Here is a 72,089-nt window from a genome sequence, read left to right on the forward strand (position 1 = left end):
GGGATGCACATCTCTTCTTGTTGCACATAGAAGAGAATTATATCTGCCAATCCATTCCGCATTAAATGAATGGCAACTCTCTATCAACTTCTACCACTCTCAACTTCTATCCAACCTCTCACTCTCAGCACTTGTTCAGATTTCAGGAATTAGAATCATCTACAAGCAGAAAAACCAAAATATGGAATAATTATTTGATATCATTAGGCCGTATTAGCAAGTAAATCCAGGTAACAGATAGCATATATTTTTATATGAAAATAATTAGTTACTAGAAAAAAGGACAGTCAATTTAACAGAGACAAAGGGAACATTTAGTAAATCCAGTGGCATGAAGAAAAGAAATCCAAAACTATTGCAAAAAGATGAAAATTTTAAATAACTAAAGTAGGTATTGATAATGAGAATAAAACATCGAGAATTTATTGTCTGTCTTAAAATGATATGTGGTTTGCATTGGGATGATAATACTTGTTGTATCTGATCAAATGAAAATTAAATTGACAGAAAATACTTTACCCTTACATGGCCAGAAAGGTTATGGTTGTGTTACTGCTTACCAAATATGTCTCAGGTGACTGAACAGTAGAGAAGGAATTGATGATAGATAAATGAACAAATAGAAAGGATTTTAAGACATTTTACATGGTATCATTTTGGTCTTTGGAAAGTATTCATTTGTTAGAATTTTCTTATTAAATTAGAACAACAAAAATATTGTTCCCTGAATAAAATAATATTAAACAATTTAATTGTATTAAGAGTTGTTTTTTTAATCTCCAGGTAAAATTCTGTCTCTGAGCACTAACAGATGTTTCAGTGCACTTACATAATAAAGGTTACTTTAAGAAAAACATAATTGCAGCATAAATACATTTTACATATCCCGATCTCAAATATTTAATATGCATCTTGCAAACAGTAGAGGAGCCAGGGATGCTTGGTCGTAAGTGCTTAGACTCATTAATGCACCTCTTAGTAACAGGACTTGCACACACACGCAACTTCTGAAACAAGGTATTTCAAGGAGGATCAAGGAAGACTCTGGGGATTGATTTATGGGGAGAAACTAAGCCATTTAGATTTCATCTAAGTCATCAGTCACTGACATCTTTAACAATTTGTGCAGAGAAGTTAAATAAATTATTCTTTCAAATGGTAGTATTATTATAAATCAGAAATGGTTGCATCCCAAGATGGGAACGCTGGGCCACTGCTCCCTTTATCTCTAATGGATTATTGCAGCCGTAATTAGCAATGTAAGTGACAAGATGAGCATTGTGGAAAAGGTCTACACCATTCTGTTCTTTTTTTTTTTTTTTTTTTGGTTCTTTTTTTTCCGGAGCTGGGGACCGAACCCAGGGCCTTGCGCTTCCTAGGCAAGCGCTCTGCCACTGAGCCAAATCCCCAACCCCTACACCATTCTGTTCTAATTCTACACTGAACCCTTCTTCTATTTTTAAGACTTATTTCCCATTTAAAAATTTTTGCTTGTTTTTAATTTTTATATCCTCTTAAGGTTGAAAGGGACTTTGCTCCAGCAACATAGATCCACTTTTAAGGATGTGTGGGCTTGGGGCTGGGGATTTAGCTCAGTGGTAGAGCGCTTACCTAGGAAGCGCAAGGCCCTGGGTTTGGTCCCCAGCTCCAAAAAAAAAAAAAGAACCAAAAAAAAGGATGTGTGGGCTTCATGCCTAGTTCTGGTAAAATTCCTGAGCCTTAATACAAAGAGAGAAGGTACTCAGCGTGGTATGTAGAAAAATGCAAAAATGCAAAGTATCTAATCTACAAATGAGATCCCTTGGAGAGTCATTAAAGTCCCAAATGAAAAAAAAAATAAAACTTTTCTCTTGAAATTGATCCAAATTATAGGTATTTTAGTTTTCTAATTATGTAATTCCCTCATTTTATATGTGATATACCATTTGATGTAAAACTGGCCGGCATCCAGCGAACTATTAACCAGCTTAAGACAGCAATAGAGAAACTGAAGAGGCTACTGTAAGAAAAACGAATGAAGGCATCCGGAGATCCAAGTGATCAGCAGCAAATCAAAAGCAGAAGTGCTTCTGAGTGAGGAGAACAATGTCTCACAGTGATGCTGTGGTCTCTGTCGGACAATCATTCATGGGTAAGCCTGTCCATGTGGAATAGAGCTCGCTCAAACAAACTATGTTTATTAATATTTAGGGAGATTGAACAAAAACTGCCACAGAGTAAGAGGAATTGATATAATTATTCCGTTTCAAAGAACATCGAAAATCAATGGAAGTAAACCGTACCTAACATTTAGTATCTGTAAAATCACTCTCTGTATTTAATTTTGATGTTTCTGATACATGTGTTCACTTTGTAACCAAAGGATTATGAAGCAGATGATTATCATGAAGAAATAAAAACCTAGGTAAAGTAATGGAGATCATTTTTAATAATTACACCAATGATTGCTTAATATCAGAAAATATTCGGAGTGGTTTTCCTGTAATTTCCTCTCAGTATTGTATTTCCTTATTTACTGATCAGTCATTTTTAAATACTATGCACACTGTCTATAATAATAAATGTCATCAGTGAACATAAATTAATATAACCACTTAAAAAGTAATCAAAAGTTTAAATTGTTTTTAACAAGATCAAAATAACTGTGGTAAGTCATATCAACCCACTGTGTGTATGATGGGCTTGCCATGTTAAGACTAAATACTCTCCCTTAAAGGATAAAAAGTAGAGTTGCTAGAAGGAAAGGTTTAATGGTAACTTCAGAAAATATTTGAGTGACCTAAAAATGGAAACAATCGGTAGATAAATTCTGGAATTTCTCTAAGGATTTACTGCAAACCTTTTCTACTATTTAGAATGCACAGCCAATGATCTTCAAGAACATTTGTAATCTTTGAATTGTTAATAGCTATGTGCAGTCACGTGTACACAGGCGTACTCCTGTGCAGGCGTCCCTCAGAGACCAGAGGATTCAGATTCCCTGGCGCTTGAAGTATGTCCTGCTAAAAATGGATCACGGGAATCAAACATGGATGCTTCGGAAGAACATACATGGTTCTTATCAACTGAGCCATTTCCCTAGTCCCCTCAGAAAATTAGTGTTCGTTGTAGCTGCAGTATTTGTAGTATAAGAAACTGATTTGGAATACAGTATGGTTTCATTTCTCACTTTTTCCCTAGGGGTGTCCAAGTGCTGCCACACACCAGGTAGGGAAGGATGGAAGAGAGTTCTGCATAATTTCCCCCCTTGGGTGGCTGATGCCCCGGTTGTGAGGTGAAGGGTGGAGGTGAAGTTGGAGGTTTGGTGTGGGGTTGGAATTGGGGGGTGGGGAGGGTGTCTCCTCTGAAGATTTCAGGATCACAGCTGCTTAGAAAACAGCTCTCTCAAAATGATAGTCTACAAAGCAGCTTGAGTTCTTTATTCAGGGTGAATAAGGACTATATAAACCTCAGAAAATAGGAAGGTTAAAATTACTTTTATTTTTTACAGTCCAGTCATTGCCCCGCTCCAGTCTGCCCTCCCACATTTTGTCATCCCATTCTTCCTCTCCAGTGTTTTCAAAAGAATGCCACCACCTGCCTGGCCTCCCCACACCCTCCAAGGGGTTCAAGTCTCCCTAGGATTAGGTGAGTCTTCTCCCATTGAGGCCAGACCAGGCAGTCCTCTGCTGTATAAGTGTCAGGGTTCTCAGAATAGCTAGTGTATGTTTCCTGGTTGGTGGCTCCGGGCTCAGTGTCTGAGAGACCTCAGAGGTCTGGATAGGTTGAGACTGCAGGTCTTTCTATGAGGTCGCCCTCTTCATCAAGAAGATTTTCTTAGGGTGAGGGTTAAAGTTCGTATGCATGGAGAGACATCCCAGAAAGCTGAACTTCTAATTTCACCAAGTATTCTTTGACATTCTTCAGATAGAGTTTCGGGGTCCGGGGTCCCCAGATAAGATAGAGAAGAGGAAGCCCAGCTGGGAAGAGGAGGCCTGCGTTTTACACAAAGGGACACGGTAGACCACGACCTTTAAATAGCAGGATCTTCCGTCAGGGAATAGTAAAGAACTGATGTGGTCTAGCAAAGTAGAAACAGCGGACAACTTTCAAATCCTCTGGGCATATACCAAAGAGAGGGATAGCTGGTCATGCTGTCATTTGATTTTAGTTTTTAATGGATTCTGTATATTTTTTCTAGAGTGGTTTCATCAATTTGTTTTCCCATCGACAGAAAATGGGAGTTTCTTCTCCATGACCAAACCAGTATCTTTGTCAATTTTGTTCATCTTATCCGTTCTGATCAGGGTCAGACTCAACCTCCAAATTGTTTTTATTTGCATTTCCCTAATTGCTAAGGATGGGTGAAAATGTTTTTGATGAGTACTTTTATTTCTTCTGTTGAGAACTCTCTGTTTAGATCCTTAGCCCATTAAGTGGGTTACTATTTTCTTGCCTTTCAGTTTTGAGTTCTTTGTATATTCTAGGTATTAGTCCTTCGTAAGATAAAGAGGCAGCCAATTCTCCTTCATTCCAGGTGTTTCCTCTTTACTCAATTCTAAAAGGAGACTATAAGTATGTTAAGACTCGTTTTGTAAATATTTCCTTACTCTTCCATCAATGTATTATTTCCTTCTACTGTGATGTTCTTGTTCCCATGTACATAAGTACTGTCATTTATCTGATTTTCATGTTAATAGCTCCAACCTTCTTTATATCTCTTTTAAACCCAAAGGATCTATTAGAGATTAATAGCTTCAATTTCAGTGGAGCGACCAGAGTAACTTCCCTGTCTTTTGTCTTATGGGATACTCTCTTTTTCTTCATGGTTGTCTTTATATTATAGTTCTATTTTATTCATTTTCTACTTTGTTTCTTATGTTTGTGTTTTCCTCTGTGTGTGTGTGTGTGTGTATGTGTGTGCGTGTGTGTGTTTTACTTATAGATTTATAAAACATTTATTTTTGTTTTATGTGTGTGAAGGTTAGCCTGTATGTGCATTTGTGCATATGTTTTAAAGATTTATTGTTTTTTGTCAGAAAGAGGTGCACATAAGCTCAATTATTAATCAGGGAATACAGGTTATATTCCATAAGATTTTTGGATATTTACCAGTTCTTTATATAGCTTAGTAATTTTATTCTACTATCTATAAATACCTAATCCATAATGTTCTCTGCATTTGACATGAGACATTACTTGTTCCTCATTAATTACAGAGTTAGGTAAGGAATTTGACATTTTGATGGCATGAGAGCAATGTCTCACTTTGAAAATTATACTTTTCTGTGATATTACAAAATTACCTGGTGCCCTTTTATAAGTGCTTAGAAGAAAACAGGCGTTAAAACGTTTATTTGCATTTTCTGACGTGATAATCCGTTTTCATCCTCTGTAAATTGAATTCCCGTGTTCCATTATCCTCATTGCTTCATCTTCTCTGAAATCCAAAAACAGATACTTAGTATCTTGTCTTTGAACATATGCAAATTACTAACACATTTATCCTCCTTTTCTAAATACTTTCTTCCCTTCTATCTTTTGACCCATTGTTTACTCTGCCTCCTGGTCTTTCCTTTTTTTCCTCCTCCTCCTCCTCCTTTTCTATCTTCATTTCCTTCTTCCTTTCTCCTATTCTCTCATCTTCTCTTTTATTTCAAATTTTATATAAGAGAATATTATGTTTATGTATGTATGTATGCATAAATACATATATCTTTCATTGCAGGACATCAAACTGTGGGTTTTCCTCATGAAAAGCAAGTGAACTGTTATAAACCCTAACCCAGTCCCAATTTGTATCATTTTTTCATTATGATATTTCTTCTCTCCTACATCTTACTTTATGATTTACATAAATCCAATTTCAAATGGATAAAAAATATATGGGCACAAAGTTATGTCTATTAAATGTGTTCACAATACTCTATTTAAGAATGACTCCAGATTCAACTCCAAAAACCAGTTCTGCTAAGTATGTGTTTTAAAATAAAAAGATCAGCTGAGAAATTTATATACTTTGAGTGATCTGTGCAGTCCTTGACTTCCTCAACTTTCTTATTATCACTGTGATCCTTACTTCTTGCTCAATCTGCCATCTAAACCTTCATATGTATAAATGCCTCTAACATGTCATCTCTGTACAAGATACATATGTTTTAAGGAAAAGCACATACATACACTCAGATTAATTTACTTGTGCCCTTAACTTCATAATTCTAATAGCATAGCCATGGAAGAAGTCCATGACCACAACAACCTAACATAATGTTTGACTTATTGAGTCGTACACTTCATGGATATGGAACATAGCAAAGAATACATGAGAAATAAAAATGGCCCTTTCTAATCCCCTCAATGAAAAGAGCTATACACTTGAAACAATCTTCAAATGTACCCTGATAAAAGTTAATCAAGCACAAGTACTATTATTACCCAAACTTTTAATAACCCAAACTATAGTTTGGTAGAAAATAATAACTATCGTTTAATGTATGTTGTTTTGGTGTACTAAAAATCACATGTGTTATAAGATGCTATCAAGTAAACTAACAAAATAAAGAAATATTATCAATTTATTATGCATTGACTAGCCTCTACTAGAAGAGTGATACATTGCATCAAATAAACCTACCAAAAATCTCCTCTGGCTATGCATAACAATATAATTTAACATTGTTTCTTCTTTTATCTTGTATTCTCTTTTATCTTTCTTGTTTTCTGCTTTTTGCTTAGTGTACAAAAATTGATTTTTCTCTGAAGAATTATGAATAGCCATCAATCATCATACCTCAAGACTAAACTCTCCTTAACATTATTATATTTATTTTAATGTAAGATTACACATATAAAAATATCAAGCCCCTATAATGTTATATTAAATATATCGCTATATAAGATGTATTTGAACAGATTCATTATTGCATATTTATTTGGGTTTTTGTCATGGAAATATGTTAGATCTATGAACCCTGTACAATGAGTAAAAATGAAACACATTTTACTGTCAGTTACAACTCTGTACCACTTAAAACGTTTACTGAAAATCAGGTATGAAGTCAGTGTTCCTCCAGCTCATATGTAGAGTAGAATATCTGTGGGGCTTCTTCATCATCTGATGTTTAGACCATAACCTAATCTAATTAAATTAAATTCTCATGTCTTTTTAAAAGCACTTAGGTGATTTAATTATTCAGTTAATATCAAGTATTATTTGCAATAAATTTGCTTTTATATTTTATATCGGCAGTGAATCCCATGCATATGGTCTCACTGGTTAGTTCTTCTTCTTTTGGCTCATTAGCAGCTTTAGGAACTCCCCAACAACATACTTTATTCATGCAGTAATAGCCAAGAGAGGTATTGAAATAGGGCACTGAATATTTAACAGTTGCTGCATATGTAAGAGAAGAAAGAAAGTATTTTGGACCATTTCACCTGACTCTTAATGATTCCCTCCTTCATTAGAGAGTATCTCCTTCTCCCATGAAATCAGCATGGCTTGGGTCCATATGTTAACATTAAACTGTCCTTTAGAGAAAGGAAGGGATAATAGATAAACTACAAATGCACATTTTAAAAGATTCTGAAAGCAGAAAAAGAAGGTTTGAAACGATTTAATGTATTTTTACTTTTTTATGTTATGGAGAATAAACGCTGGACATTTTTCTTGATCATATATATCACCATTGAGCTTTTGCAGGTTGGTTCTCAAAGCTTTTAGCCACCCTGATAATAACAAATGTAAGTTAAGAACTGAATGTAGAGCCTAGGGGATGGCTGAGTTAGTGAGAACCTGGACCATATCATATAAAGAGAAAACAGACACAAATCCTGCAAACTGTCCTCTGACCAACACCCAGAGCACCATAGATGTATGTACCTCAACAGGTAGATACACATACACATGCACATGTGTACACACACACACACACACACACACACACACACACACACACATGAGAGAGAGAGAGAGAGACAGAGACCGAGACAGAGACAGAGAGAGAGATGAATAAGTAAATGAGTGAAATCTAAAAGAATTCAACTAGGTTAATTCATTGGCTTTCTAGTTCAGTTGTTTTCTTTTAATAAAACAATTTACTGTGTTTTAAAATCTCTTCCTTCATGTAATAGTCAATTGAAATTGTGTGACTACTTAATTGAAAGGTGTTCCTTTAGCTTAGAAATAATGGTCTAGAATGGAAAGATGGATGGGTAATTAATAATATTTATAATCATAAATTTAAAATAATAAAAATATTTAGCCACAAACTTATTAGAAATTAAGTAGCTATCATGGAAAAACATTCATATGAGAAAAGATGATACTCTTTAAATAACTACAATGAATGCATGCAGGCTCGCTTTGTTTTAGTTCGTGAAGTCTCAGCATACTTCTCACTGTATATCCATGATTAGTATACTACAAATGAGAGGCTGTCAGAGTAGAGTCTTATCCAAATAGCTAAAACATCATCAACTGTGATATAATTACAAAGACAAAGATGAATGGAACAGTCATCTGGGATAAGACATTCTGGGTATAGAAGGGACCCTCTGGATCCCCAGTTAGGCACACACTACACAGAATCACCAATTTTGAAGCACAAATCCAATGCAAAGAGACCCATTCTTAAGCAAGGCAAAAGACAGGGTGGCTGAATCTGAATCAGGCAGAGACAGTAGCAGATGGCTTTGCAGAGTGAATTTTATGACGGAAAAATGGAGGTCTGTGTTAGAATGAGCTAGGACATGTTGGTAAGTTCTGTTTGGGTGTTTTAATTAGGTTAATCAAATAATGAACTTTGATTACTAATTAGGTTAATTAAATAATGAATTTTGATTTCTGTACCGTAGTGGTCAGCCTCAAGAATGACTCTGTTGCCTAATTAAGGAATAGACCTTGGTGGCTGGCTTTGGAAGGTAATCTAGCGGTTTATCAAGCAGGAGGGTAAGAGGCAAAACCTGTTGGTACCACGCCTGCTTTGTTCAGGCTTGTGTTTGCCATCCTCGGGCTTGCTAGACCTGTTCCGGTATGAACTCTGAGGTTTTGAACATACCTTGAAAAGGTATTGCTGTCCTCTGAGAGACTCCACTAAGTAGCTCTTTCAGGTGGATGCAGAGACCCACAGCTAAACAGTGCTTGGAACTTGGGGACTCTAATGGGAGATCTGGGGAAAGGATTGAAGGCCCCGCAAGGGCTAGGCACTCGACAGAATGAATAACAGACTCAACTAACCTGGACCTTTGAGATTATCAGAGAGTGAAGCAACTACCAAAGAGCACACATGGACTGGAAATAACCCCTCCCCCACCATCCCCACCCCTGCACTTTATGTAGCAGACATGAAACTCGACCTTTAAATGAGCCCAGAACAACTCGAGCTGGGTCTATCCAAAAGCTGTTGTTTATCTGTGGAATATGTTCTTCTACTCGGCCTGCCTTTTCTGGCTTCAATGAGAGAGAATGCGCCTAGCCCCACAGACACTTGATGTGTCAGGATGGGAGGCAGAATGCTTGCCCCATCCCGCAGAGAAAGGGAAGGAGCAGAGGGTGCAGGATTGTAGGAGGAGTCACCAGGAGGGCAGCAAGCAGGATGTAAAGTGTATATAAATGAATAAACAAACAAGTAAGTAAATAAATAAATAAATAAATACATACATACATACATACAATTTAAATGGCACAACGAAAGTGTTTGGTTTCAACGCATATGTGTTCTGTCCTACATCTGGCTTGGAGCAGAGCTGCTAAAATGTAGGCACGTGAACACGTGCACGTTTCTATAAGATGCTTCTTTGTGGAACAATTGAATCTCGATAATTTTAATTGCTGATTAGAATTTTAATTTCAAAAAGGAAGTCCTATGAATTTTTTCTAATTTTAATTATATTATATAGTATATTATATAAATCATAATATATTACTTAAGCTTAAAATCAAATAGTGTAGTCTTCTCATTTTTATATAGATTTGAAAAGTATCTTTTTAAAGATGATCTATAGCAAAAAGGATTTAGAATCCATAATTATTGGATGCTAAATATAATCTTAATTTAAAATCAACAAAATACAAATCAATAGCATTTATTTAATGTCATAGGCAATATATTATGTGTGATGCCACTTTTATTTGCCCTATGATATAGGATTAGAAAACAATTATTTTGATTTTCCTCAATTACATTGAATAATTTTGTTTTAATAGTATATTATAAAGCAATAGGCTTATTATAGAATAGACAACCATATAGGATACTGATGACAGACAGTTGATAGTTAGATAGATCTTCCTTGTCCTTTCATTATTCTAAATATCTGACACATAAAATAGAGTCAATTTGGTTATAACTGTAAAGTTTAACTCTTAGTAGAAATAATATTCTCTCAGGATGCATTTAGTCCTTTTCCAAATGATATGAAAATCCAATAAATATTATGAATTTATGATGAAAATATTTAAATTGTACTTGCATTGGTAGGGATTCATAAAAATATTATTTCAGAGACATTATCATTGAGCTGTAACTCAGTTTTTTTATATAAAAATGGATATTAGGATTAGAGATTTGGTGGTTTGATGTTCTTGTGCTTTTCTCCATTCTTGTTTCAGTGAATACACTTACGGATCAATCTGGTGAGTAACTAATTAAAGACATTTGTGTGGTCAGCCAAGTGCTAGTAACCTAGTTAGACACACTATGGCAGAAACATAGGACTTTCACTCACTGTACAGAGACCAGCACGACCCTCAAATTGCCTCCGTTCTTTATTTCTCTTTATCTTTTTTCTTTGTATTTTTTGTTTCATTTTTATCCATTTCTCCTTTCATTGCTTTTGTAGTGTTTGGATCAAACACAGGATCTGTCCATGAGAGGCAAGCAATCAGCCAATCACTGAAGCACATCTGTAACTCTTTCACCTCTTTTTTTTCCTAAAGTCTCCCACATGTACTAGGTGTGTTCAAAACAACAACAACAACAACAACAACAAAAACAACAACAAAAACTAACAAACAAACAGGCATCCAAAGGCTTCATAACAGCGTTTAAGCAGATATGACATTTGTCTGAGTTGGCAGCATTTACTGCATTTATTCTTGAAATGCAAGAATGTTGTTTACACTTTTATTGCTAAAAACCATCTTTGGGAATATAAACATCACATTTAAAGGTACCCATATATAAGTCTAGCGTTCAGCTGTCATCAAGGACACTTCTCTTTGCAACTGGTGGAGACCACTCTACAGTTCACAGTTGTAGAGCTCCATTCCAGTGGATACATCTATAAAACACTCCCTGCAGCTAAAGTTCAGGAAACATCTCGAAAGAATGGAAAGACTGTTCGAGCCAGAAGACCAGAGAGTTTGCTGTGAGATTTTACTTTCTAATGTCAGAAACTACATTAAGAATGTCTCACAAACCCTACCACCAAAAGGGAAGGGAGAGTAGAAAGAGAGACATATTAGAATTATATTGCAATCTCCAAAAACAATACAAGTTATCTCTTAGAACCCTATTCTTTTCTAATGAGAGATAGAAAGGGAGTAGATATGGATGGGTAGGGAGGAACTGGAAGGAGTAGAGGATGTAAACTGTGAGCAAAGAATATATTTTCAATAAAAGGGGGGACATTTAGGAAAAAATATGAATTCAAAATAAATTAAGACTGTCAGAGGGCCAAGGCAGTGCTCTACTCTATGCACTTCCTCTACTTGGTCCCAAGGGCCTGACTAGAAATAATTGTTCTATGATGAAGCATTATGGAAAGCCTTATAAATGTGAAGATTTATTCTCATATAGATTCTGTGGAAGGGCTGTATGTAACAGAGTACTCCGGGTTGGATATTTGGAATGAAGTAGAAGTCAAACTCAGCGAATAAGAAGCTATTTGACAGGTAGAAGGAGTTTGTCTTCAAAATGGCATGGCTTGCCTTAGAAGCCAGCACCATAGCTTGAACTAACTTAACATTTGGTGGAGAGAAAACTTTTGGGATATTTTTTTGGGAATTTCCCCAGCTTCTTTCAAATGTTGCATTGCAAGTATTTTACAAAGCGAAACACCATCTGCAGATGTGCGCTCTCCAAAATTTCATCCTTGATTAATAACAATTTCAGTGTGGGGACATAATGGAACAGGGAATCACAATGGCCATCTTGTCAAAGCAATCTATGGATTCAATGCAATCCCCATAAACATTCCCACTCAATCTTCATAGAGTTAGAAAGAGCAATATGTAAATTCATTTAGAATAACCAAAACAAACAAACAAAAAAAACCAGGATAGAGAAAACAATTCTCAACAATAAAAAACTTTTGGGGATATCACCATCTTTCTTAGTCAGAGTTTCTATTCCTGCACAAACAATCATGACCAAGAATCAAATTGGGGAAGAAAGGGTTTATTCAGCTTACACATCCACATTGCTGTTTATCACCAAAGAAGTCAGGAGTAGAACTCAAGTAGGTCGAAAAGCAGGAGCTGATACAGAGGACATGGAAGGATATTACTTACTGACTTGCTTCCCCTGGCTTGCTCAGCCTGCTCTCTTATAGAATTCAAGACTACCAGCCCCGGGATGGTACCACCCACAATGGGCTGGGTCCTCCCCACTTGATCACTAATTGAGAAAATGCCTTACAGCTGGGTCTCATGAAAGCATCTCCTCAGCTGAGGCTCCCTTCTCTGTGATAACTTCAGCTGTGTCAAATTGACACACAAAACCAGCCAGTACACCATCCCTGACCTCAAGCTGTATTACAGAGCAGTAGTGATAAAACTGCATGGTATTGGTTCAGTAACAGGCAGACCACTGGAATAGAAATGAAGACCCAGAAATTAACCCACACACCTATGGCCACTTGATCTTTGACAAAAGAGCTAAAACCATCCAGTGGAAAGAAGACAACCATTTACAACAAAGGGTGCAGATTCAACTGGCAGTCAGCATGTAGAAGAACACAAATCGACCCATTCTTATCTCCCTGTACAAAGCTCAAGTCCAAGTGGATGAAGAGCATCCATTTAAAACCAGATGAACTGAAACAAAGAAAGGGGTGAAGAGCCTCGAACACATGGGTACAGGGAAAATTTCCTGAACAGAATGCCAATGGATTATATTCTAAGATCAATAATAGACAAATGGTACCTCTTAAAATTGCAAAGCTTGTGTAAGGCAAAGGACACTTTATATAGGGCAAAACTGCAACCAACAGATTGGGAAAAGATCTTTACCAACCCTATATCTGATAGAGAGCTAATATCCAATATATATAGAGGACTAAAGAAGTTAGTCTTCAGAGAACCAAATAACCCTATTAAAACTGGAGTACAGAGCAAAACAAAGAATTTTCAACTGAGGAGGTTTGAATGGCTGAGAAGCACTTAAAGAAATGTTCAACATCCTTAGTTGATCAGGGAAATGCAAATCAAAACAACCCTGAGATTCCACCTCACACCAGTCAGAATAGCTAATATCAAAAACTCAGGGGACAGCTGATGCTGGCAAGGATGTGGAGAAAGAGGAACACTCCTCCATTGTTGGTGGGATTGCAAGCTTGTAAAACTACTGTGAAAATTAGTTTGGCAGTTCCTCAGAAAATTGGACATAGTACTACTTGAGGACCCAGCTATACCACCCCTGGGCATATACCCAAAAGATGCACCAAGATGTAACAAGGACACACGCTCCACAGGACAAAGTGCTTTTCCTGCTATTGATGCTGGACAATGCCATTCCGTTGGACTGAACAAGGGTACCCCAACTGAGGACTTAGAGAAAAAAACTGAAGGATCTGAAGATGCAACATCATCTCCAAATTCTTAACACAGAAGGGCTCCTGTCTAAAGAAAATACTGGGACAACGAGTGGAGCAGAGACTGAAGGAAAGGCCATCATTAGACTGCCCTACCTGGGAATCCATCCCATACACAAACACCAAACCCAGATAATATTGCTGATACTAAGAAGTGTATGCTGACAGGAGTCTGATATAGCTGTTTCCTGAGGGGCTTTGCCAGAGCCTGACAAATACAGAATTGGATGCTTATAGCCAACCATTGAACTGAGCACTGGGTCCCCAATGGAGGAGTTAGGGAATGGATTGAAGGAGCAGAAGGGGTTTGCAACCCAATAGGAAGAACAAAGATATTAACCAATCAGATAACCCCTGGGCTCCCAGGGACTAAAGCATCAACCAAAGAGTACATGTGGAGGGACCCATGACTCCAGATGCCTATGTAGCAGAGGATGGCATTGTCTGGCATCCATAGGAGAAGCCCTCGGTCCTGTGAATGCTCATTTCCTCAGTGTAGGGGAATGCCAGGGTGGTAAGGTGGGAATGGGTAGGTGGGAGGGGGAGCACCCTCATAGAAGTAGGGGGAGGGGGGATGAGAGAAAGGGATTCCCGAGGGGGAACAAGGAAAGTGGATAACATTTGAAATGTAAATACATAAAATATCCAATAAAAAGGAAGAAAATTTGAAACTCTAAATTTGACATTGTGAGTTTTATATTAGACTCAATATTTACCCATAATGATATGCAGATATGTTTCCTTTTATTCATGTAATCTTTCCCATGAAAAATTTATTTAGCTTTGGAAAAATAAATCATACAGTTTCACATATTAGAATATTAGATGAGTTGACATTGTAGTGTAAATACTGTTGAATTTCTAGTGAGTTCTATTCTATAAGTAAGGCAGTTTAATCTTAAAATGTATTTTGATGTTTTAATACTAAAATATTCAGGTTATAATGTATTTTTTGTGGTGGTATATGAAATGTATCACATAAAACAGCTTCATTCTAGGCCTGTTATTTTTGAGATTAAAAAAATTGTTTAAATTAATCATTAATGCCATATTTCTAATGTAAAATATAAAACTCAAATCTAGTTTAAAAATAGTGGTTTTTTTTTTTTTTTGCAAAGCCTTTGTGACTTGAGATTCTCCTTTTCTTTCTTTCCATTTTGGTCTACTGCAGACTTATTTTTCCATGTGACATTTTTATTTCACAAATTGAGGTTTTCCATAAAAAGAAGTGTCAATAATAATGAAATCTAAATTCTCCTTGGCAACAAACTGTGTGAAACTGGAAGTGGGCAGAGGATCCATGGTGCCATTTCTAACAGAATAATACCTGACAGTCAGAAGACAGAATGTGGCCATCAGAAGACTTCAATCTAATGAAAAAGTTTACCTCTTTATTTAAATAACTTAAAATGCTTTATTGAAATATTGTTACTTAAAGTATTTTAATAACAGTATATCCAAGTCATTAAAAAAGACAACATTTACAACTTAGCATTGTGTGTGTGTGCGTGCGTGTGTCTAAATTATCAGTGAAAATAATTTTCCTTAAACAACATTCTACTTCATCCATTTTGTAAGAGGCTTATGCAAATATAGAGATTGCATATGCTCCGTTTACCTCCAGGGAAAAGCTTCTGTGCTCTCCGAAGTCTTTAATCATTCTATCACCTTCTTTTCAACTAAACCTGTTAAATAAACATAAATCACTTTGAGGGAAGAAAGAAGCTTTGACTACTTAAGATGCAATATGATCCTACAATTTATTCGGTTTTAACTTGAGCTTCATTGTATATGAAATGACACTCCTGGCTGATACTTCAATTCAGAAGCAGCCAGTAAGGCAATTACTGGGTCTTATTTTCTCACTCTTCTAAAAGATGTGTAGACACTGTGAAAACACAAGCAATTTATTACCTATTTAGATATATGACTCCTGATACACTTTAACAATGATGATAATTTCAAAAAGGCAAAACAAGGGAATAATGCATGTATACTTACAAGCCATTCTCTCTTATGTGTAAGTTCATGCAACATCGCGAGATAATACTGTAAAATATTCAAACCTCACTTGTGCTAACATATTAAAGTCATAGTATTCTCTTTTCACATGGTCTCTGTGCTAGGGGTTGAATATCATGACAGAAAAACACCTTACAAACAAAACAGAATGGCTTTTTATGTGTCTTAGGATTTTGTGGATACAAAATTACAGTTTGTAGGATGAAGTCCTCCTTGATATAAAGTAGAAACTAAATCCAATGATTTGCGTTTTCCTCTCACACAATCAGAATGACAAAGGTCTTCAAACTAAACAGCAAATGCTGGAAGTATGTGAGTTAGAGAACCTGAATTCACAATTGGTGGGGCTGCTCTATTCAAAATAACTAAGAAATGGATGTCATCTAAGTGCTTTTTTTTCCTACTGACAAAAGGGTAATAGCAATGTACTACATATGAACTCTGAAATAATATTAAGCATGAATAAAAGTGAAATAATGAAATTTGCAGGTAAATGGATAGAACTAGAAAAGGTCATCACCCTAGGTGACCCATACCCCAAAACGAAGCATTTCTGCTCTGATTTTCCTAAAGTTTTTGGTGTGTGTGTAAACTGGAACAACAATATAAGCTAGAGAAGTTAAAAAGGACCATGACTGAGGGAAGATGAGAAATAGAGAGGAAAAAGGCAGAGCACAGTGATTTAAATAGAAAATAGAAAACAGAGGGATCCTTAATTAATGAAGGGGAGAGATAAATGCATAGAAAAGGTAAAGAAATAATAAGGACACCTGGAAAATTCATAAGGAATCATACTCTTACTATCTACCTAAAAGTACCTATAATATATGTCATATGTAAATACACAAATATAGCTTAAACACAAATTTCATACTTGAGTAGATAATGCTCCTTCCAGGAGCAATAGACTATCTAACAAACACCACCACACCAGGCCTGAGAATTTCTCCTCTGAGTGTTTAGGCAGAGATGTCCAAGAGAATACCAAAACAATATAGTTTATTGTTCTTACCCTTGGTTTCCATGCTGAAAACAACATGTACTTCAGACAGGGATCAGAGGCCACACAATGAATATGATTGAAACCTCATACAACATTAATTAGCATTCATGGTAAGAAAAAGTAACATAAAAGCTTCCACAGGACGGAAACAAGCAATAGTCCTATCAAGCTATAAGACCTATGAGCTACAGCAATAACCAACATTGCAGGATACCCTAAGTGTGCACTAGTGGCACACATACCTTGGCAGTAACCAACATATCTCTAATCAGACTTAAGTCTTGGCCAACAACAGGGAAATCATTCTGGATACTGAAAACAGAGTCAACTACCTAGAGATAATGGAGTCAAGAATCTTAGAGGAGAACTTACATCTGGCATTTCATTAAACCATCATAATCCCTCACTACATACTAAATATTTTCATTATGTCCACAAAGAAGTTCAGCTCTCATCTTTCATTAAGGAAGCTTCACTGTGTAGAAGTAGGAGCCCATTACTAAAACACCCAACCAATTACAATGCAGAGTCCTGATCCAAGTGATACATCTACCCAAGTCCTAATCAGGGATCATTGTTGAAAAGGGGGCATAAGGTTGATCATTTACAGAAGACTAAGAAGTTTACTGTGGGATTGTGTCACCAAAGAATGTCAGAGGTACACTTATAAAGTCTCACCAATATGATTTCCTGAACAAGGACAAAAATAGACATACCAATATGAACAAGTAAGGCTCACAAGGCTTCAACCCTACACAAAAACTATAGGCAACTAAGGAATACTGAGAGTAGGAGAAATAATCTCCAGAGAAGAGCACACAAACTGTTTTTCAATTGGAAACGGTCAGCTCACAAATTTATGACTTCAAGTAATAGCATACAGATTGAGCACACTGTGATCACATTTATTTAATATATATATAGAGAGAGTTATTTTATCATATTTATATTATCTATATAACCTATTCTTATGCACATATTTATGTAACTACAATTGAAAAAGAGTAAACATAACTTTGAAAGAGAGCAAGACGGTTTGGATATAAAAAGGGCAGATATAAATAGTATAATTAAAATCTCAATCTATATATTTATATCTATACATGTACAAATACATATACACGCATACATGTATACAATATATGGAACAATACAAGTGGAAAAAGTCAAGTTAGGAAAAAGTACAAGGTGTAATTATGAATGAATAATGTGGAGAAGTCAGCTATCATCAGCAACCATCAAATTCTTGTTATAATCACTATTTTATTTTAACTGCACTGGTAAGTGTATCATTATATCTCATTTTGGCCTTGATTCACATTTTTAATTAGGTAATTTTATTTATTTACTGTTCGGGTATTAACATGCAAGCACTCTCTTTAGAAAAATGCCCCTTCATGCCTTTTGCAATTATATAATTGAATTTTTTTTGTTTTGTCCTTTCATACAACCATTTGATGTTGAATTATAGATACTGAAAAGCCACACTAATAAAATTATATACCAAAGTATAATAAAGGGGTAGACTAGATAGAAAATTTAGAACAGTAGAGGTTTATCTGAAGATATTTTTATTCCTTATTTCAGACTAAGTGTGTGGTATTGGGAAAGAGAAATGTCACTTCAAAAAACTGTTGCTATTGCAAAGGATAAAGGATGCATTCTAATTTGAATCCAAATCTGTGCAAACCTGAGTCAGTAACATAGATTTATTTTTCCCGAAAATACCATGTTCCAATGAGGTAGCAATTTCATTATATTTTTAGCATAACAGAGCAAAGAAAGACAAAGATCAAGACAATTCTCAAATGTATTGGAGGGTGCATGAGGTAAGCAGATTACAGGAAGAGAACTCTGCATGAGGCCTTAGAGTCTGCCTGACAATATTCTTAGCTCTTTGATGGGTAGGAAACTAGGATCTTACTATGGTAAAATGTCATAAATATTGAGATTTTTCTCTGTTATTGATAGGATATTAGGTTCATTTTGATCTGTCAGTCATGGGATATTAGATCCAACACAGAGTAAGGCACCGAATGGCTGTTATGGTAAAAATCATGGAAGATAATTATAATTCTATTCTGAAACTACCGCATTCCCATTTATCCACATCCCTTTTGGTAGGTGGAATAAAAATGCCCCGCATAGGCTCACAGGGGTGACACCATTAGGCCTTATTGGACTCGTGTTGCTCTGTAGATGTCACGAGAATTGGGCTTTCAGGTTTGAGAAACACAAGTCAGACCCAGTTGTCTTGCTCTCTTTTTCTTTCTGTTGCCTGTTGATCCAGACTCTCAGCTACCCCTTCTGCACCATGTCTTCCGGTATGGTACCATGCTTCCCACCATGATGTTAATGAACTAAACTTCTGAACTGTGAGCCAACCCTAATTAAATGTTATTCTTTATGAGTTGCTGAGGTCATGGTATCTCTTCACTGCAATAGAAAACATAAGACACCACTGAATTTTTAATCAGTCAACCGACTTTTTAGTCATACCTCCTTTCTGGGAATTTATAAGCTAAAGATGTCAATGATGCTAGATAAGAAAAACATAGCAAAGAACTTATAATTTTCGTGATCGAAGAATATAGGAGTTAGGAGAGCACAAGTATAAAATTCAGTTAGTTCACTCATTGGCTACTATATGCTTGACCCAAACTTAGATGTATCCAGGAAGAAGGGTTCTTAATTGAGAACTGTCTCTATAAGATTGACCTGTAGTCAAGTCTGTTTTGCATTTTCTTGATTAATGATTAATGTTCAAATTTCCAACTTACAATTGGGTTGCAACCATGAGCAAGTCATCCTTTAATGTACAAGAAAGCAGTCTGAGCAAGCCAGTATGCAGCATTCCTTCATGGTCTCTGATTCAGTTCCTGTCTTCAGGTTCCTGCCTTGAGTTCTGGCCCAAGTTTCCTTCATAATGGATGAAAAACTATAAAGTGAAAGAAACTCTATTCTTTCTAATTTCTTTAAACCATGCTGTTTATCACAGCAATAGGAAGCAAACTAGGGCAGATAATCATAACTATAAGCCAGAAATCACCATAGAAAAATCTATGATTCAAAGTGTCTTAGAAATACAGACTCACAATTATCAGGGAGACACATCAGAGAACAGATTTAGGACTTTCATTACCGTGTTGGGAAGCATAGATGCACTGTGATCCAAGTGTCAGAGGCATGTAAGAATCTTAGTCTACTACTGGGCTTCTGTATCTACAAGGATAGGGTTAGGAATTTCTGCAGATTGGTAGTTTCCTGGAAAAAGGTCAGAATTTCACAGGTGCTCAGCACTAAGGAAATGACACACTCTCTCTCTAGAGGATATTAATAGAATCTAGACAGAAGCTTGGAACACCAAGAGTTCACCTGTTTGTTCGACTACCTGCCTACCTGTAAAAAGCCCTTCATCTTCCAGCATAAGGAGGTAAATTAGGACAGTAGACACTCTAGATGTCAGCTAATCCTGGACAAAGGGAAAAATTTGTACCATCTAAAACAAGGGAAAGTATAGTCAGACTGTGTACAGCACCCAATTTGAATAATGTCCTTCAAATTAAAATGAAAATGTGCTGTGTATACACGTTGTAGCTTGGTAGTTTCTATTGCCATTTCTCCCTTTGTTTAGTTATCATTCTTTGAATACGTCTCCTTTTCTTAGGAATATGCTTCCTTATCTTTCAAAGTGAGTTTTTCATGAATAATGTACATGACTTTACCCATTTGGATAAGGTAATAGAATGTTGTTCACATATAAGATACTTATTGATAAGAAAACAATTAATATTTGGCTGGTTTTCGTTTTCATATTTTGTGTTTTCCGGGTAGTTTGTGCTTTTCCTGCAGTCTTTATGTTTTCCACTGTGCTGTGCTGAAAGCAAAAATAAAGACACACAATATTGTGTCAATGCAATTTTGGATGAGAAATCAGGTTAAATTCAGTGTCATATTTAAAATAGGATTTATACACATCTGAATTATATTAAAAACTAGTATCTGTATATGTATGTTCTGATAATAAATTATTTAAGGGGGATAATTTAAAGTGTAAAATATTTATATGTTCCTGATCTGCATCAACCAGCTTTAACACAGGTGCTATTAAGTACAAGATATTCCTTGGATCCCTAGAATAACAAAGTTTTTCTTTATTTATTAGTTTTCCTAAAGCTTGTAGCTACCATGCAAGAGAAGAGAAAGAGGGTTGGGAATCAAAATTCACCAATCAAAACAATAAAACTCTAAGTAAGATCACAGGATTATTTTTCCTATTATTTCTGCTTCTAGGCTCTTCAACTCTGACCACTCTGGACTCCAAATTGCCTATCAGGACTGCTATTTACTGCTAAGCAAAATAACCCTGCTGGCAAAATAATAACCACTGGTTCAGCCGGTAGGATCCACTGCTTCTTCTGCTGTCGTCTCTGCATGTCCTATCTTCAAATGAATATACCTGGAATGCAGATCACAACTAGGCAAAGAAGACCACTTGGAAAACTCACTCTCTCTCTCTCTCTCTCTCTCTCTCTCTCTCTCTCTCTCTCTCCCTCCCTCCCTCTCTCTCTCTCTCTCTCTCTTTCTCCCTCCCTCTCTCTCTCTTTCCCCTCTCTCTCTCTCTCTTTCTCCCTCCCTCTCTCTCTCTTTCTCCCTCTCTCTCTCTTTCTCCCTCTCTCTCTCTTTCTCCCTCTCTCTCTCTTTCCCCCTCTCTCTCTCCCTCTCTCTCTCTTTCTCCCTCTCTCTCTCTCTTCCCCCCTCTCTTTCTCCCTCTCCCTCTCTCTCTCTCTTTCTCCCTCCCTCTCTCTCTCTTTCTCCCTCCCTCCCTCTCTCTCTCTCTTTCTCCCTCTCTCTCTCTTTCTCCCTCCCTCTCTCTCTTTCTCCCTCTCTCTCTCTTTCTCCCTCCCTCTCTCTCTTTCTCCCTCTCTCTCTCTTTCTCTTTTTCCCTCCCTCTCTCTCCCTCTCTCTCTCTCTCTCTCTCTTTCTCCCTCTCTCTCTCTCTCTCTCTCTCTCTCTCTCTCTCTCTCTCTCTCTCTCTCTCATATGTGCATGTTTGCAGGTGCAACCAATCAATTGTGTATAAGAATAGAAACCGGGGTTTGACCTCATGATTTCTCCTTCAGTCATCCTCCATCTTAATTTTTGAGCAAAGTCTCTCATGGGCCCAAGTGCTCACCCATTGGCTAGACTGGCTGGCAAATGAATAATGCTCTAAGATCCACCTGTTTTCCCCCTTCCATTCAAGGACTGCACAGAAGTGCCTCTAACCCATGATTTTATCAGGCTTTCATGATACTCTAATTAAAGTGCTGTAGCTCAAGAACTTGACCTCTGAGTAAACTACCTAGTTGTGGGGAAATCAATTTTTGGACTAAATGCTTAACCCTAGGGATAGCATACGAAGTGTCTCCAAGCTGCTTGAAAAATGAGCTAAGTAGTCTTGTTATGTTTTCCTGTAGAGGTAAAAGGATAATTTCTATTGCTGAAGATAAGACAAGTTTCAGAAACAGGACACAGAGATTCCTGAGCTGTAACTGACCTGAATACAATCAGTGTATTGGGTTGTCTAACTCTAAGATTTTGCTGGTCTTTATCATACTTTGATAATTTTAAAATTTAGAAATAACTTTTAAACATTATAAGTTTAAGATGAGATGGGAAATACATTGTTTTATGTTTCCCCATTTCTGTACTCTATTTGGCATACAAAATCAGTCTTTAAATTCTTCAATGTATTTGTTAAAATTTTTTTAAAGAATATTATTTAAAAAGGTTGGGTAAGGAATTTACTTTTGTAATCTATTAGAATTTATATGTAACTATATATTATTTGTATATTATATAAGTTATACTATATATAAAAATAAATATATTTATATGACATATATGTATAATTGTATATATAATTATATATGTATATTTTATATTTGATACCATATTCATATATGGTATATATATTTAATATATGGTATAACTGTGTAATATATAATTTATTTGAACATAGATTTGTTAAATTTCAGGTAAAAGTATTTTTAATAAGTTGAATAGTGCTTGTGTTTTTGCTTCTTTTATTTTAAGATAAAATGTAACAAAATCCCATATAACTATTTACTCTCTGTGCACAACTCAATATTTAGAATAAGCAATAGTTCAAGACTCCTGTGATTTTATTTCAAAAACAATAGGACTAAATCCTTAAATATTATTCTATGAGCCTGAAAAAATTTACATGTGTCTTCTTCAAGTATATACATATATTTCCAAATATCATTTGATGAGTTAGAGATTGGTAAAAGTAACTTGCTAACATCTTTAAGAAACCCAAAGACACTACAGATTGTCTGATATTTGTTATAAAATGAGTAACTCTTCCAGTAGTTTTTAACATAATCCAATTTTGCAACATTGTCAACAAATAAATTGAAATATTTGATCCATAACACCCCAAATACCATATATTAATCGATCAAAGACTATCATTTTTAGTCTGAATGAATTCCTCTAGTAGAATATAACCTGCAGCTGTTTTCAAAGAAAAAGTGGATCATCAATCTTTTCTGTTGCTATCAGCAAAATGGATACAGTCCTTTGACATAAAATTTCAATCTAGGATACTTAGAGGTGTTTTGTTCTTTGAAAAATAGCAACACTGAAGTCACACTAAGGATGCTGAAGAAAAACCTTATCAATGTTGGAATTCTTGTTGCTTGCACCGTGGGTTGACTGACGGCCATTGGAATATTTGAGTGATGACAATAATTAGACATTGCTTACCTGTCTTCAATGTGACATTGAAGATAATTTACCTACCCAATGATTAATGGAGTAGGTGCTCATTAGTGTACCTGGGGAGTAAGAGAATGCATGGGGAAAATTGCAGTGTGTGGCAATCATGCATGTTTGAGAGTGCCTTGACACTGTCAGTCCCTGAGAATTTTGAGTAGTTCTAACTCAGGAGAGGGGTTTTGAAAGTTTATAATAATAACAATAATAATAGTAATAATAGTAATTATTATTATTAAAAGAGTTTTATGTGTGTTATAAATGTACGTTTTTTAAAAATATATTATCAGTGTTTGTGTATACAATATATTAATATTTATATTACATAATATCTATTACATATAATATGCAATGTCTAAATATACTTAACATAAATATACTCATATATTAATTACATAGTCAATATTATATATTTATATAATGAATAATAATAATGAATAGCCTTCTTACTCTACTGTTGTTTTGATGACCTTTTCATCTTGAAAGATAGCTTTAAAGGCAGATCACAATATTTTATTCCAGATGTATGCTGGATAAGAAGTCAAAATAATCACCTAAATCAATCATTTCTTTTTAACTATAAGCCTAACACTACTAGGTACTAAAGGAATAAATTATAGGTAAGTTAGTTGGTTTTACTAATGGGACTTATGATACCTAAGGTATTAAAGTTTCTGAAGACTCATGGAAATGTAGCTAGTGGAGACTCATGGTAATGTAACTAGTGAAAATTCATGGCAATGTAACTATTGTAGACTCATGGTAATGTAACTAGTGAAGACTCATGGTAATGGAAATAGTGAAGACTCATGGTAGTGTAACTAGTAAAGATTCATGGTAATGTAACTAGTGAAGGCTCATGGAAATGTAACTAGTGGAAACTCATGGTAATGTAACTAGGTTTCCCTACCATTTGGGGTTAAAAATATAGATGCATGTTTATTTTTTTTCTAACATGGTACAATGCATATATGCCCCCCCCTCAAACTATCTAACTATCAAACTTTCTAAGGCTGAAGTAGGTGTGCTCTGAAGAAGAATGGACTCCAGGGTTTTCCTCCCAGGATTGCTTTCTGCAGCTGATTTGCCTGTTAGTGTTGTATTTCGTATATGTTTGACATAGCCAGCTATTTCCTGGATTTTTAACCCCCTCTGTTGGGCAAATTTCCTGAAGAATCAGTATAGGGATGAACTTTCATGTAATAATGCTGTTTAGATGAATTAATGATTTTGTAGAATTCCTGATTTGTTTCACATAATTTTAGACAGAATAGGAAGCCTAAGGAAGATACTTTTGGTTGTTTTCACAAAAAAAAATATAATAAGGTTAGAGTAAAGAATAGACTGTTCTGTCCCCTCATAAATAGTAAGTCAGGGCTAGATAATAAGAGGTACAATGAACTCTTATAAATTATAAGCACATGAGTTGTACTAGGAAGAGAAATAGACTCAGAAAGTTTTATGATCAAAGAAAAACATTCATTCTAAATTAGGTCCAAGGATGAGGCCCCAGGTGTGCACTATGATAAAGCAAGGCCATAAAAATATGAACTATTCCATTGAACTTATAACAAACTTGTAGATTAAGACACAGATAAAACAACTACTTTGAACTTATTATCAACATACTGCTGTAACTCCTTTTTGTGTAACATTTTATCTGTGAGGTAATTTTTTTCTTACATATAGACATTTTGTCTGAAATGCTATAAAAAACTGAAATAAAAAATAAAGCTTATTGGAGCCTACTTTTACTCCATCCAGTGTGTGTGTGTGTGTGTGTGTGTGTGTGTGTGTGTGTGTGTGTGTGTGTGTGTGTATGTGTGTGTATTTTCATAATTTTCTTTTTCCATTTTTTTTGCCAGCCTCTTAAGAGTTAAAAGAGTTTGAGTCACAGAGAGGTACCAAGTAACTAAATTTCTTAGTCTAATCCCCTGCTGCTATCAGCAGGAGTCAGTTGCCAAAAGCCATAAGCTGTGGCCCCAAAGTAGCAAAACAGATCTGATTGCTAGGAGCTACCAGCTTTTTGGCCCTTACAGCTGACGTTTCACCTCTGTTTAACCCTGTTATCAATGCTGTTCTTTGACACGACACGAGGAGGATAATATTTCCTTTATACTTTAACTTTCTTGTTCAAAAATCTTGACATTTTCTTTATCTTGTATATCATTTTATCACTGTTGTTTAAAAGAAAAATTTTTGTTGTTACACAAAAATTATTATTCTTCAGACACTTAATGTGGTGTGTCAATATTTAATATATTTATGTCATTAAAAATCCAGCATAGTTTCTTGGGAAATTACAGTTGTACAAACATCGTAGATTTTCTACTGTAAAAAATTCCTTCCTATTTACATCAAGATTCTTTGATTAATGTTGAATATATAGATTCATATGTCATTTCTTCTTTCTTTTGTGATATGGAAATATACAACTGAATTAAATTACTAATGATTCAAAATAGTAAGTTTTAAATAATTTTATTGCCATATAGCCTTTCCTTTTAATTTCTAATATTCCTTCTAAACTTTTGCTAAACTAAACTTCTAAACTCTTGAGAAAATTAATGTTTAAAGTGACCCAATGTGAGGTAAAAATGGAGCAATTATCATTCAGAAAATATATGTCTTAATTTCAAAATATTGTCAGAAGATATTGCTACTGTGGGTCTCTTAAAAATACTTTGAGGTCCCTTCAACGTTTACTTTAATTATGCAGAAAGATAACAGGAAGTCTATCTCTTGATTAATCAATAGGGAAGGAATCTTCTCAACAAGTTTCTCTTTTATTGACACCTTGTTCTTTCCAATTTTCTAGCAACAACACTAACTGAAAATTTATGCTCTTAAATAAGTTAACCTGCCCAAGATACTTCTTTGCAATTGCATTTAGGTAAGACTTGTAAGGTCCATCTTTTCAGTCATCCCCAAAACTCCTATTAAACTAGAAACAGGATGCAAATCTTCTGGTTTTATAAGGCAATTGCATAGTGCTTAAATTAAAAACAAATTTAACAGGGTTGGGGATTTAGCTCAGTGGTAGAGCGCTTGCCTAGGAAGCGCAAGGCCCTGGGTTCAGTCCCCAGCTCTGAAAAAAAGAACCAAAAAAAAAAAAAAAAAACCACAAAAACAAATTTAACAGAGAAAGGGTGACTACTATATGAAGCTCAAAATAAAGAGACAGGATTGTCAGCTCTCAACATTAAACATTGTCAGGATGACATTTTGCGGTTGTTCTCGGAGTTTACCACAGGGAGGGGTAGGGGGTCTTTCTGAGAACAGTTGTTTTTGTTTTGTCTTAAGGTTAGCTCAGTCAGAATAGCCTGATCTTCTGACTCAATATCTTGATTACCAAAATTTTGTCATAACATTAGGCAACCTGACATCAGATGTATTTCTCAAAACCTTGTTTTTACAACTTTGTTTCTCATATCTATGAAACTATGAAACTTTATTTCTCCAGTGTCTCTCCTCCTTCTTCCTTCTCTAGGTCCCAAGCCCAGGAAACCTAAAAGTCCTGCCTCTTTCTCCCCTTTTCTATTCAGGGATGTGTGTTTTGAAGATTTAACATCTTTAACTAACATGTCTATTTCTTCTATCTTATCTTCAATGCCAAAGATTCTCTCTTCCAAAACTTGTATTCTGTTGTTGAAGTTTTCCTCTTTAGTTCCTCTTCAGATCCCAAATGATCCCTTTCCAGTATTTCCTTAGCTTTTGTTTTCTTTATTGATTTTAATTTCATTTTCAGGTCCTGAACAGTGTTATTCATTTTCTTTCACTGTTCGGTGTTTACTTGAATTTGTTTAAGAAATTTATTGATTTCCTTCTATTGTTTGTGTTTTCCTGTTTTTGTTATTTTGTTTGTTTTGTTTGTTGGTTTTCTTAAAAGAATTTATTTTATTTTTAAGGACTCCCATCATCTTCATACAGTCAGTTTATGACCTTCTCCCTATACTTCAGCTATGTTGAAATATTTAGGGCCCAGTGAGGTAGTATTGCTGGACTCTAGTGAAGATTCCTGACGACATATTACAGAGCTTGCAATGAGATGGGAGAAATAGATCTGGAGAAACAGAAGGAGAGGGGAACATCTACAGTCAGTTTTCATGATGTGCTGGAAGGAATGGCCTATGGCTTAGCAGGGAGTGGAATTAGGGGCTGGAATAAAGCGATAAATGAGGAAAAGGAGGATAAGAGGTAAAGATCCGTGGATCCACAGGAGATTTAAGCAGGAGGGAGGGGTGAAGAAGGCTGCAGCAGGTATTTTACACAGCTAAGTATGAGACTCACCTATATCAGAAGAAGCAGAAAAAGAGGTGAAATTCCTCCATCAGCCTATATGATTCCTTGCCATGAGTAAAAGGGGGACGATTTTTGAAAAATCAGAAATGACAGTAAAATGCATGTCTGAGATTGCTGCATTTGAATCATTATCTATGTATACTCTCAAAAATTATTACCATAATGAAAAGATAAATACAAGAAAGCAGTGCACCAAACCTCTGAGAATCTTTTCTCTTGGTTCTTTGTAGCATCTGCTGTTGGTCCATCCCTAAGAGTAATTTTCAAAGAAAATTGCTATTATGCTTATATTTCAGTTTACTTTATATACATTTCATATTATAGAATATTAAGCATATAAATCAGGTTGTATGATTTCTTTCCGTCATAATATATGACATTCATTCATATTGTGGTTTACATTGATTGGGCTTATTTCAATCAAATCATAGTTCTAAGTGGACTAGGGCTTAAAAGCAGTACTGGGAGGATCAGGTGGGGACAGGGAAGTAAAATGGGTTCGAGGAGGAATGTGAGGAGAGACAGCTAGAATTGAATGGCATTTGGTGGGTGTCATGGAAACACACAGTACAGTGGAAACTTTCAAAAATATATAAAGGTTATCTTAATGAAGTCTCCAAATAACGAAGGACACAGAGCCTCAGCTGGCTACCTCTTGTCATCCAATGAAGCTTTTAGGACCAGGACCACCTAACATCCAGTAGGCCAAAGAGATTCCCTTAGAAATCTCCATAATACCTAGGCTGTTGCCAAGGCAATATGTTGTTCTCCACACACTGACAATAAGGTCTTGTTGTAGAAGATAGCAGCCAAATAACTCACTAAACATTGACAAGTCCAACTGGTGCCTACAAAGCACCTTCACTCCTGTGTTTACTGTCATTGTCACTGTAAGGGTGCCTGTGAACAGAGAGATATAACACCAGCCTAGCCACAAAACCTTTGGTCTTCAATGCTATCCTATCTGCAAAGTCTGCTAAGGTAATGGTGGCACAATGGTCATGAGACTAATCAATTGGTGTCTGATATGATGTGATTGATGTCAGGCACACTCTACAAGGTGGATCTCATACCCAACAATGCTGGGGTAACCAAGAACCAGAGACTAGATAACCCATGTACTTAGTGTAAAACCAAATCATACTGGTTTAAACTTGAAAAGGAGTGACTAATGACATTCTGCTATAATCATAGATCAGTGTCTTGTCTTATTCATCCATCATCCGAGATCCTTCCTCCTGCTGCAGATGGGAACATATATAGAGACTCACATCAAGCCATTATGCAGAGAGAAGAAGAGGGAGAGGGGGAGGGGGAGGGAAATGAAGAGGGGGAGGGCACTTAGAGGGAGAGAGATTAGAAAACCCAGTTCCAATTGGGTAGGATCCAGCAAGTCCCCTCTTGAGAGTTAAGGGAACCCTGCAAAAGAGGAGGCAGGAAGGTAAGAGTCGGAGAGTATGAACGGTACCAGGAGAAGAAGGTCCTCAGAATCAACTGAGCTAAACTCCTATGAATTCACTGAGACTAAAGCAGCAGCACAGGGCCTACCATGTAAGTATGTACCGCATCTTTTATATAATATACCTTTCAACGTAGTATTGCTATGGGAAGCCTCAGTGTGTGAGTGAGTGTGTCCCAGATTCTTGTGACACCTTTTGGGTCTATTTTCCTTCACTTAATTGAAGCATCGAGGGGATGATTTTTATTTTATTACATTTTATTGTGTCATGTTTGGTTGTTATTTCCTAGAAGCCTGGTTTTTTTTTTCCAATGAGACAGAAAGGAAGTGGCTTTAGATGGGAGGGGATAGGCTAGAAGGAGTAGTGGGAGAAGAAATTGAAATCAGGACATATTGAATAAGAAAATAATATATTTTTAATAAAGGAAACAAACATAATGCTATATCAAAATAAAGTCATACACATTAGTTTAATTTTCTCAAAGAAAACATCTTCCTATAAAAATCTATTTCCTCCGTGGACTGCAAGCTAGGAGCTAGCACAAACTCTGATACAGATCAGAGTTATGCCTCAACTTATTTGAATATGTCAGAAATAAAAAAAATAAAATTTTTATCTTAATTATGGAGAATGCATAATTCTGATGACTGTCATTGTTATCCAATTGAAGAATATAAGAATTAGACATAATCATATTTGAATCTAATTATTGATCTTCTTGTATAAACACATTAAAGTCATTGCAAACATTGTTAAAATTTAATATATGAAGAAATACTTTGAGCTTTCAGTAGCAATCAGCATGTATAAGCTCTATACAATAATGTCTGGCTGATATTTTGATTAGCAAAAACAAATCTGCATCTTGTCTAAAGCCAAATAATCAACTAGGCCACGTGATTGCTTCCGATTATGATTTGGTCTTGTGAGAACAATCCTTAGCTCAACAATAAAGTTATGATTATAGCAGAATGCTGTTATTAAAGATTTTTAGAGATAAAGTAGAGTCAGTAATCTTTGCATCTGACATACCATATTTTAAAAAATGTGAGTTACCATTAATATTTTCATTAGCAGTTGACAACTATAAATCTTCATTTGGAAGGATGTGAGTTGAATGTAGAGTGTTTATGGCTTCTGATTTTTGGAGATTTTTTTGGGGGCGTTTCCATAGAGATTTTTTAAAAATTAGATATATTTCTTTATTTACATTTCAAATGTTATTCCCTTTCCTGGTTTCCTGTCCATAAGCCCCTATTCCCCTCCCCTCCCCCATAAGGATATCCCCCCCCAGCCATCCTTACCACACCCCTCCCCAACATTCCTCCGCACTGGGGGACCAACCTTGGCAGGACCAAGGGCTTCCCTTCCACTGTTGCCCAACAAGGCTATTCTCTGCTACATAGGCAGTTGGAGCTCTGGGTCAGTCCATGTATATAGTCTTTGGGTAGTGGTTTAGTCCCTGGAAGTTCTGGTTGGTTGGCATTGTTGGGGTTGCAAACCCCCTCAGCTCTTTCAATCCTTTCTCTAATTCCTCCAGTGGGGGTCCTGTCCTCAGTTCAGTGGTTTGCTGCTAGTGTTTGCCTCTTTATTTGACATGCTCTGGTTGTGTCTCTCAGGAGTCACCTATATCCGGTTCCTGTCAGCCTGCACTTCTTAGCTTCATCAATCTTATCTAGTTTTGGTGGCTATATAAATATGGGCCACATATGGGGCAGGCTTGGAATGGCTGTTCCTTCAGTCTCTGCTCTAAACTTTGTCTCTATATCCCCTCCTATGGATATTTTTGTTCCCCCTTTAAAGAGGGTGTGGAAACATCTGCATTTTAGTCTTCCTTCTTCTTGTGCTTCATGTGGTCTATGGATTGCATCTTGGGCAATTCGAGCTTTTGGGCTAATAGCGACTTATCAATGAGTGCATACCATGTGTGTTTTTCTGTAATTGGGTTACCTCACTCAGGATGATATTTTCTAGTTCATTCCACTTGTCTATGAATTTCATGAAGTCATTGTTTTTGGTAGCTGAGTAGTACTTCATTGTGTAGATGTACCACATTTTTTAATCCATTCCTCTGTTGAAGGGCATCTGGGTTCTTTCCAGCTTCTGGCTATTATAAATAAGGCTGCTGTGAACATAGTGGAGCATGTGTCTTTGTTGTATGTTGAAGCATCATTTGGGTATATGCCCAGGAGAGGTATAGCTGGGTCCTCAGGTAGTGGAATGTCCAATTTTCTGAGGAAACTCCAGACTGATTTCCAGAGTGGTTGTACCAGTTTGCAATCCCACCAACAATGGAGGAGTGTTCCTCTTTCTCCGCATCCTCGCCAGCATCTGTAGTCACCTGAGCTTTTGATCTTAGCCATTCTCACTGGTGTGAGGTGAAATCTCAGGGTTGTTTTGATTTGCATTTCCCTTATGACTAAAGATGTTGAACATTTCTTTAGGTGTTTCTCATTCAATATTCCTCAGCTGAGAATTCTTTGTTTAGCTCTGTACCAACTTTTTAATAGGGTTATTTGCTTTCTGGAGTCTAACTTCATGAGTTCTTTGTATATTTTGGATATTAGCCCTGTATCAGATGTAGGATTGGTAAAGATCTTTTCCCAATTGTTGGTTCTGTTTGGTCCTGATGACAGTGTCCTTTGCCTTACAGAAGCTTTACAGTTTTATGAGATCCCATTTGTCGAGTCTTGATCTTAGAGCATAAGCCATTTTTTTTTCAGGAAACTTTCCCCAGTGCCCATGTGTTGGAAACTCTTCCCCACTTTTTCTTCTATTAGTTTGAGTGTATCTGGTTTTATGTGGAGGTCCTTGATCCACTTGGACTTAAGCTTTGTACAGGGTGATAAGGTCCACAGCAAACATTATCTGTGTGTTTGTTGTTATTGTTGATGTTTTGGATCTTTTGGGCTTTTGTCGATATTGTTTCTTATTTACAAGTATTGGAAACTCTACACAGAAATTTTTGTGTAAATGGAGACCATCAGGTTTCAATCAGAATATTCACAGAAAGACTGATCTAACAATAACAAAAATACTATGTTTATAGTGTCAATTACCCTGGTAAACAAACCCCACTAAGGTAAATGTACACATCTCAAATGGGCTTGTTCTTGTCACACAAACAGGACTTGGATGCCACCTTTATTCCTCAGACTACAAAGTGAAATCTCATTTCATCATACCCTTAATATTTTCCAGTAATTTTAAAACAGTATTCACACATTAAAGTCACTGCTTTATAAACTGTATAGCATAATGCCAATGTAATTATATTTTTGTTTCAATTATTAATATATTATTTTTACGGCTATATCAGACGACAATAAATTACAATATATTATATAAAATATAACAAACTGTGATAAACAGTGCAATATTAAATATACCAAAACACCTCAGGAAACTCTAGTCTCTTCAGTATTTTATATAATTTCATTATACTAGCTATTTATGAACAAATTAACCTTCTTATCTTTTGATGGTTCCTTGTTTTATTAGGAACAAGATAAGCATGTGGTTGCTACATGTTTAATTGACTATAAGGTAGTTTGGATAACTGAAAATAATTGAATCTTTGAAAATATAAAGCAAAGAGTAAGTCTGCTTTAATAATACTGTTCCATGTCTTGATGAATGGTTATTAGAGGACGACCCATATGCTCCTCACCTGTAATATAAGCTGTCTTAAAGTGAAAATCAAGCCTTCAAATAGGGATAATAGCATCTTACTTTAACTTGATTCAATAAAAGATATATGTGGGCAAAGAGCAACCTTAAAGAATTTTTATTATTCTATTATGTCTTTATAAATGTCCAATATATTATCATTTATCACTGTAAGGTATTCTGTCATATAATTTTAGTTCCTACAGAATCCCCATCATTTCGTTGTACTCTGAGAAGAACAATCTCTCCATATCATCTATCTGCCTTTAATAGATTTATTTCCCAAAATACATTTGCCTTTTTAATACAGTTTTCATTATTCCTACTTGCTTAACTGGGGTTGTTCACTATAGATAGGTGATAGTCATTTCATTAAATTTTATTGCTAATTAAGATATTAATGGCCCATAGATTAGTGCTGCTGCCAGCCTTGATGAGAGGATATTTTCTTTGCTGTGAATGGCCCTTAATGCAGAGACTCATAACTGGTCAAAACACTGAGACTAGGTTACAGAAAAGGTCAATGGAGAAGAACATTTCCAATACAAGTATTTTTGTATTATGCACTAAGATGATGTGAAAAATTATGAAAAGGATCAATTAAAAATGTTCTTTTAGCCTGCGTACATGCATACTTTGTATGAACATATGCACGCGTGTTCAGATGTTTATGGCACAAGTTTGTGGGTGTGTATTTGGGGGTGAGTGACTGTGCATATAGAGATCCAAGGTTGATTTGGGGAGTCTTTATCTGTAAACTTCTCCTTTTGGATGAGTCAGCTTCTCTCAGCTGAATCCCAAGCTTAACAATGTGTGTAAATTTCCAGCTTGCCCTAGAATTTTTCTCTCTATTCTCAAAGCACCGACAAGGTGAGTGCAATCTAACCTAACATTTAGGTGAGATTCATTTGGGGAACTGAAACCTGGTTCATGGATCCATCTTCCTGGTGCCCAAATATGTCCTTAAATTGATGTTCAATAACGTTTAAATATCTTTAATTTTGTTCTATAGTATTAAAAGTATTATAATAAAATTTGTGAGTTGGGATAGTCTGTACGAGAAGGGGAGGAAACTACTTGGTGCCCTACCTTACCTACCCTTGGGATTTGGGGGTGAGTTGGGGCTCTGGGAGCAGGTGAGAAAGCAAGCTTCCTGAACACTGCTGCAAGCTCTTTTAACACCCTCCATCCATATCCCCATTGGTACCCAAAAAAGCATCTTTTCTAAACAGCAGTTCCTGATTGGCTGGCATTACTTGCACCAGCAATCCTTGGTCTCTCGGGCAGTCCTCAATTAGGTCCTCCGGCAGGAGATGCTTTGAGGTTGCGTGGTCCGCAGCATTTACATAGAGGTGGCCCTGCCATTTCTGCTACATAGGTGTTGACATTTGATCTCAAGTGTTAACAATTACCAAAATATCTTTAAAGAAATTAAAAGAAAAAGAAAACATTTCAGCAAAGGTTCACTTTAACCCAATGGGCACATTTAAAAGAATAATCAGATTATCCAGATTTTAATCCAGGTACATAATTATGAAAAGTAACTTTTCTTATAATTGTATTTCTCCCTCTTCTACCCTGCCGTCTCCCATCCCATTTTAACCCTTCCTATTTCATTATCCCTCCATCCACCTTCATAACACTGCATTCCATTCCCACAAGAGTCCATTATTAATTTCTATACAATATGTTATTATAGCCATTCTGAGAATTTGTATACATGCAATATTATGAATTCTTTGGAACTTCATAAGATGCATTTTGATTATTTTCAACCCATCTCCCAACTCCCTACCTGTCAGTTGCCAGTCGGTAGCTAATCTGCTAGGTGTGGGACAGCACACTTCTCTGCCATCTTCATTTTGGAATTCTGTCTAGTTTGAGCTTGTACAGTTCTTGTGTCTGCTGTTTCAACCAATTTAAATTCATAGCTACACCTGTCCTGTTGTGCTTGGTCAAGACCGTTAGGCTGTTATACTGTAGTCACACACTACCTCTTTGTGTTAAAGCTTTCAAACTTTGTTATTCATCTTTAATTTTCATACATTTAACTATGATATATCTTAATTCAGAATTCATTGAGTTTTTGCTGTTTAAACCTTGGATATGTAGAGTCACATCTCTTTGCAAATTGGTAGCATTTTGTAATAAGTTATTAAAGTTTAAGAACCTTTAAAGCCTTTCTTGTTTGTTTCTTGCTGCTTAGAACCCCAAAGATTCAGATCTATTGTCATTTGAGACATTTTCCTCAGATTATTTACAGTATTTTTCTTCACATTGTGTAATTCCCAAATTTATAATGTGTTGATTTTGTGTGTGTATGTGCCTGAGTGTATGTATGTGTACTGCATTCATTATTCATAGAGTCTGGAAAAAAGGCCTCTGCTTCCTAGATCTGGAATTGGGCAGTTTCAAACCTCCCAACATAGATGCTGGGAATAATAACTGTTGCTCTGCAAGAACAGCCAGAGCTCTGAAGCAGACGCTCCCTCTCTAGCTCTCATAACAAGTTAATAACTTTCCTTCCATCCTTCCAATTGACCCAATTTAATATATATTATTTTTTAAAGTGTTCCAGTCTTTACATTTGACACTCTCGAGTGCTCTATTTCCTTCTATAGTTTCCCTGCATTTTATACTTTTTACCTTGTCTTTGTTTCTTTTTAAAATGTTATTGCTATTACATTTTTAATTAAAATATCATCGCATAACTTTGTTCCCTCTTTTTCCTTCTTCTATCTCTTCCCAGGCCCCCCAGCAAATAGGTTCTTTTTCTTATTGCTACATGTGTGTGCCCATGGGTATGCACAATTACATAAACACAACCTGCTCAGTCTCTTTCTGCTGTTTGTGTGTATGCAGTTTAAAGGCTGACATCTGCTTATAGGGTAATCAGGAGTTTAACCCTGGGGAAGCTAACTCTTCCTCTCTCGGTAGTCCGTAGCTGCCTTTGGTTCTTGGACTAGGGTTAGAGTTAGAAGTAGTGTGGTTAAAGGAGTTCCGCAAAAAAGGAGGTTAAATCTTTGGTGTGTGAATGTTAGGGGTCAAGGGGCTGAAGAAGTAGAATGGAGGAGGGTGACCCTGTAGGAGGACCAGCAGTCTCAATTAACCTGGTCCCCCAAGATCTCTCAGACACTGGATCACCAACCAGGCAGCATACACCAGCTGAGATGAGGCCCCAACACATACAGCAGAGGACTCCTGGTCTGGGTTCTGGACAAGATGTGCCTAACCTCCAAGAGCCTGGAGGCCCCAGGGAGTTTAGCGGTCTGGTGGGGGTGGGGTGGGGTCATCCTTGTGGAGACAGGGGGCGGGGAGGAGGTAATGGATGTGGAACAGTTGGAGGGTGGACCAGGAGGGGAATAAAATCAGGATGTAAAACAATAATAATAATAATAATAATAATAACAATAATAATAATAATAATAATAATGATGATGGAATGGAGCAAGACACAGGTCAGGGGAAGGAGAGGGGATGGGGCTATAGAGCAAGGTAAGGGGTAGAAAATGATAAACTCCTTCTGCAAAATTGGTTCATGATCAACAACAAAAAGGATATTTTTCTTTTTTCTTCTTTTATTAACTCATTTTACTTACATTCAAATGCTGCCCCCCTTCCAGACATATTTTTTCTTTTGTTTGTGTGTTTCTAGTTATTTATCAAAGCATAAACATTAAAACTTCTTCAAAACACTATTTAAATGTGAAATGATCCCAGATGCTGATGTTTGAACATTTTAGTCTTCAAACCTTTTACAGAATACAAATTCCTCACTTTCTGTGGTTACATTGGAAATATTTTCACATATCAGGTTCGTCTATGATTCTTCTGAGCAATATAGTGCATCATACTCAGTTTTGTGAATAGAGAAAACATATGAATTAAAAGTTGTAATCTTTGATCACACAATAATAAAATAAATGTATTCACTCCATTTCAGAATACCCCTTCTCCCAAATAAATTGTTCTCAATATTTTATTACTTCTTCTACTTTTAGAGATAATCATTACATCATTTCTTCCTACCATTACCTGCCTACAAAACCCCCTTTCTCTCTTTCAATTCATAGCCACTTTTTACGTTGATTGGTCTTACGTGCCTGTATGTATGCCTGTATGTTCCTAAGTATGACCTGCTCAGTCATGTGCTACGTGTGTGCATTTTTCTCAGATCTGACCATACAGTATTGGAAACCAATTGCTTTGATCTTTCCTAGGAAAAATGATGTCTCCCATTCTCAACCATCTTTAGTTGCCTAAAGTCCCTTAGGCAGGCTTGAGGCCTTGTGTTTCCTCCACACTTTAGTACGGTTGCAGTTGCCATCCCTGTCAACTCATGCATGGGCAGTCATCTTGGAGAGACTTTTTTTTTCTTTATGGTATTGTGTTTTAATTATAATATTTCTTCCTTCCCCATCCTCTCTTCAAACCCTCCCATATACCCTTGTTGGGAGCAATGCCCTTGAAGCCCTCCGTTATTATTATGGTTAGAATTAAGTATGACTGGGTTCATGGAAAATCCCCAGCCAGCTGCAGTAGACTAATACAAATCTGGTGGTCAAGATGAATAATATGATAAAGTTCTGACCTTGCTGAGAAATACATCTGATGTCAAGATACCCAATGCGATGACCTGTAACCTTTCTGAAAAACCAACATCCTGCTGACTAATGATATGACAAACCTGTGAATTTTCTGACATCCCATCAACATCAGCAGATTCCATGACCATTCCATTATATCTTTCCAATAATCTTCTGAGATTATTATAAGATATAATCTCATAGGAAATTCCTTGATCCTGAAGCAAATGCTGTATGGGAGTTACTATTCTAATGAGATAAAAACTTAAGAGCTCTTATAAAGACCATCCTGATTCCTCCTATGCTGAGAATCATCTCAAAGACACTTTTCTCATTCCATTACAGAAAACTCAATACACTAGAATTCAACAGGATAATAAACAAGTTTTTTATCATGTTAAAATGAAGCCAGTGGCAGGATACTTACATAGGTACTACGCAAGGTTTTTTATTCACTGCCCGTTAACACACACACACACACACACACACACACACACATACACACGTACACACACACATACACACACACAGAGAGAGACAGAGACAGAGACAGAGAAAAAGAGACAGAGATATGAAAAGAGGCAGAGGTGCAGGGAGGATCTGTTATAAGATACTTAAGTACTCACATGCTGTAAGTTATTGAAAAACAAATTTTCATATGCCATTTTTTAAAATTTGACTCTACTTAAATTACAATAATTCAATATAGTTACACTGTGAGCCAGTTAGCGAGTATTATCCTTCCACTTTCTTCTTATCATTAAATTTTAAAATGCTAATTCAATTTGAGGATGGCTATGACCACCTTGGAACCTTCATCTTTTGTAATTAAAATGAATCGGATATGAAGAATAGCTTCCAAATTCAATGGTTGGCAAGTATACTTGGGCACTCTATTCAGTATTTTTAAAACATCAATACATTTTATATACAAAGTAACATTTCAAAATGACTTATTAACAAACTCTTTGGACCAGAAGGCAAATAACTCAATTTTAATATGGAATTAATGCTGTAGTCTGCTCCAGTCTGCTCCAGTCTGCTCCAGTCCGCTCCAGTCTGCTCCAGTCTCTTAAAGCTACATTTCAGTCCCAGTTGTCTGGCTTTGGTTTTTGTTTTTACACCTGTCCTTTTCATCTGTGGGAATGTCATTTGCTGCCAATTGTACATTGACATTTGAAAAGAGTCATTTAATAGACCAGCATTATCCCATTAACCATTCAGTGTCTATTTAGAAACACAGACTTTTCTATATTCATAACAGCCACTTTAAGGGAAAAATGTAGTGTTATATTGCAATACGAAGGGAGTAATCCTAAGTATCCTTAAGTAAACACCATGTTTTACTTCCACAAAATAAAATATTGAGAAAATTTGCCTAGAAAGAACTTTGAGTACACAGGGCTTTATATAAGACTTTAGTATTCCATCAGGTGTAGCATTTTAGAAAAGAGGATTGCTATTTTATATTATGTTCTGCCCACAATCTGGTAATGTGTAGATGAAAATAGAACATGTATTAAAGTCTAAATTTAAGAACATTTTCATGTCCAATACAGAATGTTTTTGGCAAGTCTCCAGAAGTTATTTATAATAAATTGTGACTCTTAAAGAGTAAGATAGTGGATTATTTAATTTTCAAATCAAACAGAAGAGACCTGAATAAACACAATCACACATCCTGAGAAAGGTCAAATCATGCCTTGGGACCTATAGAATACCAGTGTGTTTTCGTAGTTTGTTCAGTATTTACATGTTTTAGCACCTTTTTAAGTTATAAAATTAATTGCGGAAAGTGTGATTTCTAAACAGTTTTTAGCAGGGAGCCAAATTCCAAATAAAAGTGACTTGTTCTGCCAGACACCATCAATATAATATGTATCAGTGAGTCCCTGTGAGTTTCTCCCCATCACACCGCAATTTTGGCTGGGTTCGTCTGCATGCGATCTTTCAGAGACAAGCACAGCTACTGGGGTGCATGTGCAACAACCATATCACTCAAAGACGATAGAATTTTAGTGCTATCTCTTACAGTCTATGCCTTCATATTCATTCCGTCCCTTCTTCCAAGATGGTCCTTGAGTCTTGCAAGTGGGGTGGAGGAGTTAATAGAGACATTCTACTTAAGAACAAATAGTCAAAGTCACCTCTGAAAGCCATGTGCAAAAACACAGTACTTGTCCTGCCAACTAAATTATGAGTGTTAGCATGGCAATAGTGTGAACCGCTGAATGATTCTGAAAATGTAGGGTCTCCTAATTTAAAGTCCCACTGCCAGTTATCCAATACATGGGAAGTTTTTGCTCAGGGATTCTTCTACAAGTCCCTCCCCTCCCCAGAATACACAGGAATTTTCCATTGCCCTAGAAACCTACAGAATCAATTGGTGTTCTAGTACAATTTTTGGATGGATAGATTTCTCTGAATAAAAGCAACTTAGTGGTAAATACTTAGCTTCTAGATCTGTTTCACAGTCTGTTGTTGAGGGAAGTTAGAAGAGGAACTTGAAATCATGTAGAATGACCTCTTGGGTTTTGTTTAATAGGCTCGTGCTTTGAAAGCTTTCTTCTATAGTCCAGTGGCATCTGCCCATGTAATGGTATTTTCTATAATTAGCTTAGCACTTCTACATCAACTAATAATCCACATATCCCACAAGCCAATGTTATCTGAGAAAACCTTCAATTGGGACTCCTCTCCCCACACACATGTAACTATAAGCATAAGGTTATAAACCTTTCGTTCCTTATCTTCTAAGTTCTTTTTTAATTGTTATAATGCAATGCAAAACACAATCCTAATGGTAAAAGTTGGGGACATTTGCTACAACATCTACAAATGAATCAGAGGAAGATTTTTGCCATTTTCCTTTGCGTTTAAGCAGGGGACGAAGGTTTGCAATTTCTGAGGTATTGACGGCTTCGCCCATATCACCAGCATACATTTACTCAGAAATTCATGGAACTCATTCAGAGTTTTCACTGCTTACGACCGGAACTGGTTTTCTTTTGACAGAGATGTGGAGGAGTTTGGCGCTTTGAGCTAGAAAAGACTTTCTGTGCTCTAAGATGTTCTTAATGTGATACTTGGGAGAGGCAATTTGGAAAAGAATGCAGAGAGAAATCTGGATATCAGAGGCCTGAGAAAATTTTCAGAAGAAAGCAGCAGCTCCAAGAAGTATGATGGGGCATTTGTGCTGTATCTGTGTCGAGTTGGTTTCATTCTCTCTGTGTTCCGAGAACCCCGTGAAGTTGAGTTTAAATGTGGGGCTTCTAAGAGGACTGAAGCATCCACATTTGGTCTTCCTAAACCCAGTCAATATTGCTGATGCCAAGAAGTACTTGCTGACAAGAGCCTGATGTAGCTATTTTCGAAAGGCTCTGCCAGAGCTTTTCTGATACAGCTAACCAACAGACTGAGCATGGGGACCCCAATGGAGGAGTTAGAGAAAGGACTGAAGGAGCTCTGGGGCTTGCAACCCCATAGGAAGAACAACAATATCAACCAACCTGACACCCCCAAGAGCTCCCCACAAATAGAAGAGTATACATGGAGTGACTCATGGCTCCAGCCACATATGTAGCAGAGGATGGCCTTGTGGGGCATCATTGGAGGAGAAGCTCTTGTCCTGGAAAGGCTCCTTTCCCCAGTATAGGGGAATGCCTGGGCGGGGAGGTGGGAGTGGTTGTGTGGGAGTGGGAGCATCTTCATAGAAGCAGGGGGATGGGGAATGGGAGAGGGGGGAAAGAGGATAACATTTGAAATGTAAATACATAAAATATCCAATAAAAAAAGAAAAAAAAGATGTGATGGGCTAATTCGTTTGACAGAAGAAATGCAAGAGGAGAGCATTCAGGGGAATGCTCACAAAGCAGATATAATTGAGTAGATCGGCACTATTTAAGGAACCTTCCTTGCTGAACTGGGGTAAAAGGAAAAGCATGTTAATGGGAATCCTTGCCCATCAGAGGCACTTTCTTGTAAAAATCCAAATCAATTTGAAGGAGAATAAAAATGAAACGGAAGGAATTTCCTGCCCCTCAAAGGCACCTACCTGCCCAAGGAAGTTGTCCTCTGTGCCAGTAGTCACGAGCTGTTATAACTGTGGCCAAGGGGGCATCAACCTACACTCTGAACTGATAGAACTAGACCGCTTCATCCATTTGGTACTAGTGAGAAATGCAAAAGTAAGGGGATAAGAATACCATTACCTAACTCTAGAGAAACACTGATATGAGACAATGTGTGGAAGGGGCAAAGTCCCTGAAGGGATACCCTAAGAGGTCATTATATGAGACTGTGAAGGATTTTATTATAAGCCCCAGATGCCACACATGGAGCTTCCAGTTTTGTGTTTTTCCATTTGGATTTCATCCTTGCTCTGGTTTGATCTTTTCTTTCTGTGCCCCTATTCTTCCATTTTCATGTGGAAGTGTTTATTCCATGCCATCGCATGTGGAAATTATATTCTTTGCTTTATACTTTATAGAAACCCTCAGTTGGAGATTTCCCTGAATCTCAGATGAGACGAAGACTCTAGACTTTTAAACTTTTGAAGTATTTAAACACATCGGGGAATTCCGAGGTTGAATTGCAATTTGTATTATTATATAAACATCAGAGTTGTGGGGAAAGGGTTGGAAGGCTAAATTTTATAGTAATATATTTGGTTATCAAGATGACAACAGGGAGTTGTCTTATGTGTCAACTGGATATGGCATGTCTGTCCAGATTATATATTAGATTCATTCAAACAAGCAGACCCATGTACTGCAAGTGGCATCAATTTCTGGGACCAGAATCCTAAACTGTGTATAAAGGGAAAACTAGCTGAGCACAAACGTTCATCACTCTCTTTAAGACAGTGGATGCAATATGATCAGCTTCCTCAAGCTTTTGGTGCAATGGTCTCTCAAAATGATGGACTGCAGCCTCAAACTAAGCCAGAACAAACTCTTTCACAACCAAGTTGATTTCTCAGAGTATTTTATTAAAGTAATGGAAAAGGTAACTAATACAATCACGGAGATTTCTGTTTGAAAATTTCATTGATTTGTGAGTCATAAAATTACATAGTGTGTAAGGAGTTAAATAAATACCAGCTGTTGTAAAATTTTATAATTGGAAAATATTGTTATTCTATTAGTGATCTTTGTTTAGATGCTCAAACATAAGAATTAAGACTTTCTCTGGCCTACTTCTGTACTTCATATCTTGTTCATTTAACAGACCACTATGTATTTGATAGTATATTCTAGATGTTGAGGAGAAAAATACAAACATGCAAAGGTCATATGGCTCCCTTAAATTTTGTTACTACCTCACAGTAAAAAGATTCTCTAAGATACAAATTCTCAGCAACATTATCCTACATACTATAGGCTGCCTAGTATTCAGGTAGGGCTTCCTAATTTCTGTAAAATAGATGCACTAATGCAATATTTCTGAAAATATGTGTGCTTATAAAGAAATCCATTCAATGTCTTGTTTGTGATGCTACAGTGCATCCATCTACAAAACTTTATCGCATGATTTGTCCCAACGACAACAAATGTGATAGCTTGCAAAAAAGAATACTGACCAAGCCAAGTGATGTCCCACTAAACTTATAAATCACTTAAATGGCCAACTTGGCACCATTAACTTCACTCAAGATAGTACTTCTCAATTAGAAAATGTGTTTACATGTTGGTGTAAGGCATACTTAGAATTTAATTAGAATTGATGATAGCACTAATGCTGGTTAAATTTAATGATGCCAACTGGCCATTTAGGTGACTCTGTCATTAGTTATACAGGCTGATAAAACTCTTATTTCAACAGAGTTCATTGCATCGTTAATTAATGAGAAGATTCCCTCATCTCATGTGAATAGGTGTAAACCAAATGTCAACTTTAAGTACATTGATGATATCAAAGGAGATTTAAATATGATATCCCATGTGCAAATATATTAAAATAATATCAGTGTAATGCATAACAAGAATAAGTGCCTGATGGATTATCTAAATAATAAGTCAAAACACTAGGAGTTTGAAATGCTAGAATTTTTTAGTCATATAATAACTATAAGAAAATTTATGACTAGTCTTTACAATGGCCATGATTTGTGAATTTTGTTGCTATTAAAGAACCCGAAGGACCAGTGCTTTTCAGAAGACCACTAATCAGTAAATAAAATATTATGAAGTTCAAAAAAAGAACATTGACATCATAATATCAATTATTTGCTATAAATTTTCTGAAAATTTCATCCATAAAGAATTTTACTCCATAACTTCATAACTTCAAGTACTCAAATTTAAAATGGCACCACCTTCAACTAAAGATTAGATGACTAATGTTGTTTGACTTTTCATCAAGAAATATGAATTAATTTCAGGAATAATGTCAACATAACATATGCAAGTGTTAATTGCCAATGAAGTAAAAATAGATTAACAACAGTAGTAACTAGTATTGTTACCACTTCAATGAGAACTCTGTCTCCAAGATACATTGTTGCAAGATAATTAAACCGTTATGAAAATAAATTTTTGGTTCATTAAATTTATTATCAACAGGAATATTATAACTATCAATTCACTTTTACATTTATCTTTCTACTATTTTTTAAATAAGGAATCTAAAGTAAATCTTTTTCAGCTTTAAATATTTTCTATTTTACACAATAAGGAGTAACATAAAAATATAACAATGTTGAATTAAAATTAATACATTAAATGTGTTATAGATTAAACAACCAAATTCTATGCATAATGATTGAAGTACATGAAGCATGTAGAAAAACTATCAAATAATTATCAGTTGTTTTAAACAGGCATCATCATGGAGCAGGGTGAGTGACCATAGTGAACCTATCAGTTGGTTACTAAAGTTATCAGCAGTTAATACAAAATAACAACATAGTAAACACTAGGAGGAGGAGGAAGAGGAGGAAGAGGAAGAAGAGGAGGAGGTGGAGGAGGAGTTAGAGAAGGAGAAAGAAGAAGAAAGGAAGAGAAGAAGGAGGAGGAAAAGGAAACAAGAAAAAAAGAAGAGGAAGAAGAGGAAAAGAAGGTGGAGAAGAAGGAGGAGGAGAGGAAGAAGAGAAGAGGAGGAGAAAAAGAGGAAGAGAAGGAGAAGAAGAGGAAGAGAAGGAGGAGAAGGAAAAAGGAGGAGGAGGAGAAGGAGGATGTGGAGGAGGAGGAGGAGGAGGAGGAAGAGGAGGAGGAGGAGGGTTCTTCTCAAAATGTGTGCCCCTTTCTTTTGTTCCACAAGTTTGTTTCTTTCTGTTTTCTGATGAGCAGTGTCTACCTCCTCTTACAGGTGAAGTTATCTTCCAAGGGATATTGCACTTAATTCTGATAAAATTTTAAGTATTCTTGGCAAATTATCTGGAATTTCTAGTTTCAAATTTCAAGTTTATAAAAACAACTCTGAACATTTCTGATCCAAAAACATGGTGGCTTAGAAACAACTGCACATTATCAACATGTCTAGTTTAGCTCCTAACTCTGTCTCAGTGATGGGTGAGTCCACTTAGAGGAAGTGCACATAAGAGATGAGCAGCAACAGGTCTCCGAGACAAATAATTGAAGTTCTCTGAGTCTTCGCATCTTCTGTAAAATAATGATTATAATTCTTTGCCTATAGTAATGTTTAAAAATATATTGATGTGGGTAAAATTATGTCCTTTGTAGAGTACCTACTGTGTGTTTGGTGCTCCAAAATGGTGGCTGTTATTGGGGGTTATTTGGAAGAGAAAATGGAGTATTGATTATCTAATAAGTGCTCTTTTCAGCATTTATCAGAGCTTTTATGTGTATCTATATCTATATCTATATCTATATCTATATCTATATCTATATCTATATCTATATCTATATCTATATCTATATCTATATCTATATCTATATCTATATCTATATCTATATCTATATCTATATCTATATCTATATCTATATCTATATCTATATACACACACACACACACCTGTTTCCACAATCATGGAATTGTTCAAATTAAATATCACAAATATAGGTGATCATCAGAAAGATTTTTCTTCATAGAACAATACAAGTTCAACATGCACTTCTAATTTCAAAATAACAATCACATACATTTGCTATGTAAAACTAAAGACATTTTTGATCAAATAACTTCATCCTTTGGTTTTAGAGGTTAAGGGTTCTTATGACTTGTGTAATTAGGGATAAGTTCTTCCTTACCAACATGAGAGAATGGTATATTATGGAAGTTTACTTTGATGTTACAATCTGTGATACAGATGAAATTAATTTTGGAGTCTTAGCTATATGCATTCCTGACAGCAACAATTATAATCGTAAATCTATCAAATTCGAAATTTGCTTTTATGACGTTTCCCAGATGATTCTAAAATGTTCTCCTAAAACATTCTTTAATCTTTGTTTTGCATTTTAAACATATCACTTATGTATATAAGAAGACAAGAATCTTCATGATGTTTTACAATGATTTTAAGACATAGTATCCTTCTTAATTTAAAATAAATTATTTACACATATTAGTGTTTTCCCACTAGTTATGAGATAAACAATATACTGTTATATACACCACACATGTAATAAAGGGCTGAAGCAACTTTATGTGGAACACACAAGTGGAGGGACTGTCAATTTTCTAAATAATACTGACTTAGTAGTAAGTATTAATTAAGTAATAAGCAATAGGCATTACTTTCCTTAGACATATTATAAGTTTTGAATTTCTATATTTTTATTTTTAAATAAATTTAAGGATAAAGCTGCACACAGTCATTCCTTCAACTTTTAATGGATGAAGACCTTCTCTTCTGCCAGTGTTCTGAACTATAAACTTAGTGGTAAGCAAAGGGGTATGCTTTCCTGGAATGACATGATCTACAGCCAAAAAATAAAAATAAATAAAAAATAAAAAATGTGCATCCAGAACAAAGAAATATATAAATGTGACATGACGGATCTCAGACACATAAGAAAGGCTTCTACTGAAAAATTATGCATCTTGCCTTTGAGATATATACCGACCTTGCTTTTTAAGTGTTTAAATTTCCCCTGTCAATTAAAAATAAATTCTTTTCTCTTTCAGTATATCCTGATTCCAGCTTATGGTCTCTCTACTCCCTGTTTCTTTTTACCTCTCTTCCCATCAGGAACCACTTCTTCTCTATATCTGGTTATTAAGAGAAAACATCAGAACATAACACAATAAAATATGATGAAACAAATACCATCACATCAGTGATAGAGAAGAAAAACCAGTAGAAGGGAAAGAGCCCCAAGAGAAGCCATAAGTTGAAAACCCTAACTGGCTCATATCTTCTCACCAAGTGAGGCTTCTGGTACATCCATTTGATGTATAGACAAAATGAATGCATGGGAATCCCCCCCAACCCATTGGTTTGCACATTCAGGAGTCTCATTAAAATACTAAACTGAAAGCTTCATTATATATACAGAGGACCTAGTGCAGACCTGTGTCAGCCCTGTCACTGCTGCTTCAGTCACTGTTAATTCATATAAGCTGTGCTCAGCTGATTTAGAGGACATCATTCTTATGTGTCCTGCATTTCCTTTTGCTCTTACAAACATTTTGCCTTCTCTTCAGAGGGCTTACTTGAGCTCTGAGAGAAAGGGTTTGATGGAAAGATCCCATTTAGAGGTATATGTTCCAAGGTATCTCTGTTTAAAGTTTGGATGCGGGTCTCCATATTTGTTCCCATCTTCTGCAGAAGGAAGCTGAATAAGGCACTCATGTATGATTGTAGCAGAATATCATCAGAAGTAATTTTATTCTTTTACATTTTTAACCAGTACTATTTGGTTTTGCCTTGGATCTCTGGGCTACCTAGTCTCATGTTTTTGGTCACCCCAAGAGTCTCATTTAGAGGATCCATTTTGTGGAGTGGGCCTCACTCAAATGAAGCATTGTTTGGCTACTTCTGCAAGTTTTATGCCACTATTTCCCTAGCATAATTTGAAATAGGAAAAATTGTAGATCAAAGGTTTTATGGCTTGGTTGGTATGATGGTTTATATATGCTTGGCCCAGGGAGTGGCACTATTAGGAGGTATTGCCTTGTGGGAATAGGTATGTATGTCACTGTGCATATTGGCTCCTGGAAGTCATTATTCGGCTAGCAGCCTTCAGATAAAGATGTAGAATTCTCAGTTCTTCTTGTACCATGCCTACCTGAATGCTGTTATGTTCCCATCTTGATGATAATTGATGGAATCTCTGTTCCTGTAAGCCAGCTCAAATTAAATGACCTGACCTTGTTCAATGAATTGTGTGAGTTTTTTTTACATCAATAGGGCATTGCTGTCAGTGGGTAGAGATCAAACTACATAGTTTTGGAAACAGCCTTGGTCTTGGGGGAGATTTCCATAGAATTCCCTTGGTCAACAAGTCAATCAGATATAATACAGTAATAGTGAAGTATACTTCATTTGGTGACATGATTGCACCAATTAGAGTTTTAACATCATTGTTAAGAGACCTCATTAGGATTACCTTCATAGATTTTAGGGAGTTTCCACTGTACTAAGTCTCCATATTGCCCCTTTAAACACCTCTCAATTCTGCCTTCCAGTCCATGCTAGTTCTCCTTCAATCCCATTTGAAGTCTGCCTCACCACCTGGTCCTCTTGTTCCCATTCACACAGCCCCAAGTTCCAAACATGAAAGCTCTTCTATTTTCCCCTGCCAAAAAGATTCATTTGTGAGCCTGGTCTCTTCTTCTATACCTAACCTCTTTGAATTAATCGATTTTGGAATGGTTATCACTTATGTAATAACTAATACCCACATGTAAGTGAATATCTAGGTATGGGTTACCTCAGTCGATTTGCCTGAAGTTTTTATATAATTTTTTAACAGCTGAGCAATATTCTATTGTATAACTATACCACACATTCTGTATCCACAGTTCTGTTGAGGGACATCTAGGATGTTTCAAATTCCTGGCTATTATAATAAGAGCAACAATGAACATGGTTGATCAAGAATTCTTCTGGTTGGATGAAGAGTCCTTTGGGTATACCCAAGGATGATATAATTGGATTTTGAGGTGAGTAGAATCCCAACTTTCTGAAGAACCAACTTAAGGATTTGCATAGTGACTTCCCAATGTTATACTCGCATTAGCAATAGAGGAGCATTCCCCTTATTCCATACCGTTCCAGCATGAGCTATCACTTGTGTTATTGATATTAGCCATTCTGCAGATGAATAATATAGAATCTCATAGTAGTTTTGATTTGCATTTTCATAATAGCTAAGGATGTTGAACATTTCTTTGAATGTCTCTCAGAAATTTGACTTTCCTCTCTAGAGAATTCTATGTTTAGATATATATCTTGCTCTTTAATTGGATTATCTGATTTTTGTTTCCTGGGTTCTTAATATATTTTGTGTATTCACTCTGTATTGGATGGGGAGTTGGTAAAAGTATTTGTGGGCTGCTGCTTTGCATGATAATGCCTTTTCCATTACAGAAACACTCTATTTTTATGAGGCCCATTTATTAATTCTTGATCTTAGTATCATTGTTCTGGTAAGAAAGCCTTCTCCTGTGCCGGCGACTTCAAGGATATTCATCACTTGCTCATCTTTGAGGTTCAATGTATCAGATTTTACATTGCGCTCTTTGGTCAATTTGGAGTTGGGTTTACTGCAGAGGATAAATTTAGATCTTTTGCATTATTCTTCATGCAGATATCCAGTTTTACCAGCACCGTTTGTTGAAGATCCTTTTTCCCAATGTGTTCTTTCACCTTCTTTATCAAAATGCTGTGTCCATAAGTATATGGATTTGTGTATGGATGTTTTATTTGACCCCATTCATCATCACTTCTGTTTTCATTACAATACTGTGCTGAATGCATTACTATAGATCTCTAGTACACACGAAATCAGGAATGGTGAGAGCTCCAGGAATTCTTTTATTGTTCAGGATTGTTTTAAGTATTCTCTCTTTCTGTCTCTCTCTGTCTCTCTCTGTCTCTCTGTCTCTCTCTGTCTCTGTCTCTCTTTCTCTGTCTCTGTCTCTCTCTCTCTCTCTCTCTCTCTCTCTCTCTGTGTGTGTGTGTGTGTGTGTGTGCATATTTTCTTTTGTTTTTTGTATTTTTGGCTTGTCCACACGAAATTGAATGTTGGCATTTCAAGGTCTGTAAAGAATTATGTTGGGATTTTAATGGAAATTGCAATGAATTTGTAGATTGCTTTTGAAAGTTTGACCATTTTTTCTTTTCTTTTATTGGATATGTTTTTATTTACATTTCAAATGTTATTGCCCTTCTTGTTGTCCCCTCTGGAAAATCCCTATCCCATCAACCCTACAACTGCTTCTATGAAGGGGCGCCCCCACCCACTTTTACTTTCCTTATTTTTGTATTGTCTCAAATTTCATTCAGTAGAAAGTTGTTCAGTTTCCATGAGTTTATATGCTTTCTGTTCATTTTGATACCCAGCTTTTATCTTTGATGTTCTGATATGCTATAAGGAGTTACTGAAATTCTCTTGAATCTGTTGAAACTTGATTTACGTCCAACTATGCGGTCAATTTTAGAGAAAGTTCCATGAGGTGTAAAAAGGAAGATGTGTGTGTGTGTGTGTGTGTGTGTGTGTGTGTGTGTGTGTGTGTGTGTAAAATATTTCTGTTAGGTATACATGGCTTAAAATGTCTGTTAGTTCCAGCATTTCTCTGTTCACACTTTCATCTGGATGATTTTTCTGTTGGTGAAAGTGGGGTATTAAAGTCACCCACTATCTCTGTGTGGGGATCAATATATGATTTAAGTTGTAGTATTATTTCTTTTAGAAACTTGGCTTCTCTTGTATTTTGAGAGAGATATTAAGGTATTACCTCAGGCTAAACTGTTGGAAAAAAGATATTCCAAACAAATGTACCTAAGATTCAAGGTGGTCAGAAAAGACTTCAAAACAAAACTACTCAGAAGAAACATGGAAGAACACTGCAGACTCATCAAATCTTGCTTTTAAAAAGTGACAGATGTTTCTTTTTTTTTAGAAATGTGCAGATGAAAGTCTCCTGCCATTCAGATTACAGATGGGAATGGCATATGTGTATGATTTTGCTAATTTCCTCCTATGCACAGTGCTCACAAATATTCCCTTTTCCTCTGTCATTGATTCTAATTACAAAGAATGTCATTCTGTAATTGGCCAGATGATTTTAGTGAAAACTGAAATACTCTTTATAAGCAGAGCTTGAAAATGTGAAGACTCCTGGCAACACTGGGGAGAACACAAGGCCCACACTATCAGCCTTAGAAATGTTATTGAGTTCCTGACAAGCAACACTCAAGTGTAAATACTTTCACTTACGAAATACAATTTTAACTTGTCTACTATCACGGACTTCCTAAATAATGTAGTTTATTTTGGGAGATGGATTTTGGAAATCTTGTTTATACATTTATAGCTTGACATTTAAAATAACTCTTGTCCCTGTGCAGAAATGATATAATCTTGAATTCCTATCATGACATTCACTGTCATCTCATGTTTGGTTAGCAAATAGTTGCATCCAATGTTTAATGTTTTCCTAGATTTTTAAAAGTGAAACTACATGTGAATATTATCTAAATCCTAACACAAATACAAACTTTTGCAAGAAATTGTCATAATATTCTCATCGAGTTATTATATGAATTTAATTTCCATAATGAGACTTAATAATTGTAGTTACTAATAACAATGAGTTATTTTATTGTTAGTAGGGTTGTGTACTTTGGATCCATTGACACATATTAATGCTTTCCCATGAATTTTGAGGTAAACAAACCATATTTTCATAATAGCCAACAAACTCTAAAAAGTAGAAAAGGTTGTAATAATTACTTCTCTTCACTACTGCTGTTAAAATCCCTCTGTTCCCCTTTCCAAGTAATTGGTTTGGTGATTTTAGCTGATATCCTCTTATAATTAGGATCTTCTGGTACATGAATCCCATCTTTAGTACAGCCCTGTCTGTCTGCCAAAGATTACTTACCTAAGAAGAGCTGAAGATGACTTGCTTCAAATTGTGAATAGATTTAAGGATATTAAAATTTGTAGCAGGTTTGAAACTATTCTATCAATATAAAGATGCTTCCACATGATAATAAAATAACACATCAGAAGATGCAGTCTTAGAAAACTTGGATGGTAGATTAGACATTTATTCTGAAAACACGAAAGGAAGTTATTTCCATTCTCTACTTTATAAATTATTTCAAAACAAAACATTTTTATTCAACCATGATGAATATGAACATTTTCCTCAAAATTATAGTAAACATGCACTTGTAAAATCATGTGTAACTGTGCAAAAATAAAATAAACAAACAAAGTAATTTAAGCTTAGAATTATACAACTGTAAAACCATTCATTTTTCTTCTACTTTATTTGTACTATCTTAACAATAAATCATAGAACATTTTAATGGGTGGTAAGCAATTTCCTTAATAATGAAAAGATATATCCTTAAATAAATTGCCTTAAGGGTATTTTAAAATGGAAAGATACTGCTTTATAGAGATTTTTTGTCCTTCAAAAGTACATGATTAAAAACTAATCATAACAATAGCCAATTAAAAGCACGAAGGCTAGATCTTCCTGGTTGCTGCCTCCATGGAGAGCCCGTAAGCAACACCCCACTAGCAAACTTGAGCCTCGGGACCACAGGTAAGACAAACCTTCCTGCTCCAAGCGACCTGCCTGGTGAACTCAGGACACACAGAGGCAAAATTCCTCTAGGACTGGGCACTTCCAGTGTTTAGCGGGTGCCCCAAACCCGCAGATCCCTGCCCACAGCAGCTCGCTGCTCCCAAACACTGTGGGAGAGAGACCTCACTGCCTGGACAGGTGGGCACTCCTGAGGCTGCAGAGCGGAGGAGACCACCAACACTGCCCACCCCTGCCCACATCCCTGGCCCAAGAGGAAACTGTAAACGGCCTCTGGGTTCCCGTAGAGGAGGGGCTCAGGTCCTCTGCATCTGAGACACCACCGGAACCTGAAGGGACCGACCAGATAAACAGTTCTCTGCACCCAAATCCTGTGGGAGGGAGATCTAAACCTTCAGAGAGGCAGACACGCCTGGGAAACCAGAAGAGACTGCACTCTGCACACATTACTGAATCCAGAGGAAAACACCAAACGACATCTGGAACCCTGGTGCACGGAAGGTCCTGGAAAGGGCTGCGCAGATCTTCCTGGTTGCTACCGCCATGGAGAGCTCGTAAGCAACACCCCAGGAGCAAACTTGAGCCTCGGGACCACAGGTAAGACAAACCTCCCTACACCAAGAAACCTGCCTAGTGAACTCAGGACACAGGCCCACAGGAACAGCTGAAGACCTGTAGATAGGAAAAACTACACGCCTGAAAGCAGAACACTCTGTTCCCATAACTGGCTGAAAGAAAACAGGAAAACAGGTCTACAGCACCCCTGACACACAGGCTTATAGGACAGTCTAGCCACTGTCAGAAATAGAAGAACAAAGTAAAACTAGAGATAATATGATGGCGAGAGGCAAACACAGGAATCCAAGCAATAGAAACCAAGATGACATGGCATCATCGGAGCCCAATTCTCCCACCAAAGAAAACACTGAATATCCAAACACACCAGAAAAGCAAGATCTAGATTCAAAATCATATTTGATCATGATGCTGGAGGACTTCAAGAAAGACGTGAGCAACTCCCTTAGAGAAACACAGGAAAACATAAATAAACAAATAGAAGCCTACAGGGGGAATCACAAAAGTTCCTGAAAGAATTCCAGGAAAACACAATCAAACAGTTGAAGGAATTGAAAATGGAAATAGAAGAAATCAAGAAAGAACACATGGAAACAACCCTGGATATAGAAAACCAAAGGAAGAGACAAGGAGCCGTAGACACAAGCATCAACAACAGAATACAAGAGATAGAAGAGAGAATCTCAGGAGCAGAAGATTCCATAGAAATCATCGACTCAACAGACAAAGATAATGTAAAGCAGAAAAAGGTACTGGTCCAAAACATACAGGAAATCCAGGACTCAATGAGAAGACCAAACCTAAGGATAATAGGTATAGAAGAGAGTGAAGACTCCCAGCTCAAAGGACCAGTAAATATCTTCCACAAAATCATAGAAGAAAACTTCCCTAACCTAAAAAAAGAGATACCCACAGGCATACAAGAAGCCTACAGACCTCCAAATAGATTGGACCAGAAAAGAAACACCTCCCGTCACATAATTGTCAAAACACCAAATGCACAAAATAAAGAAAGAATATTAAAAGCAGTAAGGGAAAAAGGTCAAGTAACATATAAAGGCAGACCTATCAGAATCACACCAGACTTTTCGCCAGAGACTATGAAAGCCAGAAGATCCTGGACAGATGTTGTACAGAACATAAGAGAACACAAATGCCAGCCCAGGTTACTGTATCCTGCAAAACTCTCAATTAACATAGATGGAGAAACCAAGATATTCCATGACAAAACCAAATTTACACAATATCTTTCTACAAATCCAGCACTACAAAGGATAAAAATGGTAAAGCCCAACATAAGGAGGCAAGCTACACCCTAGAAGAAGCAAGAAAATAATCGTCTTGGCAACAAAACAAAGAGAAGATAAGCACACAAACATAACCTCATATCCAAATATGAATATAACAGGAAGCAATAATCACTATTCCTTAATATCTCTCAACATCAATGGCCTCAACTCCCCAATAAAAAGACATAGATTAACAAACTGGATACGCAACGAGGACCCTGCATTCTGCTGCCTACAGGAAACACACCTCAGAGAGAAAGACAGACACTACCTCAGAGTGAAAGGCTGGAAAACAACTTTCCAAGCAAATGGTCAGAAAAAGCAAGCTGGAGTAGCCATTCTAATATCAAATAAAATCAATTTTCAACTAAAAGTCATCAAAAAAGATAAGGAAGGACACTTCATATTCATCACAGGAAAAATCCACAAAGGTGAACTCTCAATCCTAAATATCTATGCCCCAAATACAAGGGCACCTACATACGTAAAAGAAACCTTTCTAAAGCTCAAAACACACATTGCACCTCACACAATAATAGTGGGAGATTTCAACACCCCACTCTCATCAATGGACAGATCATGGAAACAGAAATTAAACAGTGATGTCGACAGACTAAGAGAAGTCATGAGCCAAATGGACTTAACGGATATTTATAGAACATTCTATCCTAAAGCAAAAGGATATACCTTCTTCTCAGCTCCTCATGGTACTTTCTCCAAAATTGACCATATAATTGGTCAAAAAACGGGCCTCAACAGTTACAGAAAGATAGAAATAATCCCATGCGTGCTATCGGACCACCACGGCCTAAAACTGGTCTTCAATAACAATAAGGGAAGAATGCCCACATATACGTGGAAATTGAACAATGCTCTACTCAATGATAACCTGGTCAAGGAAGAAATAAAGAAAGAAATTAAAAACTTTTTAGAATTTAATGAAAATGAAGATACAACATACTCAAACTTATGGGACACAATGAAAGCTGTGCTAAGAGGAAAACTCATAGCGCTGAGTGCCTGCAGAAAGAAACAGGAAAGAGCATATGTCAGCAGCTTGACAGCACACCTAAAAGCTCTAGAACAAAAAGAAGCAAATACACCCAGGAGGAGTAGAAGGCAGGAAATAATCAAACTCAGAGCTGAAATCAACCAAGTAGAAACAAAAAGGACCATAGAAAGAATCAACAGGACCAAAAGTTGGTTCTTTGAGGAAATCAACAAGATAGATAAACCCTTAGCCAGACTAACGAGAGGACACAGAGAGTGCGTCCAAATTAACAAAATCAGAAATGAAAAGGGAGACATAACTACAAATTCAGAGGAAATTCAAAAAATCATCAGATCTTACTATAAAAACCTATATTCAACAAAATTTGAAAATCTTCAGGAAATGGACAATTTCCTAGACAGATACCAGGTATCAAAGTTAAATCAGGAACAGATAAACCAGTTAAACAACCCCATAACTCCTAAGGAAATAGAAGCAGTCATTAAAGGTCTCCCAACCAAAAAGAGCCCAGGTCCAGATGGGTTTAGTGCAGAATTCTATCAAACCTTCATAGAAGACCTCATACCAATATTATCCAAACTATTCCACAAAATTGAAACAGATGGAGCCCTACCGAATTCCTTCTACGAATCTACAATTACTCTTATACCTAAACCACACAAAGACACAACAAAGAAAGAGAACTTCAGACCAATTTCCCTTATGAATATCGACGCAAAAATACTCAATAAAATTCTGGCAAACCGAATTCAAGAGCACATCAAAACAATCATCCACCATGATCAAGTAGGCTTCATCCCAGGCATGCAGGGATGGTTTAATATACGGAAAACCATCAACGTGATCCATTATATAAACAAACTGAAAGAACAGAACCACATGATCATTTCATTAGATGCTGAGAAAGCATTTGACAAAATTCAACACCCCTTCATGATAAAAGTCCTGGAAAGAATAGGAATTCAAGGCCCATACCTAAACATAGTAAAAGCCATATACAGCAAACCAGTTGCTAACATTAAACTAAATGGAGAGAAACTTGAAGCAATCCCACTAAAATCAGGGACTAGACAAGGCTGCCCACTCTCTCCCTACTTATTCAATATAGTTCTTGAAGTTCTAGCCAGAGCAATCAGACAACAAAAGGAGATCAAAGGGATACAGATCGGAAAAGAAGAGGTCAAAATATCACTATTTGCAGATGATATGATAGTATATTTAAGTGATCCCAAAAGTTCCACCAGAGAACTACTAAAGCTGATAAACAACTTCAGCAAAGTGGCTGGGTATAAAATTAACTCAAATAAATCAGTTGCCTTCCTCTATACAAAAGAGAAACAAGCCGAGAAAGAAATTAGGGAAACGACACCCTTCATAATAGACCCAAATAATATAAAGTACCTCGGTGTGACTTTAACCAAGCAAGTAAAAGATCTGTACAATAAGAACTTCAAGACACTGAGGAAAGAAATTGAAGAAGACCTCAGAAGATGGAAAGATCTCCCATGCTCATGGATTGGCAGGATTAATATAGTAAAAATGGCCATTTTACCAAAAGCAATCTACAGATTCAATGCAATCCCCATCAAAATACCAATCCAATTCTTCAAAGAGTTAGACAGAACAATTTGCAAATTCATCTGGAATAACAAAAAACCCAGGATAGCTAAAGCTATCCTCAACAATAAAAGGACTTCAGGGGGAATCACTATCCCTGAACTCAAGCAGTATTACAGAGCAATAGTGATAAAAACTGCATGGTATTGGTACAGAGACAGACAGATAGACCAATGGAATAGAATTGAAGACCCAGAAATGAACCCACACACCTATGGTCACTTGATTTTTGACAAAGGAGCCAAAACCATCCAATGGAAAAAAGATAGTATTTTCAGCAAATGGTGCTGGTTCAACTGGAGGGCAACATGTAGAAGAATGCAGATCGATCCATGCTTATCACCCTGTACAAAGCTTAAGTCGAAGTGGATCAAGGACCTCCACATCAAACCAGACACACTCAAACTAATAGAAGAAAAACTAGGGAAGCATCTGGAACACATGGGCACTGGAAAAAATTTCCTGAACAAAACACCAATGGCTTATGCTCTAAGATCAAGAATTGACAAATGGGATCTCATAAAACTGCAAAGCTTCTGTAAGGCAAAGGACACTGTGGTTAGGACAAAACGGCAACCAACAGATTGGGAAAAGATCTTTACCAACCCTACAACAGATAGAGGCCTTATATCCAAAATATACAAAGAACTCAAGAAGTTAGACCGCAGGGAAACAAATAACCCTATTAAAAAATGGGGTTCAGAGATAAACAAAGAATTCACAGCTGAGGAATACCGAATGGCTGAGAAACACCTAAAGAAATGTTCAACATCTTTAGTCATAAGGGAAATGCAAATCAAAACAACCCTGAGATTTCACCTCACACCAGTGCGATTGGCTAAGATCAAAAACTCAGGTGACAGCAGATGCTGGCGAGGTTGTGGAGAAAGAGGAACACTCCTCCATTGTTGGTGGGATTGCAGACTGGTAAAACCATTCTGGAAATCAGTCTGGAGGTTCCTCAGAAAATTGGACATTGAACTGCCTGAGGATCCAGCTATACCTCTCTTGGGCATATACCCAAAAGATGCCTCAACATATAAAAGAGACACGTGCTCCACTATGTTCATCGCAGCCTTATTTATAATAGCCAGAAGCTGGAAAGAACCCAGATGCCCTTCAACAGAGGAATGGATACAGAAAATGTGGTACATCTACACAATGGAATACTACTCAGCTATCAAAAACAACGAGTTTATGAAATTCGTAGGCAAATGGTTGGAACTGGAAAATATCATCCTGAGTGAACTAACCCAATCACAGAAAGACATACATGGTATGCACTCATTGATAAGTGGCCATTAGCCCAAATGCTTGAATTACCCTAGATCCCTAGAACAAACGAAACTCAAGACGGATGATCAAAATGTGAATGCTTCACTCCTTCTTTAAATGAGGAAAAAGAATACCCTTGGCAGGGAAGGGAGAGGCAAAGATTAAAACAGAGACTGTAGGAACACCCATTCAGAGCCTGCCCCACATTTGGCCCATACATATACAGCCACCCAATTGGACTAGATGGATGAAGCAAAGAAGTGCAGACCGACAGGAGCCGGATGTAGATCGCTCCTGAGAGACACAGCCAGAATACAGCAAATACAGAGGCGAATGCCAGCAGCAAACCACTGAACTGAGAATAGGTCCCCTATTGAAGGAATCAGAGAAAGAACTGGAAGAGCTTGAAGGGGCTCGAGACCCCAAAAGTACAACAATGCCAAGCAACCAGAGCTTCCAGGGACTAAGCCACTACCTAAAGACTATACATGGACTGACCCTGGACTCTGACCCCATAGGTAGCAATGAATATCCTAGTAAGAGCACCAGTGGCAGGGGAAGCCCTGGGTCCTGCTAAGACTGAACCCCCAGTGAACTAGTCTATGGGGGGAGGGCGGCAATGGTGGGAGGGTTGGGAGGGGAACACCCATAAGGAAGGGGAGGGGAGAGGGGGATGTTTGCCCGGAAACCGGGAAAGGGAATAACACTCGAAATGTATATAAGAAATACTCAAGTTAATAAAAAAAAAAAAAAGAAAAAAAAAAGAAAAAAAAAAAAAAGAAATTAAACAGAGAAGTAGACAGACTAAGAGAAGTCATGAGCCAAATGGACTTAACAGATATTTATAGAACATTCTATCCTAAAGCAAAGGATATACCTTCTTCTCAGCTCCTCATGGTACTTTCTCCAAAATTGACCATATAATTGGTCAAAAAACGGGCCTCAACAGTTACAGAAAGATAGAAATAATCCCATGTGTGCTATCAGTCCACCACGGCCTAAAGCTGGTCTTCAATAACTATAAGGGAAGAACGCCCACATATACGTGGATATTGAACAATGCTCTACTCAATGATAATCTGGTCAAGGAAGAAATAAAGAAAGAAATTAAAGACTTTTTAGAATTTAATGAAAATGAAGGTACAACATACCCAAACTTATGGGACACAATGGAAGCTGTGCTAAGAGGAAAACTCATAGCTCTGAGTGCCTGCAGAAAGAAACAGGAAAGAGCATATGTCAGCAGCTTGACAGCACACCTAAAAGCTCTAGAACAAAAAGAAGCAAATACACCCAGGAGGAGTAGAAGGCAGGAAATAATCAAACTTAGAGCTGAAATCAACCAAGTAGAAACAAAAAGGACCATAGAAAGAATCAACAGAACCAAAAGTTGGTTCATTGAGAAAATCAACAAGATAGATAAACCCTTAGCCAGACTAACGGGAGGACAAAGAGAGTGTGTCCAAATTAACAAAATCAGAAATGAAAAGGGAGACATAACTACAGATTCAGAGGAAATTCAAAAAATCATCAGATCTTATTATAAAAGCCTATATTCAACAAAACTTGAAAATGTGCAGGAAATGAACAATTTCCTAGACAGATACCAGGTACCGAAGTTAAATCAGGAACAGATAAACCAGTTAAACAACCCCATAACTCCTAAGGAAATAGAAGCAGTCATTAAAGGTCTCCCAACCAAAATGAGCCCAGGTCCAGACGGGTTTAGTGCAGAATTCTATCAGACCTTCATAGAAGACCTCATACCAATATTATCCAACTATTCCACAAAATTGAAACGGATGGATCACTACCGAATTCCTTCTATGAAGCCACAATTACTCTTATACCTAAGCCACACAAAGACCCAACAAAGAAAGAGAACTTCAGACCAATTTCCCTTATGAATATCGACGCAAAAATACTCAATAAAATTCTGGCAAACCGAATCCAAGAGCACATCAAAACAATCATCCAGCATGATCAAGTAGGCTTCATCCCAGGCATGCAGGGATGGTTTGATATACGGAAAACCATCAACGTGATCCATTATATAAACAAACTGAAATAACAAAACCACATGATCATTTCACTAGATGCTGAGAAAGCATTTGACAAAATTCAACACCCCTTCATGATAAAAGTCCTGGAAAGAATAGGAATTCAAGGCCCATACCTAAACATAGTAAAAGCCATATACAGCAAACCAGTTGCTAACATTAAACTAAATGGAGAGAAACTTGAAGCAATCCCACTAAAATCAGGGACTAGACAAAGTTGCCCACTCTCTCCCTACTTATTCAATATAGTTCTTGAAGTTCTAGCCAGAGCAATCAGACAACAAAAGGAGGTCAAGGGGATACAGATCGGAAAAGAAGAGGTCAAAATATCACTATTTGCAGATGATATGATAGTATATTTAAGTGATCCCAAAAGTTCCACCAGAGAACTACTAAAGCTGATAGATAACTTCAGCAAAGTGGCTGGGTATAAAATTAACTCAAATAAATCAGTAGCCTTCCTCAACACAAAAGAGAAACAAGCCGAGAAAGAAATTAGGGAAACGACACCCTTCATAATAGACCCAAATAATATAAAGTACCTCGGTGTGACTTTAACCAAGCAAGTAAAAGATCTGTACAATAAGAACTTCAAGACACTGAAGAAAGAAATTGAAGAAGACCTCAGAAGATGGAAAGATCTCCCATGCTTATGGATTGGCAGGATTAATATAGTAAAAATGGCCATTTTACCAAAAGTGATCTACAGATTCAATGCAATCCCCATCAAAATACCAATCCATTTCTTCAAAGAGTTAGACAGAACAATTTGCAAATTCATCTGGAATAACAAAAAACCCAGGATAGCTAAAACTATCCTGAACAATAAAAGGACTTCAGGGGGAATCAGTATCCTTGGACTCAAGCAGTATTACAGAGCAATAGTGATAAAAACTGCATGGTATTGGTACAGAGACAGACAGATAGACCAATGGAACAGAATTGAAGACCCAGAAATGAACCCACACACCTATGGTCACTTGATTTTTGACAAAGGAGCCAAAACCATCCAATGGAAAAAAGATAGCATTTTCAGCAAATGGTGCTGGTTCAACTGGAGGGCAACATGTAGGAGAATGCAGATTGATCCATGCTTATCACCCTGTACAAAGCTTAAGTCCAAGTGGATCAAGGACCTCCACATCAAACCAGATACACTCAAACTAATAGAAGAAAAACTAGGGCAGCATCTTGAACACATGGGCACTGGAAAAAATTTCCTGAACAAAACACCAATGACTTATGCTCTAAGATCAAGAATCGACAAATGGGATCTCATAAAACTGCAAAGCTTCTGTAAGGCAAAGGACACTGTGGTTAGGACAAAACGGCAACCAACAGATTGGGAAAAGATCTTTACCAATCCTACAACAGATAGAGGCCTTATATCCAAAATATACAAAGAACTCAAGAAGTTAGACCTCAGGGAGACAAATACCCTATTAAAAATGGGGTTCAGAGCTAAACAAAGAATTCACAGCTGAGGTATGCCGAATGGCTGAGAAACATCTAAAGAAATGTTCAACATCTTTAGTCATAAGGGAAATGCATATCAAAACAACCCTGAGATTTCACCTCACACCAGTGAGAATGGCTAAGGTCAAAAACTCAGGGGACAGCAAATGCTGGCGAGGATGAGGAGAAAGAGGAACACTCCTCCATTGTTGGTGGGATTGCAGACTGCTACAACCATTCTGGAAATCAGTCTGGAGGTTCCTCAGAAAATTGGACATTGAACTGCCTGAGGATCCAGCTATACCTCTCTTGGGCATATACCCAAAAGATGCCTCAACATATAAAAGAGACACGTGCTCCACTATGTTCATAGCAGCCTTATTTATAATAGCCAGAAAATGGAAAGAACCCAGATGCCCTTCAACAGAGGAATGGATACAGAAAATATGGTACATCTACACAATGGAATATTACTCAGCTATCAAAAACAATGTCTTTATGAAATTCATAGGCAAATGGTTGGAACTGGAAAATATCCTGAGTGAGCTAACCCACTCACAGAGAAACACACATGGTATGCACTCATTGATAAGTGGCTATTAGCCCAAATGTTTGAAATACCCTGGATGCCTAGAACACATGAAACTCAAAACAGATGATCAAAAATGTGAATGCTTCACTCCTTTAAAAGGGGAAGAAGAATACCCTTGGCAGGGAATAAAGAGGCAAAGATTAAAACAGAGACAGAAGGAACACCCATTCAGAGCCTGCCCCACATGTGGCCCATATATATATACAGCCACCCAATTAGACAAGATGGATGAAGCAAAGAAGTGCAGGCCGACAGAAGCCAGATGTAGATCTCTCTTGAGAGACACAGCAAGAATACAACAAATACAGAGGCGAATGCCAGCAGCAAACCACTGAACTGAGAACAGGACCCCCGTTGAAGGAATCAGAGAAAGAACTGGAAGAGCTTGAAGGGGCTCGAGACCCCATATGTACAACAATGCCAAGCAACCAGAGCTTCCAGGGACTAAGCCACTACCTAAAGAATATACATGGACTGACCCTGGACTCTGACCTCATAGGTAGCAATGAATATCCTAGTAAGAGCGCCAGTGGAAGGGGAAGCCCTGGGTCCTGCTAAGACTGAACCCCCAGTGAACTAGACTGTTGGGGGGAGGGCGGCAATGGGGGGAGGGTTAAGAGGGAAACACCCATAAGGAAGGGGAGGGGGGAGGGGGATGTTTGCCCGGAAACCAAAGAATTATTATTAAGTATTAAATAAATTTAAAAAAAAGAATTATGTCAGACTCAAATAGTATGCAAAAGCAAGAAGCCTTTTATTCTGCAGAAGTCCAGCATTTGGGGTATGGGGTGTGGAGGTGGGGGTGTTATCCACCATTTACAAAGTTATAAATGACCAGTTCAACTAGAAAGGCCCAATTTAAAGCAGATTAGGAGAATTCCAAAGAGGGGTTAGGTGACTGTTATATCGTTTGGTTGGCTCCATCTCTAGGGGTTTGAGTGTCTTTTGGGTTGGCTAGGGGTCTGGGGACATTACAGAACCATTGCTGGGGGGACTGGGGACTGTTGTTGACTCCCTGATCTTACCTCATGTTGACTCATTGTTATTCTCTCTTTTGTAAACTTATAAGCTACAGGAAACCTACTCAAGTCTACCTCTCATGGACCAAATAGACTCCACCCAGATAAGTACATCTGCCTAAAGTTCCCACTTACTACATATTCCAAAGGGTGGGATTCCTCTGGGTTTCAAATGTACATCTAAGAAATTTTTTTCTTTTCTTCCAAATATACTTAATCTTATTCTCTACCTATAATATATATGTATATATATGTATATACATATATATATATATATATACACATGTGTGTGTGTGTGTGTGTGTGTGTGTGTGTGTGTGTGTGTGTGTTCCAGCATCTTGTCAAGTACAGGTGCTTACTGCACCCGGGACAGCTCCAGAGAAGTGTCCTCCAGATGTTCCAATCTCCTTTCACAGACACAGACACTTCTATTGGACCTGTTCCTTCTGAGCTTTCCTCAGATGGTTCCACAGACACTGGACAACAAGGAAACAGCTAACTCTTAAGACTGGACAAACATCCCATACGCATTTTTCTAGGTTCCCTAGAGACACATCGCCCTATTCCTGCTCCACATCGCTTCTAATTTTGCTTTTGTTAATTAAACCAAAATGGGGGGACGTTGGTCGTCTGTCTAAGCTCCACTCCCACAGCTACCTGGCAATAGCCAGGTATGCTCTGCGGCACAGTTGCTTGGCAGCTGTGCCTGACTAGAAAAGAGGCTGCTTGCCCCCTCCTCTTCCCCTTACTCCTCTCTTTACCCTTTCTCATCTCTGCTCTCATGACCACTTTGTCCCCGTTCCTTCTCTCCCCATCCCACCCCCACCCTTTTCCTCCACATGCTTATGGCCAGCCTTTCCTCTCTTCTTCTCCCATTAAACCTCTGTACGTAGAACCATGTTGGCTTGATGTGTTCTGTCCAGAATGTGAGCCGAGATTAAAACCCCAACATTGGTCCCAATAGCTGCTTCTGATGGTGGTGCATTTTCTGATTGGCTGCCCAGGACCTGTGTTTTTCCTAGTAACTGACTTGCCTAGATTTGCCTAGTTGGAGGAAACAGAAATGTAGGCTTCGTATCTTGAAATTACCGTTTTGAAGCCTGTCACAGAGTCAGCCTGTCTCAGTCCTCTCAGTCTTTCTCTGGGTTTATTGGAGAATTATCTGGTTAAGAAATAAAGCTGCAAGCATCCTCGTCTGCATCAGTAAGGCTCTGACAAAGTCTCTCAGAGGATGCTTGCAGTTCACCTTTTGACTAAGAAAGAACTGAAGGAGCTGAAGAGGTTTGCAACCCCATAGGAAGAGCAACAATATCAACCAATCAGACTCCCCAGAGATCCCAGGGACGAAACCACCAACCAAAGGGTACACATGGAGGGACCCATGGCTCCAGCTGCATATGTAACAGGGGATGGCCTTGTCTGCCATCAATAGGAGGAACCTTTGGTTCTGTGAAGGCTTGTTTCCCCAGTCAAGGGGAATGCCAGGGTGTTGAAGTGGGAGTGGGTGGGTCGGAGAGGGAGCATCTGCATAGAAGTAGGGGGAGGAGGATCGGAGGGGGGAATGGGAAAGGGATAACATTTGAAGTGTAAATATATAAAATATCCAATTAAAAATTGAAAAAGAAGGCCCCCAGACCCTGTGAGAGAGAGACCCAACCGCCTGGTCAGGTGGGCACTCCTGAGGCTGCAGAGCGGAAGAGACCACCAACACTGCTCACCCCTGCCCACATCCCTGGCCCAAGAGGAAACTGTATAAGGCCTCTGGGCTCCCGTGGGGGAGGGCCAAGGAGCGGCAGGACCCCTGCCTGAGACACCGCCGGAACCTGAAAGAAACAGACCGGATAAACAGTTCTCTGCACCCAAATCCCGTGGGAGGGAGAGCTAAACCTTCAGAGAGGCAGACACGCCTGGGAAACCAGAAGAGACTGCTCCCTGCGCACACATCTCGGACGCCAGAGGAAAAAGCCAAAGACCATCTGGAACCCTGGTGCACTGAAGCTCCCGGAAACGGCGGCACAGGTCTTCCTGGTTGCTGCCGCTGCAGAGAGCCCGTGGGCAGCACCCCACGAGCGAACTTGAGCCTCGGGACCACAGGTAAGACCAACTTTTGTGCTGCAAGAAAGCTGCCTGGTGAACTCAAGACACAGGCCCACAGGAACAGCTGAAGACTTGTAGAGAGGAAAAACCACACGCCGGAAAGCAGAACACTCTGTCCCCGTAACTGACTGAAAGAGAGGAAAACAGGTCTACAGCACTCCTGACACACAGGCTTATAGGACAGTCTAGCCACTGTCAGAAATAGCAGAACAAAGTAACACTAGAGATAATCTGATGGCGAGAGGCAAGCGCAGGAACCCAAGCAACAGAAACCAAGACTACATGGCACCATCGGAGCCCAATTCTCCCATCAAAACAAACATGGAATATCCAAACACACCAGAAAAGCAAGATCTAGTTCCAAAATTATTTTTGATCATGATGCTGGAGGACTTCAAGAAAGACGTGAAGAACTCCCTTAGAGAACAAGTAGAAGCATACAGAGAGGAATCGCAAAAATGCCTGAAAGAATCGCAAAAATCCCTGAAAGAATTCCAGGAAAACATAAATAAACAAGTAGAAGCCCATAGAGAGGAGACACAAAAATCCCTGAAAGAATTCCAGGAAAACATAAATAAACAAGTAGAAGTCCATAGAGAGGAGACACAAAAATCCCTGAAAGAATTCCAGGAAAACACAATCAAACAGTTGAAGGAATTAAAAATGGAAATAGAAACAATCAAGAAAGAACACATGGAAACAACCCTGGATATAGAAAACCAAAAGAAGAGACAAGGAGCTGTAGATACAAGCTTCACCAACAGAATACAAGAGATGGAAGAGAGAATCTCAGGAGCAGAAGGTTCCATAGAAATCATTGACTCAACTGTCAAAGATAATGTAAAGCGGAAAAAGCTACTGGTCCGAAACATACAGGAAATCCAGGACTCAATGAGAAGATCAAACCTAAGGATAATAAGTATAGAAGAGAGTGAAGACTCCCAGCTCAAAGGACCAGTAAATATCTTCAACAAAATCATAGAAGAAAACTTCCCTAACCTAAAAAAAGAGATACCCATAGACATACAAGAAGCCTACAGAACTCCAAATAGATTGGACCAGAAAAGAAACACCTCCCGTCACATAATTGTCAAAACACCAAACGCACAAAATAAAGAAAGAATATTAAAAGCAGTAAGGGAAAAAGGTCAAGTAACATATAAAGGGAGACCTATCAGAATCACACCAGACTTCTCGCCAGAAACTATGAAGGCCAGAAGATCCTGGACTGATGTTATACAGACCCTAAGAGAACACAAATGCCAGCCCAGGTTACTGTATCCAGCAAAACTCTCAATTAACATTGATGGAGAAACCAAGATATTCCATGACAAAACCAAATTTACACAATATCTTTCTACAAATCCAGCACTACAAAGGATAATAAATGGTAAAGCCCAACATAAGGAGGCAAGCTATACCCTAGAAGAAGCAAGAAACTAATCGTCTTGGCAACAAAACAAAGAGAATGAAAGCGCACAAACATGACCTCACATCCAAATATGAATATAACAGGAAGCAATAATCACTATTCCTTAATATCTCTCAATATCAATGGCCACAACTCCCCAGTAAAAAGACATAGATTGACAAACTGGATACGCAACGAGGACCCTGCATTCTGCTGCCTACAGGAAACACACCTCAGAGACAAAGACAGACACTACCTCAGAGTGAAAGGCTGGAAAACAACTTTCCAAGCAAATGGTCAGAAGAAGCAAGCTGGAGTAGCCATTCTAATATCAAATAAAATCAATTTCCAACTAAAAGTCATCAAAAAAGATAAGGAAGGGCACTTCATATTCATCAAAGGAAAAATCCACCAAAATGAACTCTCAATCCTAAATATCTATGCCCCAAATACAAGGGCACCTACATACGTAAAAGAAACCTTACTAAAGCTCAAAGCACACATTGCACCTCACACAATAATAGTGGGAGATTTCAACACACCACTCTCATCAATGGACAGATCATGGAAACAGAAATTAAACAGTGATGTCGACAGACTAAGAGAAGTCATGAGCCAAATGGACTTAACGGATATTTATAGAACATTCTATCCTAAAGCAAAAGGATATACCTTCTTCTCAGCTCCTCATGGTACTTTCTCCAAAATTGACCATATAATTGGTCAAAAAACGGGCCTCAACAGTTACAGAAAGATAGAAATAATCCCATGCATGCTATCGGACCACCACAGCCTAAAACTGCTCTTCAATAACAATAATGGAAGAATGCCCACATATACGTGGATATTGAACAATGCTCTACTCAATGATAACCTGGTCAAGGAAAAAATAAGGAAAGAAATTAAAAACTTTTTAGAATTTAATGAAAATGAAGATACAACATACCCAAACTTATGGGACACAATGAAAGCTGTGCTAAGAGGAAAACTCATAGCGCTGAGTGCCTGCAGAAAGAAACAGGAAAGAGCATATGTCAGCAGCTTGACAGCACACCTAAAAGCTCTAGAACAAAAAGAAGCAAATACACCCAGGAGGAGTAGAAGGCAGGAAATAATCAAACTCAGAGCTGAAATCAACCAAGTAGAAACAAAAAGGACCATAGAAAGAATCAACAGAACCAAAAGTTGGTTCTTTGAGAAAATCAACAAGATAGATAAACCCTTAGCCAGACTAACGAGAGGACACAGAAAGTGCGTCCAAATTAACAAAATCAGAAATGAAAAGGGAGACATAACTACAGATTCAGAGGAAATTCAAAACATCATCAGATCTTACTATAAAAAACTATATTCAACAAAACTTGAAAATCTTCAGGAAATGGACAATTTCCTAGACAGATACCAGGTATCGAAGTTAAATAAGGAACAGATAAACCAGTTAAACAACCCCATAACTCCTAAGGAAATAGAAGCAGTCATTAAAGGTCTCCCAACCAAAAAGAGCCCAGGTCCAGACTGGTTTACTGCAGAATTCTATCAAACCTTCATAGAAGACCTCATACCAATATTATCCAAACTATTCCACAAAATTAAAACAGATGGAGCCCTACCGAATTCCTTCTACGAAGCCACAATTACTCTTATACCTAAACCACACAAAGACACAACAAAGAGAACTTCAGACCAATTTCCCTTATGAATATCGACGCAAAAATACTCAATAAAATTCTGGCAAACCGAATTCAAGAGCACATGAAAACAATCATCCACCATGATCAAGTAGGCTTCATCCCAGGCATGCAGGGATGGTTTAATATACGGAAAACCATCAACGTGATCCATTATATAAACAAACTGAAAGAACAGAACCACATGATCATTTCATTAGATGCTGAGAAAGCATTTGACAAAATTCAACACCCCTTCATGATAAAAGTCCTGGAAAGAATAGGAATTCAAGGCCCATACCTAAACATAGTAAAAGCCATGTACAGCAAACCAGTTGCTAACATTAACTAAATGGAGAGAAACTTGAAGCAATCCCACTAAAATCAGGGACTAGACAAGACTGCTCACTCTCTCCCTACTTATTCAATATAGTTCTTGAAGTTCTAGCCAGAGCAATCAGACAACAAAAGGAGATCAAGGGGATACAGATCAGAAAAGAAGAGGTCAAAATATCACTATTTGCAGATGACATGATAGTATATTTAAGTGATCCCAAAAGTTCCACCAGAGAACTACTAAAGCTGATAAACAACTTCAGCAAAGTGGCTGGGTATAAAATTAACTCAAATAAATCAGTAGCCTTCCTCTACACAAAAGAGAAACAAGCCGAGAAAGAAATTAGGGAAACGACACCCTTCATAATAGACCCAAATAATATAAAGTACCTCGGTGTGACTTTAACCAAGCAAGTAAAAGATCTGTACAATAAGAACTTCAAGACACTGAGGAAAGAAATTGAAGAAGACCTCAGAAGATGGAAAGATCTCCCATGCTCATGGATTGGCAGGATTAATTTAGTAAAAATGGCCATTTTACCAAAAGCAATCTACAGATTCAATGCAATCCCCATCAAAATACCAATCCATTTCTTCAAAGAGTTAGACAGAACAATTTGCAAATTCATCTGGAATAACAAAAAACCCAGGATAGCTAAAGCAATCCTCAACAATAAAAGGACTTCAGGGGAAATCACTATCCCTGAACTCAAGCAGTATTACAGAGCAATAGTGATAAAAACTGCATGGTATTGGTACAGAGACAGACAGATAGACCAATGGAATAGAATTGAAGACCCAAAAATGAACCCACACACCTATGGTCACTTGATTTTTGACAAAGGAGCCAAAACCATCCAATGGAAAAAAGATAGCTTTTTCAGCAAATGGTGCTGGTTCAACTGGAGGGCAACATGTAGAAGAATGCAGATCGATCCATGCTTATCACCCTGTACAAAGCTTAAGTCCAAGTGGATCAAGGACCTCCACATCAAACCAGACACACTCACTAATAGAAGAAAAACTAGGGAAGCATCTGGAACACATGGGCACTGGAAAAAATTTCCTGAAGAAAACACCAATGGCTTATGCTCTAAGATCAAGAATCGACAAATGGGATCTCATAAAACTGCAAAGTTTCTGTAAGTCAAAGGACACTGTGGTTAGGACAAAACGGCAACCAACAGATTGGGAAAAGATCTTTACCAATCCTACAACAGATAGAGGCCTTATATCCAAAATATACAAAGAACTCAAGAAGTTAGACCGCAGGGAAACAAATAACCCTATTAAAAAATGGGGTTCAGAGATAAACAAAGAATTCACAGCTGAGGAATGCCGAATGGCTGAGAAACACCTAAATTAATGTTCAACATCTTTAGTCATAAGGGAAATGCAAATCAAAACAACCCTGAGATTTCACCTCACACCAGTGAGAATGGCTAAGATCAAAAACTAAGGTGACAGCAGATGCTGGCAAGGATGTGGAGAAAGAGCAACAGTCCTCCATTGTTGGTGGGATTGCAGACTGGTAAAACCATTCTGGAAATCAGTCTGGAGGTTCCTCAGAAAATTGGACATTGAACTGCCTGAGGATCCAGCTATACCTCTCTTGGGCATATACCCAAAAGATGCCTCAACATATAAAAGAGACACGTGCTCCACTATGTTCATCGCAGCCTTATTTATAATAGCCAGAAAATGGAAAGAACCCAGATGCCCTTCAACAGAGGAATGGATACAGAAAATGTGGTACATCTACACAATGGAATATTACTCAGCTATCAAAAACAACGAGTTTATGAAATTCGTAGGCAAATGGTTGGAACTGGAAAATATCATCCTGAGTGAGCTAACCCAATCACAGAAAGACATACATGGTATGCACTCATTGATAAGTGGCTATTAGCCCAAATGCTTGAATTACCCTTGATCCCTAGAACAAACGAAACTCAAGACGGATGATCAAAATGTGAATGCTTCACTCCTTCTTTAAATGAGGAAAAAGAATACCCTTGGCAGGGAAGGGAGAGGCAAAGATTAAAACAGAGACTGAAGGAACACCCATTCAGAGCCTGCCCCACAGGTGGCCCATACATATACAGCCACCCAATTGGACAAGATGGATGAAGCAAAGAAGTGCAGACCAACAGGAGCCGGATGTAGATCGCTCCTGAGAGACACAGCCAGAATACAGCAAATACAGAGGCGAATGCCAGCAGCAAACCACTGAACTGAGAATAGGTCCCCCGTTGAAGGAATCAGAGAAAGAACTGGAAGAGCTTGAAGGGGCTCGAGACCCCAAAAGTACAACAATGTCAAGCAACCAGAGCTTCCAGGGACTAAGCCACTACCTAAATACTATACATGGACTGACCTTGGACTCTGACCCCATAGGTAGCAATGAATATCCTAGTAAGAGCACCAGTGGAAGGGGAAGCCCTGGGTCCTGCTAAGACTGAACCCCCAGTGAACTAGACTATGGGGGGAGGGCGGCAATGGGGGGAGGGTTGGGAGGGGGACACCCATAAGGAAGGGGAAGGGGGAGGGGGATGTTTGCCCGGAAACCGGGAAAGGGAATAACACTTGAAATGTATATAAGAAATACTCAAGTTAATAATAATAAAAAAAAAAATCCCATGGGGAGAGAGAGCTGAACCTTCAAAAAAAAATTGAAAAAGAAGTAAAAAGGAGAAAGAAATACAGCTGCCATATTATTGCAATATTTATATCATTGCATATATTTATATTAAAGAAAATTCATTTTACATACAACCGTTTCAAAATGCAGAATTGTGAAACGGAGTCCCAATGGATACATCTACAAAGCCCTCCTGAATCTGAATCTAAAGTTGTGGAAATAATGTAGGAGAGAGGGAAGAACATGTAAGAACTAGAAGATCAGAGAGTTTGTTATGAGATTTTTATCTCCTACTAAATGCAGAAGCTACATCAAAATATCTCATCAAACTGTCTGAATATAAGATGAACAAGGACGACCCAGTGACCATGCAAAACTGGACAGAGAAACGTCCATGATGCCTTGACCCTATACAAAGTACTGCCATCCCATAATCATATGGGATGCATACCACGATTATGTAGTACCCAAAAACAATAATGGTACATTTCACATTTTTGATCTGCCTTGATAATAATATCTTTCTTCATAGGAAAACTTTAGTTACCTTGGTATTTGAATGATAAGACAACTTGTTTTTCAAAAAAGGAAGAAAAGTATTTGTCATGAACTTCTTTGAAAAAAATCACAAAAAATATCAGAAAGCTGGATAACTTATTGAAGATAGTGTCAGGACATGATGAGGAATAGATGTCAGGGTAGCGGGAAAAGCAGGCAAATAAAGAAGGAGTA

The sequence above is a fragment of the Rattus norvegicus genome, chromosome 9 (genome assembly GCF_021556685.1).
Source record: "Rattus norvegicus strain SHRSP/BbbUtx chromosome 9, alternate assembly SHRSP_T2T, whole genome shotgun sequence".
NCBI lineage: Eukaryota > Metazoa > Chordata > Mammalia > Rodentia > Muridae > Rattus > Rattus norvegicus.